The 71777-nt window shown below is 35.7% G+C and overlaps 6 protein-coding genes across 6 annotated transcripts; 1 reads left to right on the forward strand and 5 right to left on the reverse strand.

Moving 5' to 3' along the window:
• Positions 1 to 2882: 2882 nt before the first annotated feature.
• LOC133791271 (NAD(H) kinase 1-like) lies at positions 2883 to 7535 on the reverse strand. The gene is made up of 10 exons (XM_062229201.1): positions 7509 to 7535; positions 7035 to 7188; positions 6663 to 6829; positions 5221 to 5334; positions 5042 to 5136; positions 4782 to 4888; positions 4625 to 4698; positions 4197 to 4275; positions 3743 to 4056; positions 2883 to 3288 (listed from the first exon to the last, which is right to left on the reverse strand). The coding sequence occupies exons 1-10, from the start codon at positions 7533 to 7535 to the stop codon at positions 2974 to 2976; spliced, it is 1446 nt and encodes a 481-aa protein (XP_062085185.1). The 3' UTR covers positions 2883 to 2973.
• An 18153-nt stretch (positions 7536 to 25688) lies between these two features.
• Positions 25689 to 29847, reverse strand: LOC133790453 (NAD(H) kinase 1-like). The gene is made up of 11 exons (XM_062228101.1): positions 29673 to 29847; positions 29207 to 29360; positions 28990 to 29109; positions 28633 to 28808; positions 28179 to 28292; positions 27917 to 28011; positions 27600 to 27703; positions 27408 to 27481; positions 26966 to 27044; positions 26480 to 26787; positions 25689 to 26388 (listed from the first exon to the last, which is right to left on the reverse strand). Exons 1-11 carry the CDS (start codon positions 29697 to 29699, stop codon positions 26080 to 26082), a joined length of 1560 nt encoding a protein of 519 aa, XP_062084085.1. The 5' UTR covers positions 29700 to 29847; the 3' UTR covers positions 25689 to 26079.
• A 12854-nt stretch (positions 29848 to 42701) lies between these two features.
• LOC133790456 (protein TRAUCO) lies at positions 42702 to 45102 on the forward strand. The gene is made up of 2 exons (XM_062228103.1): positions 42702 to 43827; positions 44468 to 45102. Exons 1-2 carry the CDS (start codon positions 42828 to 42830, stop codon positions 44731 to 44733), a joined length of 1266 nt encoding a protein of 421 aa, XP_062084087.1. The 5' UTR covers positions 42702 to 42827; the 3' UTR covers positions 44734 to 45102.
• Positions 45103 to 46052: 950 nt separating this feature from the next.
• On the reverse strand, positions 46053 to 49356 carry LOC133790455 (ABC transporter G family member 15-like). The gene is made up of 9 exons (XM_062228102.1): positions 48869 to 49356; positions 48704 to 48783; positions 48159 to 48620; positions 47943 to 48065; positions 47732 to 47851; positions 47373 to 47657; positions 47006 to 47278; positions 46773 to 46880; positions 46053 to 46693 (listed from the first exon to the last, which is right to left on the reverse strand). Exons 1-9 carry the CDS (start codon positions 49137 to 49139, stop codon positions 46334 to 46336), a joined length of 2082 nt encoding a protein of 693 aa, XP_062084086.1. The 5' UTR covers positions 49140 to 49356; the 3' UTR covers positions 46053 to 46333.
• A 2633-nt stretch (positions 49357 to 51989) lies between these two features.
• On the reverse strand, positions 51990 to 57997 carry LOC133790457 (ABC transporter G family member 15-like). The gene is made up of 9 exons (XM_062228104.1): positions 57578 to 57997; positions 55161 to 55240; positions 54592 to 55053; positions 54383 to 54505; positions 54166 to 54297; positions 53792 to 54076; positions 53425 to 53697; positions 53213 to 53320; positions 51990 to 52618 (listed from the first exon to the last, which is right to left on the reverse strand). Exons 1-9 carry the CDS (start codon positions 57849 to 57851, stop codon positions 52265 to 52267), a joined length of 2091 nt encoding a protein of 696 aa, XP_062084088.1. The 5' UTR covers positions 57852 to 57997; the 3' UTR covers positions 51990 to 52264.
• An 11249-nt stretch (positions 57998 to 69246) lies between these two features.
• On the reverse strand, positions 69247 to 70214 carry LOC133791272 (serpin-Z2B-like). The gene is made up of 2 exons (XM_062229202.1): positions 70122 to 70214; positions 69247 to 69960 (listed from the first exon to the last, which is right to left on the reverse strand). The coding sequence occupies exons 1-2, from the start codon at positions 70212 to 70214 to the stop codon at positions 69247 to 69249; spliced, it is 807 nt and encodes a 268-aa protein (XP_062085186.1).
• Positions 70215 to 71777: the final 1563 nt, after the last annotated feature.

Genomic DNA, 71777 nt, shown 5'->3' on the forward strand with positions numbered 1-71777 from the left:
AGTGCTTTATTGAAGCAGGTTGGTAAAATGGCTCCTGGTTTTAGTGTCGACTTACCAGAACAGGATTCGGACGAGGACGGTGATGTTGACTAGGGGTGAGCATCGGTCGGTTTGGGCGGTTTTTTCACACAAAAAAATCCAGAATTCGGTTTTCGGTCCGGATTGGTGCAATCCAAAAACCGACCGAACCAAACCAGTTTAAAAAAAAAACCGATCGTCTTGGACCGCGGTTTGGTCGGTTAAACCGACCAAACCGACCAAACCGAATTGATTATATTTTTTTTTTGAAAGTTTTAGTTAAAAAATTAAAAATTTTGGATTGTTGGAATTCATTTTTGTGCATTTTTAAAACATAAATATATAGAACATAATTACATTTACAAATTTTAAAGTTTGAAACATAATTAAAAGTACAAATTTTAAAATTTTTAATAATTAATAATTATATAATATTATATTATTATTTTATTTTGTTCGGTCGGTTTCGGTTTTATTGGTCGGTTCACCCAAAATTTCAAAACCGACCGAACAGTGGCGGTTTGCTCCATCGGCGGTTTTTTCGGTTTTCGGTTTAAACGGTTTTGGTTTTTTCGGTGTTCGGTAGGTCGGTGTACACGGTTTTTTCGGTTTTTCGGATTTTATGCTCAGCTCTAATGCTGACGGGGGCAGGGATGATAAGGCGGGCAGTACTCATTTATAGAACTTTTTTTTTATTTATTTAAAGTTTAATTTATTAGACATTTAATATACTAAATTACTTTTATATTTTCATGTTTGGTGGAGACAATAAATATTAATAGTTGTAATTTTTTTATTTATTTATAAAATTTTAATTTTATTTCTAATTAAATAATATTACTAAAAAATTAAATAATTATTAATATATTAAAATCGAAATTTATTAATTAATATTAATATATTGAAAATAAAATTAGTAATATAATCAAGAAAAATTATTAAAAAAATATGTTTACCGGCACAAAATTACGTCGGCAAAAGTATCAACCCTCACTGCATATATACACCTTTCCCGGCGCAAAAACGCGCCACTAAAAGAGTCATCTTTTGCCGGTGCATTTTTGCACCGCTAAAAGTGTTTTCCACAACAACGCGACAAAAAAATTTGCCAGCGCATCCTTATTTTTCCCAGCGCATTTTTTCGTCGCCAAAATATAACATTGTCGGCGCATTACGTTTTGCGTCAGCAAAAGTGCAATTAGCGACGGGTGTACATTGCGGACCTTTGCCGGCGCAAATTTGCGTCGGCAAAACTCATTTGCGCCGGCAAAAGTGATGTTTTTTGTAGTGTACCATTATTGTGCTGCGTGAGAAAGACGAGAGAAAACGAGAGAGAGAAAGATAAATGAAAAAGTGATTTAAAAAAAATTCAAAAGCAACAAAATTCTGTTTTCAAAATTTCATAAAATTTAATTAAATTCTTTTTAAATAAAAAGTAAAAATAAACTTACCGAACGTGTTTTCACATTTTGTTTTCATATTTTTAATTAATTAATCAGAAAATTGATTAAAAAATAGTTACCGAACATAAAATTAGAAAATTTGGGGTATCAATACAAGTAATGGTATATGAACATATATGAATGTGTTTTGTTCACATGAATACAATTTAATACACTCAAATATTACACGACTTAATTCAAACTCTATAACACAATATCCACATATTCCCTAATTAACATTCATATTGACAAATAATGGGATAATAGCGGCAAAAATATTCAAGTAGATACAAGTCTTGCACTTAAATACTTATTTAAAAATTTTAACGGCAAAACTACTCAAGTAGTTACAATTCTTGCAGTTAAATACTCATGTAAAAATTTTGATAACAAAACTAGTTAAGTAGTGGATTTTCTTGCGCTTAACTATCTCCTATTAAGTCAACTGTTAAAACTAACTCTATGAAACACATTAGAGCTTCCAATTCGCCCAAAAAAATTTTAAAATAATTATAAATATATAAAAATCAAGAAAAAATAAAAAAGTATATTTTGATTATTCCTAAAAGTTTAATTTTTAAAAATAATTAAAAATTCCAAAAAAAAAAAAATTTCCAAAAAATTAACACAAATATTTTTAAAATTAAAAAACATTAATTTAATGAAAAATCTAAATAAAATCATAAAAAAATTCATTTTGAATTTGATTAAAATCTAAATACAATCTAATTTCATGTCGATTAAAAATAAAAAAAATTATGATTTTTATTTAGATTTTTCATTAAATTAATGTTATTTTTTTAGTTTTTAAAATACGTGTTTTAATTTTTTATGAATTTAGAATATGTCATTTATTTTTTTAGGAATCAATTTTAAAATATTTTTAAAAAATGAACAAATTGAAGGCTGCTACATGTTCCAGGATTAGCTTTAACAGTTGGCATAACAACAAAGAGGTAAGTGTAAGAAAATTCCCTACTTAGACCATTTCCAATGTAAAGATGTAAATTTTGTGTCAAATTTAGCACAAAAATAATGCAAATCAAACTCAAAAATGTCAATAATTCATTTAATATTTATTGAAAACATACAAAAATTAATTTTTTTTATTATTTTATATTATCAAAATTATGTACTCCAATAAATTTGTCATTAAAAAAACTAAATAAAAAATATTATATGTTTGATTATTAATTGTCTACTACTAAATTATATTAATTAGTGAAAATATGATAAATAAAAAAAATAACATTTATTGATGTGTTAAATTTTTACCATATTTTTTGAAATACTATTAGAGTCACACTTTTTGTAAAATGTGTTAAATATATCATTTCACCAAAATTTTGGCACTCAATTAAAAATGTTCTTTAAGTAATTTTGCCCTACAAAAATTTACATGAATATTTATTAACTGGTGCAAGAATTGTAATTACTGGAGTCCTTTTTTGACAACATTATTCCAAAAATAATATAAAGATTTTATAGATGAAACTTGAAACTGGAAAAGTAATTACGAATCGAGAGGGCCATCGAAGGACTGCTTCTTCCTCATATTCCATTGGAGACCTTCATGTATGCTGTCAAAGAAGTCAGTAGTTGAGTCTGAGTCACCTAAACATGCTGTGGGAACAGGATATGGAGCCATACTAATCTCAAGTGCATCCCCTAGTTTCAACTTTATCCTGCCCTTCCCATCGAATGATGCCCACGCGTGGCTTCTGCTCTTTAAAGGCACTTCCACGCCTATCTTTACATGCTCCGGCAATATCAGTGGTCGAAACGATAATGAATGAGGACAAATTGGCGTAAACAGTATTCCAGGAACCTGAAAGTGTGGAAAGTGTGGGTATGCTCAATAATTTATAAGAGTGTGAAATACTCCCTTCATCGCCAATTGATTTTGAGATGGAAGCACGGTTCTTACCATTCACCCCACATGAGCCAAAGAAACGATTCAAATCCAAACGCGTCAAAGAAAAGTCCAAAAAGAGTCATTCCAATAAAAAATAACCACAATTTTAAGAGAATGTTAAAGAAAATATCCAACATCGAAAATGTGTTGCTATACTCAACAATTTATAAGAGCATGATTTATTCTCCTCACCACCAACTGTTTTTTAGATGAATCTCCGTACTTTTTACCTTGTACCTAATTTTACTTTTAGATTACTTTCCACGTTATAACACAAGATTAGAAGACTAAACTTTTTGTTTTGGTAGTGGCTGTAAAAGAGATGAAAAAACCGATATAGTATATGTTGAGAGCTTTAAGTACGTACCTGGGGATGAACCACTGAACCTCCAGCAGCCAAAGAATATGCAGTACTCCCAGATGTTGTGGATATAATCAAGCCATCACCTTGGACAGTTGTGAAAGGGGAATCATCACACAAGCAATCTAGATAAGTGAGGTACGATGATTCTCCACGGTCGATTGTAACCTCGTTCAGAACAAGTATGGGATCTTCAATTTTAGCAGGATTATGTCTGATAACACGGCATACCAAACGATGTCGCAGTGTTATTTTAATGGGTCCTTTTATAATGTCATCAAGGTGTTCTTTGTACCCTTTACTTTTCGAAGAAGACGAGTCTTTGACACTTTCTGAAGAAGATGTTAAAGATAACCTTTTTGGGCAGATCACAGAAAAAAGAAACATAATCATTATGAACATTTATGAATTACTGTTACTTGGCATTGGTGGAAAAAACGCAAACACAGTCAAAGGATACCGAAACGGGTCATGAAGCCCAGAGACCCTAAAGAAAATGGGACAACTGGAGGAACTGGTCCTTTGAACATGGATGCCGCCTGCAAATAAATTGTAAAAGGTCATTATTACTACCCAAATTAGATGCTGAGAGACAACATCATAAATGAAATGATAATAACTAAGCAGATTCTCAATTTCACAGGTTCAAAACTTCATTTTGATGAATAAGTTTATGCAATAATCAAGACATAGCACTCAGTAGATTACTCCAAGAATTGAAGAAATCTCTTTTAAAACACAAAGACCAGCTTAATTTGCTGGATTCTGAGCTCTCGGATATTCTTACTCTTCTTTTTACTAATATCAATATTTCCAATTTCATCAAAGGAGCATTTGGCAATAGGAAAAGGAGTCAGGAAAAAGTTTGAAATGTAATGAATCACATACCCACAGGACGGTTCCATCCCCACCTAGAGTTATAACGAAATCAACTTCTTTATGAAGGGGTGTAACTTCACTGTCTGTCAAGAAAAGAGCCAAAAAAATTAACATGCAAGTGAATACAACCGATCCAAGTGAGGATGAAAATCATTTTACACCGCACCATCTTTCCAGGTATGAACAAAGTTGAAGTAAGAAGAATCTTTTAGAAGATAATCTTTCACACGTGGTTCCACATAAATCTTCAACTTTTTACACTCCTTCAACCATCTGCGCTTATGATGAAACGATGATGAATGAGAGTGTAAAATTACACTGACTTTACCAAAAAAATTCCAACATAAATGACTAAGTAAAACACAACCAGAAAATGCGCTTTTGTAAGCAGAAAACTACTAAGGATATCTCAGTATCCAACCACACCTGACCATATGTAAACACACATCTTCCACACGAGTTGAATTTGGTTTTGTAAATATAAGCACAGTCATTGGGTCAGACACCCACGCCAAAGAAATCTGAAATGAAAATTAGTGTGGTGATGGAAGCTTGCACTAACTAAGTGATTCACAATAACATTCGGTGAGACAGCGGAGTAATACCTGTTTACTGCTGCGCTCTGCGGTTGTTATATTCCCGTTTTCAAAAGAGACAATGTCATGCTTGTGTTGTTCACTCTGTTCACCTTCGCTACTCCATGACAGTTTAATAGATGCCTGTTGCAGAAAAATAAGGTTTAAATGGTGTCAGATTTAATATATTGTTGTGTAAATTTATAACTGATTATAAGTATCCCCGAACGTCTTTGAGAACACTGACAATCAGAACCTGTTCAACCATTAGTGTAGTAACTAAGATACTCTACAGTCAACAAGATAAAAGTTAATTAGGCAACACAAAGACCAAAAAACTTCGTCTTCAAAAGATCCCGAAAGAATTCCATGCCAGATATTAGTAGAGTTGCACATCTAGCGGGTTTTTGGGTTTTCGGATTGTTTGGTCAGGTTCGGGTGCACGAAAATGGTAACGAACTCGTGCTATACATTATCGGAGTTGAGGTATTTTCGGGTGGGGTCAGGTTGGGTTTGGTCGGGTTTGAATGGGCTTTGACAGCATTTTTTACAAAATTTCCATATTTTGAGTTCTTTTTTAACTTTTGTCATGTATTTTTACCAAAATAAAATAATTTATAGCAATATGTCAACATTCAAAAGCATAAATATTGGATTGGTTTTTGTTAGACAAGTGATTTATTTCACACAAAAATCTATAAAAACATAATTTTGGATTCCTTTTGGGTTTCTGGTTTAACCCGAACCCGCACACCATCAAAATTTTAAATCCAAACCCGAATGTGTTTGGATTAGGGATGCACATTTTTCCCATGGGGACGGGCCCCCGCGGGGGACCCGCCCCTAATGGGACGGGGAATCCCTGTCTAAATGGGGAATGGGGCAGGAACAGGGATAATTTTCAATCCCCGAATGTTAAATGAGGTGGGAACAGGGATAGCACTCCCCGCCCCGATGGGGCCAGTTTAAATTTTTATATATTTTTTAATATTTTACATGTATTTTATGTCTTTCTTTATGTGTTATTGTAGTATAATAGTAACTTTTTTAATATTTTAAATTTTATTTAGAATAATGTTTAATATTTTAAATAAAAAATATTATGAAATATTTTAATTTACATATAATTTAGAACTTTTATTTTAAATTTTATTTTTTAAATAAATGGGTTTCTTGTAGGGATTCCCCGTCCCAATAGGGGATTCTCCACACCGCCCCCGGCGTGGAATAAGCGAGGATAGGGTAGGGATGGGAATTAAAAATATAAATGGGGACGGGGATGGTGGGAACACTCCCCGCCAATTCCCCGCCCCGTGTGCATCACTAGTTTGGATCAGTTTGAGTGCACCCGAAATTTTTGGATTTTATCTAAAATCGGGTTTTGCGGGCTTGGGTCGGTCAGGTTTTGCCGTTTAAATGTTCGGCCCTAGATCAAACACTAGTGCATGTGTGAAAGAGTACAAGAATGTTACCTTTCTTGTATCTTTAACCGCCTTGGAATTAGAACTAGTTTCTCCATCTTGAAGAACCTCAGGCAATATTCCATTATTTCCACAGCCCTGTTGGAGTCGATCACTAGATTGGCTAGCCAAGTTCTGTATCTTGTTATCATCGCTATGCTGCTCTTTGAGTGACAAGTCTACATCATAATCCAGAAAAATCCATGAGATAATAAGATTTAGTTAGAATCTTCACAGAGTTATCTTTCTTAAAAAGAATTAGAATAGAGGAAATATCTTCTTTATGGAGACCAAAATTCGAACAAGAGTATACCGATACACACAGAAAAACGTCAAGTGATCAAAGTATATTCAGCTCAAGTTATTAAACTATGATATTCTTACTTGTCAAAGCTTCAGGGAACTCTCTATGATTATCATCGGTTCCCGGAACTGGACTCTGTTGAAAAGGCTCCTGTAATGCGTTTTCTGTGTTCAGAAGCGAAATCGAACGGAGAAGACGATTCCCAGGTTGCGAGGATGAAGCTCTCGAATCATCCTGAACAAAGTTTCAACAACATTACATTATAAAGCCGATACAGTTATATCATCAAACACAATAAATGCATGGCTAAATACTCAAATTCTCATACTAACTAATCACTCCAAGTTACTCAATAATATAAACCCCTTTAAAGAACAAATTATATACTCTCATAACACAAAGCTAAAGCAGCCATTAGAAGAGAACTCACACCCTTCATTTTAAGAAATCAAAACTGAACATTAAAGATACAGTACACAAATTTCAGCAACACAAACATATACATACATAGATATATACACATATATGGAGAGGTAGAGAGAGGAGGTGATTACAGTGGAATTGAGCTCGCTGGAAGCCATGGCTGAAATTGAAATTGGTTCACTTTGATTAGTCAGAAGTGTATACCATTTCCAGTAGTAAGATTTTCTTATTTATAGGGAGAGAGATTGGGTAGAGAAAGAAGGTAAATAAAGGTTTGAACATGGAACTAAACTAACCGAAACAACTACCCAATCAAACAACTATTTCTCTTCAGTTATCTGCTGCTTCATCGACCACCTGGTCCTTCACTTCGGTTAGGTCTTCGTTGACTTTTATGACACGTGTCTCTACAAGAGAAGGTGGAGTTGTAGTGGATTGAGTTTTTAATTAATCCATATTCTTGTAGCATCTTTCAAATCTCATTCCCTTGACTTATTATTGTTTTATTTTAATTGTTTTTTTTAAAGAAAGTAACTCAAATCTTTTTCATGTTACACTTTATTACTCTTTTTTTTTACGTTAATAATACTTAAATTTTATATTTTGGTGCAATGTTAGAATTAGACTTGTTTAATATACACGTGGCTCCTTAAATAAACTAATAAAACTGACATTTGGATATTTAACAGCCAATTAAGCTAAGTATTAATCATTGTACTAAAATTTTAATTTAAGTATTATTACGGTCAAAAAAATATTTGAATATTAAAGTGTAATGATTGAAAAAAAATTGGTATTTTCACCTAACTATATATTAAACTAAAAAAGATTAGCCTTTTATAATTTCATTTTTTATAAATATGATCGTATTTTGATCTTAGTTTATAGTTAGTATTTACATGATTTCATATTATACGATTATTTTAATTTGAATTTTTATAATTTCTTAATATGTGTGATTGAATAATCACTGTTGTAATCAAGTTTTATAAATTTTGGATCGAAATTATAAAAAATATATATATTTTTATCGGTTGAAAATTTGTATCTACGAGGTCATCCCATATGAAAGGAGTAAAAATAGAATATTAATAAGTTAGTATCCCATGCATTATTTCTTTTAAAAAATATTTTTTCAAGAAGATCCTTTTCGAACTGAGGTTTGACATATTTAGGTCTATTTTATATATTTGTGAAACCGATACTCACAAAAATAAATAAAAAAGAATAAAACATAGAAAAAGCAATAAACAAAGACTCACTAAAGTACATAATTGTATTTCGTGGACACGAGGGTAATCATTGACAAATAACATATCTCAAAGACCCACTTAGCAAATAAAATAAAAATAATAACAAAAAGACTTTCCTCTAGACAATTTACAAAAACTCATCATTTGCTTTGACTTTTTATGAACCGTTGTTTTGACCAGCCATGAATTTTGGACATACTCGAACATATGTCTTCTTTTACCATCTTATACTAAAACCATGCAATATTATTATAAGTGGCCAAACGAGTAAAGACTTATTCAACATCTTATGTCTCAATTATTATGTATTTTTTTAGGGGAATATACTAAATATGAACCAAAAATGATTAGTTAGTTGAGGGATAGTTAGTGAAATAAAATGATACAAAATTGTTTCCTTAATGGGTTGGTTTTTCATTAATGAATTTATCTTAATTAATATGTATAAATACCCTTTTAAATTAATGATAAATATATTCTTTCTTTCTTATGTCATTCCTTTTTACATCAAATTGCATCATCCATCATCATTGAAATGTCAACTAGCTTTCTTAATGTTGTTATACCTACCATTTTTTAAAAATCATTGTTACGACGTGACAAGCTATTTATCAAATTTTTATTTCTTAATTTTAGGATTACTTGCAATCATGTTGTATGAGAATTGCTATTTTAGATATCTAGAATGCTCATTCCAATGCATTTTTCAATAATATTTCTCCTTAATCGGATTAAGTTCGTGTTGTTTTCATCTCATTTACACTTAATTGGATCGTTCATAAAACTTGTTAACATTGGCATTGTAAAAATTTAGGGGTGATAGAATTTGTGAATTATGGCATTAGCTTTTTTTATCTAAATATATAAATGGCTGTGTGGAATAGTGAATTTAATTCATTATAATTGATATTCTCATTATAAATGGTTAACTTTTATGATATCTGTTGACGCGGTTCTTCGGCAACAGGTAATTAAGAGAAGAAGAGAAAGAGATTAGCACTCAAGGTAGAACCGTCACAGATATGAAATCTTATATAATGAACTAGGTGACTCAAGACACGTTTTTAAGTGGTTCAAAGGTTAAAATCCTTCTACTCCACTAGTCAATATTATTCATCATCTCTGGGTATTTTGTTTACAAAGTATATAGTCCTTCAAAGACTATTTTTTCCAACTCCTATCAACTCCCAGGGTCTCCCTATTTATAGGAGAAGGCACCTGGAAGTTGGTAGGGAGGTCATCCCGTGACCTTACCATTTGTCATATCCACTCTGTGGCATTCATGATTAATTCCTAAACCTGACACATAAGTGTGGTCTAATCAGCATGGAAGGATATAATGGGCCGCACGGCCCAACCCATCTGTGGGTGTCTGACACGCACGTTCCTACTGCGTGTCCGAGAAGTCAAGGGGATATCAGACACGTGATGTCAGATATATGCACGTTTATCTTGCGTGCGTTGATTTCATAAAGGCTCAGAGCTTCCTGGGCTCCTCGTGACACGAACAGCTCGTATTCCGAGCTGTTCTCCCGGCGTGGCCTTCAGAGGCCCCTCTCGAGCTGAGAAGATCCGCCCTGGAAATAGGATCTTCGTCCTGTGGGCACCTCGGACTAAACCTGATTAGTCTGAGGCTCGTCCTGCTAATCAGCCCGTGGGAAAATCAGGGCGTACATCTGCCCCCCAAGCTCCTGCTCGTGGTATATGACGTCATGTATAGGAGACCACAGTAGGGGCTTTTAGACTTCCCCCACAACCCTTCGCATTCCATTCTTCTCGTAGGCGTCTGATACGTGGAGCGTCGTGGGTGGCGACGGTACACTCTACGAGAACCGCACTAAATGGCCTAGCCTACTGACCAGCCGTCGTTTCACATTTCGAGTGGAGGGTCTTCCAAGAGCCTTTTACACGTGATCCTCCCCTTGTATAAAGAGGGGGTGGCTACCCTACACACGGGCCACCCTATCATTCAAAAATTTCTCATATTTCCTTCTCCATTCTCTGACTCTCCGAAGGACGAAACCCTCATCTCTGATGTTTTCATCTTCTCCGTTCACGAAGCCTAAGCGTACGAGTTTCTTCAAAGCCTTTGAAGCCACTGTACCAACGAAGCTCCTACCAGCGCAGCAATCTCCCAGTTTACTTTGAAAGCATGCCACTGTAGCTTAGGTAAAAAAATTTACTGTAGCCACATGCAGGGGTTTTCTGGGTTGTGTGGATATGGAGGGTGACGGCCCTTCTTAGATTAGGGCACGCCTGTTGCAGGAATCGTTTTAGAATATGGGTTTCAAGGTGTTTCTTCAGGGACAATTTCTGGGTAGGACCTTTAGGAATTTTGGGTGCAAAACCGGGTAGCTTAGGGAATACGCTTCAAAAGCGGTTTTGCACGTTTTGCCTATTGAAACTTTCCCCCCAAGGCAAATTTTTACTCTGAGCCCCCTGACACACGAATTCCGAGTAATCTGGGATCTGTTGAGGGCCTAGGCGCGTGTTCATTGAACCGCGTGGTTCTACTCTCCACGGGTTGGGCTTACCCCAGCTCGTGTAATTAACACTTGCTTCATCCTTCTGCTTGGGTCGCCTTTTCTAAAGTGTTTTCTTTTGTTCGATAGGCGACCAGATGGCCCCGAAGAAGAACCTGCCCCAGAAGAACGTGGGAAGCTTGGCCTCCCAACAAGATAAAGGAAAGGCGGTGATGCCCAGCTCGCCGATTCCCCACTTTGGCCCGGCCGTGGAGAAACAGGCCGAGGTGGCCCCTGACGCATTTTTCGAGGCGGAGAGAATCGTCTCGAAGATAACTGAGCAGGCCAAGATCACCAAACTCTTCATCACCCACAACATTCCCTTAGGGAAAGCCTCAGTGATTGCCCGACCTGCCGCAGAGGGCGAGCGGAGCTGCACGCCGCTCGATGAATCGTTCGCGGCCTGGAGCGGTGAACACTTCAAGGCAGGGGCCTTCCTCCCCCTGGACCAGTACTTCGCCGACTTCCTGAATTATGTGGGGTTGGCCCCATTTCAGCTCCCCCCCAACTCCTACCGTCTGCTGGCGGGGTTGAGGTATTTATTTCAAAAGCACGAGTGGGAGGTCCCCACTCCTGCTGATATTCTATACTTCTTTTGCCTCAAAGCCAGCCCGGACCAGCGGGGGCGAGGCGACGGGTTCTATTACTTAACCCGTTTCCCTAATACAGCGGCGGTCATCGAGCTGCCGAGCCACCCGAATGACTTCAAGGACCAGTTTTTCATGTCAACTGGGCTCCGCAACTGCGATCATCATTACTTTAATCGCCCTCGTAAGTGGTCCTTGACCTTAGCCCGCCTTTTAAGGGTTATCTTATTTTAGCTCCCTCCTTATCTCACTTCTGACGTCAACCAATCTTGCAGCCATCTACGCGAGGACCGAGAAATCCGTGACCCTCGGGGGTCAATACGACACACTGGCGAGCCTGCCCCCCAGTGAGAAAGACTACCGCGTGCTCGTGACCGACGAGACGATGGTATTCTGCAAGCTGATTTTCCCAAATCAGACTTTGAATTTGAAGAGGCCCCGGGGGCCGCCCCCAGCTCGCGACAACAGACCGATCGTCGCGGAGGAGATCGCAGACGACGAAGGTGAGGAAGAGAGTGACGAAGTTCCTCTCGTGAGGAGTAGGAAGAGGACCTTGGAGGTCGCCCAGAGGATGGACGAGGAGAGGGTCCAATCCGGAGCAGCCGCGGGTCCCTCCAGCCAAGGTAATCCTTACTTATTTAAGAATGTAGATAGGGCCACTGCAGACCCCCGGCTGGTTAGGTTCAATCCTAGGCAGCTCGTCCATCGCCACCCGAGGAACCCGGACCTGGACACGCTCTTGCTCCATTGTGTTGACCGGCTCGTGCTGGATCACCAAGAGAGTCGGCCTAGGGGTACCGTAGCAGTAGATAACACCTTAGCTTTTAGGTCGATCCTTTTTTAGGAGTATGGGACCAACTTACGCACGTGGCCGGCGCTCCAGAGGGGCATCTATGCTCCGGGGATTAGGCAGTATGTAGAAGAGTCCAGCCCCGAGTCGGAACCGGACCTAGAACCTGCGCCAGTTCGTGAGATAATCGTCTTAGACTCTTCCAGCTCGAGGGGTAGGGCTCCCTTAGTATTCGCTTACTCATTGCCTTTAAACCTTTTGCCTCTATTTCTACATGATTGCTACCTTGTAATAACCATGTTTTTTGTTCTTGGCAGAAGAGATGTCTCAGCCCGGAGGTAATCTGCGGGGAGTGGTCTTCGGCGGGAACCCCCCAGCGGGGCCAAGGTTGAAAAGGCTTCGAGAGTCCAAGGGCTCGGCCGGGACCTCCACCAAATCCCCGGCTAAGGAGAAGGAGAAAGCCCCTCCATCCCAGGTCGCGGGGGTGATCCTTCCTGTTGCCAGGACAGGGCCCATGCCCCCGCCACCCCAACGATCTCCATTAGCCGCCCAGGACGGGGTAATAGAGATCGGGAATCCGGCCGCGGCAGCCCCGGATGTACGTATCCCGGTCGATCCCCAGGATCTGGAGAAGATGCCAGAAGCATTCCGGGGGACGGTGTATGAGTCGGCTAGCTATGCCGTCAGCCACTTCTACAAGCTCAGGGAGAGGGAGCTCCGGGCCATCGAAACAACGAGCCCGGTCCGAGTTATGGAGTCTTCGATGGACATGACCCTAACGGTAAACTGCCCCATTCTTTTAGAGCTTTAACACTCACACGCCGCCTTTTTTCTTCCAGTTAGCTAATTTATCCTTCCTTTCTTGCAGGGCATTGCTGCCGCATACAGAGGCATCGCTAGGACCAAGGCCCAGCTCGAGGGTGTGGAGGCTGAGCGCCAGACCGCCCTCCAGGAGGCTTAGGAGGCGAAAGACGCGCTGGAGGCCTCTAAAGCCGAGCTAGAGAAGATCCGCTCCAAGAACCGAGAGCTTAAAAAATCCCTGGCCGCGTCGCGGACAGATCTCGAGGTAGCGAAGACCGAGGCCCAGGCCGCCATGGAAGCTGAACGGGCCGTCTCGGAGCAGTCCTTGCAAGACCTGTTCTATCATTGCTGGTCCCACAACCCGGATGCGGACTTTTCTTTCATGCCGCAGGACCTCTGGGCGTTTTTGCTGCCGAAGCTCCAAGCCCGCCTAAATAAAGAGGTACCTCCCTCGGAGACTGGAGAGGCCTCTGTCGCAGTGGAGCAGGACGAGACCGCGACCTCCAAAGGGCCAACTGGTGGGGCTTAGGATATTTCTCTTTGGGCATTTTGAACTATTTTATTTTCCGTTGTAATTTTTCATGAGGTGTTTCCACCTTGAGACAATTTGCTCAGCAACTTTAACATATATATTTTTTTTTTTATGCTTTTGGCTACAATTCATCTTTTCATTTTTATGAATTTAGTTCGGGCTAACCGTTATTTATATCCCGGGCTTTTAAAGAAGAGCCACGATCAAAATTAAAGTTAACCCCTAAGTTTCATGACCTGGTTAAAACCAGGAACTTATTTTGAAAACTTAGTTCGCGTCAACTTTTATCCATATCCCGGGCTCTTTAAAGAGGAACCGCGGTCAATAAATTTTAGTTAACTTCTAAGTTTTATGACCTGGTTAAAACCAGGAACTTATTTTGAAAACTTAGTTCGCGTCAACTTTTATCCATATCCCGGGCTCTTTAAAGAAGAACCGCGGTCAATAAATTTTAGTTAACTTCTAAGTTTTATGACCTGGTTAAAACCAGGAACTTATTTTGAAAACTTAGTTCGCGTCAACTTTTATCCATATCCCGGGCTCTTTAAAGAAGAACCGCGGTCAATAAATTTTAGTTAACTTCTAAGTTTTATGACCTGGTTAAAACCAGGATAGGGCTTAGTTTGTGATAACTCTTATCCATGGATAAAAACTAACACCTAAGTCGTTAAGGAGACCTGGTTATATCCAGGTACCATATGCCCCCCAAGTAACTGGGAAAGGGTCTTTCGTGGTTACTTTAAAATCACACTTGCAAATAAAGAGAAACATTTGATTTTTATTTATACACGGAAAGTGACCTTCTAGGCCTTACAAGTGGCTCATTGATAGTATTTCTTTAGGTGGATGGCATTCCATGTCCGCGGGACCGCCCCTCCACCAAGCCGAGCTAACTTATAAGTTCCCTCTTTGATGACTTCGATGACCTGGTATGGTCCTTCCCAGTTTGGTCCCAAAATCCCATCTTTGGGATCTTTCCCGGCCAGGAAAACTCTCCTTAGGACCAAATCGCCGACGCTAAAGGCACATCTTTTTACCTTAGTGTTGAAGTAGCAAGTGATCTTCTGTTGATAATGGGCGAGCTGGAGTTGTGAATCTTCTCGCCTTTCATCCACTAAGTCTAGGGAATGGCATAGGAGCTCGGAGTTCCTGTCTTGGTCGTAGTGCTGGACCCTATGTGACAGAACTTTAACCTCCACAGGGAGGACTGCTTCACTCCCAAAGGTTAGGGAGAAAGGCGTGTGACCCGTGGGAGTCCGATGTGAGGTCCGGTATGCCCACAAGACTTGGGGGAGCTGTTCTGGCCAGATCCCCTTTGCCTCATCTAGCCTTTTCTTGAGGCTCGCCTTCAGAGTTTTGTTGACAGCCTCGACCTGGCCGTTCGCCTGGGGATAGGCCACGGATGAGAAGCTTTTCACAATTCCGTGCCTTTCGCAAAATTCGGTGAACAGATCGCTGTCAAATTGAGTGTCGTTATCGGAGACGATTTTCTTAGGTAGGCCAAATCGACATATGATGCTTTTAACCACGAAGTCTAACACCTTTTTCGATGTTATTGTCGCCAACGGCTCTGCCTCGGCCCACTTGGTGAAGTAGTCAATGGCTACTACGGCGTAACGGACCCCGCCCTTTCCGGTAGGCAGGGCGCCTACTAGATCTATCCCCCAAACGGCAAATGGCCAGGGAGACGAAATCATTTTTAGCTCGACAGGAGGAGCTCGGGCAACCGCAGCGAATCGCTGACACTTGTCGCACCTTTTTACATATGAGATCGAGTCTTTGGACAAAGTCGGCCAGTAATAACCTTGCCTGAGAACCTTAAAAGCCAGGCTTTGCCCCCCAGTGTGGTCTCCACAGAATCCTTCATGAACTTCTTGCAGGATGGCCTTCGCTTCACTTGGAAGAACGCACCGGAGGAGAGGTAGGGAATGCCCACGTCGGTACAACACCCCTTCGACTAGCGTATATCTCGGAGCTTGATAAAGGACCCGCCGTGCGTCGTTGCGCCCTTCGGGTAACTTGCCCTCGACGAGATACTCAATAATGGGAGTCATCCAGGTCGGCCTGATGTCAATCATTTCAATTTCCGCCCGATCCCTGTCTATGCTAGGATTCTCCACGAACTCAACTGGCACCAACCCTAGGGTTTCTGTCTCGCCCGAGGTGGCGAGCTTGGCGAGAGTATCTGCGTTGGCGTTCTGCTCCCGAGGTATCTGTTCGATTGACCCTCGCCCAAACGCAGACAGTTCGGACTTTACTTTTTCCAAATAGGCGGCCATCTTGGGTCCCCGCGCCTGATATTCGCCTAGAACCTGGTTCACCACGAGCTGGGAATCGCTGAAGCATTGGACAGAGCTCGCCTTTAGCTCACTAGCTATCCTAAGTCCAGCCAACAAAGCCTCGTACTCTGCCTCGTTGTTAGATGCCTTGAACCCGAACCTTAGCGCCAAGTGGAATCTATGTCCCTCTGGGGATATCAGAATGATTCCGGCCCCGGAGCCGTTCTCGTTAGATGAGCCATCAACGAAGATCTTCCACGATGAGTGGGGGGAGGCGACCTGAGGTGAGTCTCCTGATGGAATCTCCTGGAATCCCGTGCATTCCGCCACGAAGTCGGCCAAGGCCTGACTTTTTATGGTAGTTCGGGGAGTATAGAAAATCTCGAACTAACTGAGTTCGACAGCCCACTTTAGCAAGCGTCCCGATGCTTCAGGCTTTTGCAAAACCTGTCTTAAAGGCTGATCGGTCATGACGTGTATAGAGTGGGACTGGAAGTATGGCCTGAGCTTTCGCGAGGCCGTGATTAGGCAGAACGCCATTTTCTCCATCATTGGATATCTTGATTCAGCTCCAAGGAGTCTCTTGCTGATGTAATAGACCGGTTTCTAAGCCTGGTCCTCTTCTCGCACCAGAACGGCACTAGCTACGTCCTCAGTGACGACCATGTAGAGGAAAAGAGGTTCTCCTACCTTGGGTTTTGATAGCACAGGCGGTTCAGCCAAATGCGCTTTCAGGTCGAGGAATGCGCTTTCGCACTCCACTGTCCATTCGAATTTCTTGTTTCCCCGGAGCAGGTTGTAGAAGGGTAAACACTTATCGGTCGACTTGGAAACGAACTGGTTCAGTGCTGCCACTCTTCCTGTGAGGCCTTGGACATCTTTCCGCGACCTGGGGGAAGGAAGCTCGAGTAGTGACCTGATCTTGTCGGGGTTTGCCTCGATTCCTCGGGTATTGACTATGAAACCCAAGAATTTCCCCGATGCAACACCGAAAGTGCACTTCTGAGGATTGAGACTCATGCCATATTCACGCAGTATGTTAAAACATTCTTCTAGGTCGGCAACGTGGTTGCTGGCAGTCTTTGACTTGACAAGCATATCATCGACGTACACTTCCATGTTTTTCCCGATCTGGTCCGCGAACATTCTGTTCACTAGCCTTTGGTAGGTAGCTCCGGCATTCTTCAGACCAAACGGCATGACCTTATAACAATAGACATTAGTCGGGGTCATGAAGCTGGTATGCTCCTGGTCTGCCGGATTCATCGCGATCTGATTGTAGCCTGAGTACGCGTCCATGAAGGACATGAGCTCGTGCCCCGCCGTGGCATCCACCAATTGATCGATCCTTGGCAATGGAAAGCAATCCTTGGGGCAGGCTTTATTCAAGTCGGAGAAGTCAATACAGGTCCGCCACTTCCCGTTGGGCTTTGGAACTAGCACGGGATTGGCGACCCAAATTGGAAACTTGGCTTCACGAATAAAGCCACACTTTTTGAGCCGGGCCACCTCTTCTTCGAGGGCCTCGGCTCAAGTTGTTCCCAGACGCCTCTGTTTTTGAGACTTGGCAGGGACGCTTTTATCCAGGTGGAGCGTGTGCATGATGATGCTCGGGCTGATTCCTATCATGTCCTCATGCGACCATGCGAATACGTCTAGGTTTTTCTGCAGAAACGTAGTCAGCTCCGCCTTTCTTTTATCGCAGAGGTTCTTTCCGAGCTTAACCGTCCGTGATGGGTTTTTTTTATCGATGCTCACCTCCTCGAGCTCCTCAATAGCTTGTAGCTCGGACCTGTCCTCGCCTACACGGGGGTCAATATCCTCACTCAGGGCGGGCTTTTCGTCTTCGGAAATCTGAGGTTTTTCAATCTCAGGAGCCGCCTTGGGTCCCTAAGATTCCTCTTCATCCTGAATGGCCATCGTCACCTGCCCGGGTTTAGATTTTCCCTTCATGGAAATGCTGTAGCATTCCCTGGTAGCGAGCTAATCGCCCTTGATAGTACAGACCCCTGTTGAAGTAGGGAACTTCATGGCGAGGTGCCGGATGGAAGTGATAGCCTCGAAGGCTATGAGCGTAGGTCGGCCCAAAATGGCATTGTAGGCAGCGGAGCAGTCAATGACCACGAATTCGAGTAGTTTGGACACTGTTCGGGACTCCTGTCCTAGGGTGATCACCAGCTCGATTGTTCCTATCGCTGCTGATCCTTCTCCTGAAAAACCATATAGCATCATCGAGGTTGCCTTAAGCTCGGCAACAGTCAGACCCATTTTTTCTAAGGTGGATCGGAACAGGAGGTTCACCGAGCTCCCATTGTCCACCAACACTCTCCTTACTTTCCGGTTGGCGAGCTGGACTGCTACGACCAAGGGATCGTTATGAGGGAATTGGGCATGGCCTGCGTCCTCCTCCGTGAAAGTTATCGGTTTTTTCTCTAATCGTTGCTGTTTTGATTGACGCTGTTCCGGGGCGAACTCCGCTCCGTTGTGGGCCTTTAATTCATTCACATACCTCTTATGGGCGCCCCTACTCGTGCTGGCCATGTGTGGTCCTCCAGAGATGGTGGATATCTCTCCCTCGACCACGGGGGGAAGGACGTCCTGATCTGCCTGACGCCCGGGCTGACTGGCTGGGACCTCCGGAACGGGTCGACTTGCCGGGACCCGGTTCCGCGAGTATTGCGCCAATGGACCTGCTCGGATGAGAGTCTCGATTTCATCTTTGAGGTGTCTGCAGTCGTCGGTATTGTGCCCGACGTCGTTATGAAAACAGCAGAATTTGGAAGCGTCTCTCCTTCCCTTAGGGTGCTTCAATGGCTCCGGCCTCTTCCAGGGGACCCGAGTAGTGTTGGCCAGGAAAATATTTTCCCTGGTCTGGGTGAGCTCGGCATAGGTTGTGAACACAGGCTTGAACTTATCCACAGACTTATTCTTCTTCTGGCCGTGCTGGTTGTTTTCACCATGTCCTTTTCTTTTGCTACCACCGGGCTGGTTATTCTGCGCGACGTCGGGAGTCGCCACTACGATCTCCGTCTCCATCCCAACGGTCTTCTCAGGGACCTGGCTAGTCCCGGCGGCCGAAGCTTCAGCTTCTTCCAAGTTTATCCACTCTTGGGCTCTGTTAAGGAATTCGCTAACCGAGCTGACTCCCCTCCTTTGAATATCTTTCCACAGGTCTCTGCCAACTAGGATCCCGGTCCTCATAGCCATTAGTTTGGAGCTATCGTCAGCATCCCTTGCTCGAGCAGCGACATTTGCGAATCTGCTCAAGTAGGCTTTCAACGTCTCACCGGGCTTCTGCCTCACGTTAGCTAAAGAATCGGCCTGGACCCGGGCGGCCTGAGAGGCGCGGAATGCCCTCTTGAAGTCCGCCGAGAAGGTCTTCCAGGAGCTGATTGACTGCCTTTTACTCTGCTTGAACCACTGCCTGGCAGGTCCAATCAGGGTGGAGGGAAAGATCAAGCAACGCAGCTCCGGGCCAATGTTATGGGCCATCATTAGGGTGTTGAACATCCCTAAGTGGTCAGACGGGTCTCCATCCCCGTTGAACTTTGACAGATGGGGCATACGAAAACCAGAAGGGTATGCCGTTGCTGCTATATTGGGGGCGAAGAGTTCCATCTCGTCCCCTGAATCATATTCGTCTTTTTCTTTTTCCGATAGGAGCTTCTTCATCAGCTCCTCCATCTGAGTTAGGCGCTCTAGGGTTTTGTCCTGAGATCCTGGGTTATTCCGGGGCTGTTCAACAGCTCCGGTCCCGTTGTACATATTAGGTGGGTTGTTGCCCCTCCTATCTTGAGATAGGTTATTTGGGACATTTCCACCGTTACGTACTTCGGATCGGATCCCCACTGAGCGGGCCTGGCTACCATCCCTAACTCGATCCTCTCTGTGAGAATTGAGGCGATCTCGAAGGTCGCCTCCCTGGGTAGTATGGTGACTTTGTGCCGAACTTAGTCGCTGGCGCAGGTCTCCTCTCGAGAAATCACTCCGTCCACTACCGGTCCAGTGACTCCTGTTGGACAGGCTCGGGGTGCGTCTTTGGCGGCTATGACCTGATCCTTCCTCCGGCACCCCGCCGCGCCAGAAGGGTCCAGCTGACGGCGGGCCCCTCCTGCTATTTCCGTAGGTCGGGATGTCTCGGACGGGCTGAGGAGACGGATATCTGATGGGAGAAGGAGGATGCCTGACCGGGGAGGCGATCCTAGTGCCGTCCGGACGGACTAAATTTGGTGGGGGCCTCTCGGCCCTGCCAGCTTGCTGGTCCCGCGTTGGGCAAGCTGGACGAGGAACTGGACGTCCTTCGAGGACGGGCTAACGTCTCTGGCTTTCCTCGGCCCTTCTTCGGGAATTTCCTCGATCTCTTCTGGCGTTCTCGAGGAAGGCTGAGAGCTAGGGGTTGACGTCCTAACCGAACGGCTGTACTGCTGCTGTCCGGTCCGAGGCATTTCCCTGAGGTTTGCCTCCTGATGGTGTGATGAAGGGGTGGAGTTGGCTGCAGGAAGTCTACCCGAACGGCTATGCCTGGACCGATTACTCCGGCGAGACTTAGGAGCCTCGCCTTGCCTCTCTCCAACGTTGCCGTTGGTTGTGAGAGGGGGTAGTCGGCTCAGAATATCCTGGATTTGCTGACCAGCTGCTGCTAACTGGCTCCTCAGCTGAACATTCTCCATCTCCACCGCAGAATAATAACATGGATTCGGATTAGGCGGCCGGGGCGCTGAACTACCAGTGTCGTCTTGGCCCGCCGGCTGCTTTCCCGGCCTCTGCTGGACTTCAGGAGCTTGCTCATCAGGGATGGCAACCTGGTGGGCCTCCTGCCCATCATGCTGTTCTGTCTCGTTACCATGCCTGGATCGAGTGGTCACCATAGTTGGATGTCTGCGGTAGTACTAATCGAACTTGCTCTCAACGAAAGCACCAAACTGTTGACGCGGTTCTTCGGCAACAGGTAATTAAGAGAAGAAGAGAAAGAGATTAGCACTCAAGGTAGAACCGTCACAGATATGAAATCTTATAATGAACTAGGTGACTCAAGACACGTTTTTAAGTGGTTCAAAGGTTAAAATCCTTCTACTCCACTAGTCAATATTATTCATCCTCTCTGGGTATTTTGTTTACAAAGTATATAGTCCTTCAAAGACTATTTTTTCCAACCCCTATCAACTCCCAGGGTCTCCCTATTTATAGGAGAAGGCACCTGGAAGTTGGTAGGGAGGTCAACCCGTGACCTTACCATTTGTCATATCCACTCTGTGGCATTCATGATTAATTCCTAAACCTGACACATAAGTGTGGTCTAATCAGCATGGAAGGATATAATGGGCCGCACGGCCCAACCCATCCGTGGGTGTCTGACACGCACGTTCCTACTGCGTGTCCGAGAAGTCAAGGGGATATTAGACACGTGATGTCAGATATATGCACGTTTATCTTGCGTGCGTTGATTTCATAAAGGCTCAGAGCTTCCTAGGCTCCTCGCGACACGAACAGCTCGTATTCCGAGCTGTTCTCCCGGCGTGGCCTTCAGAGGCCCCTCTCGAGCTGAGAAGATCCGCCTTGGAAATAGGATCTTCGTCCTGTGGGCACCTCGGACTAAACCTGATTAGTCTGAGGCTCGTCCTGCTAATCAGCCCGTGGGAAAATCAGGGCGTACAATATCTTTATTATGTCCCGCAAGATGGATGATCGAAGAGAGGCCTCATTCTTGGAAGTAAGTATGTGGAACTGTTGATGAGCTAGAGGTTTAGTAAGAACATCATCAAGTTGATCCTTCCTTGAGAGACAAATCTTATCAACTTGTCTATCATCAAAGTAAGAACACTCAGGAACCCATTCTCAACTTGCTCCCTAATAAAGTAATAATCTCGAACAGATGTAAAATGTGATTTTTTTATAAAATATTATACAAAATGGCATTTTTCAAATTTTGGGGCCCTAGGCATATGTCTTGCTCACCTATGCCTAAAGCCAACTCTAGATTGTTAGCACCTACATTGTCACAATAAATTATTGGGTAATGATGAGGATCAACAATGCCAAGTTCAATTAGAAGAGGATAGATCCAATGAAGCTTAGTTGCAGTAGCCGCAACAGATCGTTACTCAACTTCAAAAGAAGAGCGCGAATTTGTGCGCTACTTTTTGGAACTCCAAGAGAAAGGGTTGCAACCAAGATGAACCATGTAAGCTGTAGGGATTTGACCCTTATGACCCTACACAATTCACACACACACATTAATAACACCAAGGTCAAACTTGACATTTCCCTTTATCAGATATTTCCTTTTGTTAGGTTACTTTCCCTTTTGTTTATTACTCAGATAACCTAGAAAAACCTCATGTGCAGAAATCGAACCACATCATTCAAGGGTTTCTACTCAGAACTCAAACATTTGATCAAACACAACTGTTATCCCCATTTCTTGTCGTGGGCCCGGGACGAAGGTCCAGGCCCATGGTCTGGGCGTTCGGATGTGGGCCCGGCCCAAGCCCGCTTGGTACAGGAGTAACCAAGGGCCACGGCCCTAGTGTGATTTGGACTCGGATGGTGTCTGGGATGGTGATCCAGGACAGTCGTCCGGGAGACGTACAGAGTTCGGATTACAGTTGAAACTGAAGCATACGTAAACGATCCCGGAGCCTGGTAAATGGTTCGAGCCTGTGGTAAACGAAGAGGGACAAAGGTAAACGAACCCGGATTAGGTCCACCCGATTTGGCAAGGAAAAGCATCCGTGACCCTGAAACCATCCCACGACGCGTGGGGGTTGTCCCCACTTTTCACCTGCGGAAAAGGCCACCTCGAGATTGTACGCCACTGTTTCAGACCTACACTGCCAAGTACTCTGACTGTTTTTGTCCCCTGAATCTGCCTCGTAACTCGGAGTGCCCAGACCAAAAGCACTGTTTTGTCGGGCGAAATGTAGCTTTTGGGCCGCCCCATTGGGCCTTAATTAGTCTTGGACCCATGTATGTTTTATCTTTTATATTGGGCTTCCGCCAGAGAAGCCAAGAATATCCACATCTTAAATGGGCCCGGGTCATACCCGGCCCAGATCCAGTGTTCATACGAGCCTATAAATACAGGCAATAGAGCACTGAAAAATGGATCTCTCTTCGACTTGTATACAGTTATTCTGTCAAAAAATAGAGAGAAACTCCATTGTAAAAGACTTTCCAAGCTCTAATACAACTGACTCGTGGACTAAGGCTAATTAACGCCCCAACCACGTAAAAATCATGTGTTAATCTTCTACATTACATATCATTATTCTTAGCTAATCTTCATTAGTATAGTTACCGAAAATCTCGGTAAACAACAACCAAACTCAATCACAAACAAAGAAACACAATAGAGAGTAAGGGAAGAGAGAATAGAGATTTATAGAGGTTGACCACCAAAATTTGGGGCTACATCCTCTTGAGCTTGCCTCAGAGATTGAGAGCTCTCAAATCCACTAATCAATGAAGAATCGGTACATCCAAGCATTCAAGATTCCTGGTACAGCTTCAACAGGTAATCTTGTTCCTTAATCTCTTTCTTTTCTATGTTTTTCCCTTGAAACAGAAAAACCCTATCACTCTCTCATGTTCTTCTCTCTTTTCTTTACCGGAAAAACAACTCATCTCAAAGCTCTAAAAAAATGGCTCCTCACAAAAATACACAATAAGATCTGTTCCTTTATTTTGTTTACATGTATTTATAGAGTAGCAAAAATAAAGTAAATTTTGTTTGAGTGATTTTCTTGTTTTAAACTGAATCTGTTTTGTTGTTGAGCTGGCACGAATTTAGTTGTGAAGTTAGTTGTAACAATATTTTGTAAGTGGCTCTAACAGAATTTTGGTTCTGAATGAGGACTTGTATTTAACATAAGCATTAGTGGAGATGAAGTCATATGTATTTTCAGTCCAATTAGCATCTAAAAATGCATGAAGAGTAAGAGTAGATTGGCAATGGAACAAAATTTCATGACCAAGAGTGTCACAAAGGTAGCGCAATAAACGTTTGACTACAAGCCAATCATCACTTTTAGGTCAGTTAATGAACTAACAAAGTTGATTCACAACGTAAGAAATGTCAAGACGAGTGAGAGACAAATATTATTGTAGGCTTCTAGCAATGGTTTTGAACTCAAATGGATCATCTAGAGCAGTGTCTGAGTGAAGAATGAGAACAGGAACAATTGCAAGCAGAGTAACAATAGGTTTAACTTAAGCCATATTGGCTTTAGTGAGAAGATCAGCTATAACATCGTTGACAAAGAAATAAACCATCATCATGAGAGGATATTTCAACTCTCAAGAAATACGTAAGAGAACAAAGATTTTTAAGATCGAAATGTTGTCAAAGGAGATCAATAAAGATATATACAACTACGAAGCATGGTAGCAAAAAGAAAGCTAAACTCAACAAACATAACATGATGAAAGGTGTAGACTCGAGATGTGGATGTATCAAGACAAAGATAAGCACTTTGAGTAACAGAATAGCCTAAAAAGACACAGAGAATGGACTTGAGATTAAATTGTGAAAGTTATGAGGATGAAGCCAAGGATAATAGAGTCAACCAAAAGCTATGAAGTTTGGAGTAGTTAGGTAGAACATTAAAAAAACTGTGGTACGATGAGAGAAGTTGAAGAATGGGAATAGAAAAACAATGAAATAGACAGCAGTGGCAAAGACAAAGGATCAATGAGACAATGGTATAGATGAATGAGGAAAAAGAGAAAGACTTATTGGTTTTTAGATGGAATCTCATGATTCTTATCATGGTATCATGATTCAATTCATTTGCAGGCATTCGATCCAAAGAGTGAGTCAAGCCACACGAGATCCACATAGTGCAAAAAGATACTTGAGATCCAAAAAAAATAAGCGAGTTGAAAAATAGTCACTTGTGATCAGGTGATATAAGATTAGTGAGCGAAAAATCGTCACCGTCTTGAGGGGATATTGAAGTATGGTGTCCCACATAGAATAAATGTAAGAATATTAAGTAAACATGAGTAACTCCACTAATCAACAATTAGTTTTTTAGATGGAACCTCGTGATTCTTGTCAAATGAGAGGTGTGATATCCCATTAGTGACAAAAAAGTATAGAGAACTTGATTTTCCTCCATTGTCAGAATATAAAGTGAGCATTTTTTGTTGAAAGTGATGAACTTGGTGCTCTTCTTACTTGAGAAGTTGAGCCTTTGGTGGATTCATCTATGAGCTGAGATGACGAGGCTTCTTCATATTGGGCTTCTTTTTGTGCTTTAGCGGCCTGCTCCCCGTTTTGACCAGTGAAATGCAAGGTTCAATGTTTATATGCATAGAATAATATTTATATACATATACATCCTCACATGCCGTTGACTATTGTGATTGCTTGTAGACACACTAAAGTTAATACATCCTGATTTTCAGGGGTAAAATCTCAAAAATTAAGAAGTGTAAACGTTGATTATATATCTATAAAGAAAAGGCTATAAAAATAGACTCGATATCTTGAACGAGAAGAAGAGCTTAAAAAAAAAAGTCAACACCAAATGCAAGTGACACACTATTTTTGGTATCAAGTGTACAAGTAATAGTATATATAAGAGTATTGTAATAAGACATCATATTGTGTCCAACACCACTTAAAGTTTAAAGCCATTACATTTAAACACTTATATGATGCCACAATAAGTGGTGCTCGACAGCATATGATAACCTATAGCAACACTCATATGAAATCATGTTTTGTTCACAAATTTCTCATACAAAATGGTGGCTTTTACACGAATACAAAGTTATACACTAATATCACTCGACTAAACTCTAGAGTATAACCCAATACACATATTTCCTAACCCTGCATATGGGAAAATAGACTTTTTTTCAGAAAACGTAACACAAGTCATAAACTTGAAACTGCAAAGTAAGGCTCTAAGAAGAAGGAGGTAAAGGGTTAGTTATGAATCCCGAGGGCCATCGAAGGATTGCGCCTTCCTCAGATTCCAATGGAGGCCTTCATGTATGCTGCGGAAAAAGTCAGTAGTTGAGTCAACTAGACATGCTGTGGGAACAGGCCATGGGGCCATACTAATCACAAGCGCATCCCCTGGTCCCAACTCTTTCCTGCCCTTGCCATCGAATGACGCCCACGCATTGCTTCTGCTGTTGAAAGGCACTTGCACACGTAATGTTACATGCTCCGGCATTATCAGTGGTCGAAACGATAGTGAATGAGGACAAATTGGTGTAAACAGTATTCCAGGAACCTGAACAAATAATATATAGAAGATGAATGAGTTGTAATATAGACATTATCATTTCATCGAAGTCTCTCACAAAAATGACAGCTTTACGTACCTGTGGATGAACCATTGATCCTCCAGCAGCCAATGAATATGCAGTACTCCCAGATGTTGTGGATAGAATCAAACCATCTCCTTGGACAGATGTGAGAAACGAATTGTCACAGTAGCACTCTAGATAAGTGAGGTATGATGATATTCCGCGGTCAATTGTAACCTCGTTCAGAACAAGTATTGGTTCTTCAGTTTCATACTCAGTTTTAGCAGCATCTCTGATAACATGGCATATCAAACGATGTCGCAGTGTTATATTAATGGGTCCCTTCAAAATTGAATCAAGGATTTCTTTGTAGCTTTCACTGTCTGAAGAATATGTTAAAGATAACTTTTTTGAGCAGACAGAAAAAGTAATAAGCATGTTATTTGTGAAGAGACAAAACAGATTATTACTGAGAAGCTAAAGTATAAATAATAAATATCATGAACACAAATTACTGTCACTTGGCATGGTGGAAAGAACACAAACACAATCAAAGGATACATAAACGGGTCATGAAGCCAAGAGACCCTAAAGAAAATGGAACTACAGGAGGAACTGGTCCTTTGAACATGGATGCCGCCTGTAAATAAATTGTAAAAGGTCAGCACAACTCAAATTAGATGCTACGAGACAACATCAATACAGTAAAAGTAATGATGTTAACTATGCAAAATCTCAATTTCAAAGGTTCAAGACTTCATTTTGAAGAATAAGTTCTGCAATTAAGAGATAGCACTGAGTAGGTTACTCCAAGATTTGAAGAAATTTCCTTAAAAACACAGCTGGATAAAGCAGATAATGAAATCGTTTGATACACCAGCTTTGCTGGATTCTGAGTTCTCAACTATTCTTTATTATACTAATATCAATATTTCCAAATGGTTTCATGATATTAATTTCTGCTAGGCAAGATGAATTGTTCAAAATGTAAGGAATCACATACCCAAAGGACAGTCCCATCCCCACCTAGAGTTACAACGAGATCAACTTTTTTGTGAAGGAGGGTGATTTCACTGTCTGTCAAGAAAATAGCACGGAATTAAAATTTAAACTTTAAACACTAAAATCAAGAAGTTAAAGTATTTACATGTTATCATTTTAAATTAGTGATGATGAAAAACACTTTGCTCCTCACCATCTTTCCAGGTATGTACATAGTTGAAGTCAGGTGATTCTGTTAGAAGTTCAGTTTTCACACGTGGTTCCACATAAATGTTCATCCTTTTATGCTTTAACCATCTGCTTACAATGAAACAATGACGAATGAGGGGGTTAAAACAGACTTTACAAAAAAAAATTGGCCTCATAAATTACTAAGGGTGCAAAAAAGATCGAGTCGTAGGACATCTTTCATTTCAGAGAACCCATGACACCAGCATTTATACTAAAAACACAACTCAAAATGCGCTTTTGTAAGCAGAAAACTAAGGATATCTCAGTATCCAACCACACCTGACCATTTCTGAACACATAATTTTCACAGAAGTTGAATTTGGCTTGGTCAATATAAGCACAGTCTGTGGGTCAGATTCCCACTTCAAAGAAATCTGAAATGAAAATAAGTGTTTAATTAGACAATAGACTGAAGATGACAGCATTATGCAACTCTTTGTTTAAATATGATGTGAAACAGAAAAGTTAGAAACAAAAATGATGGAAGCTTGCACTAACTATGTAATTCATAATAACATTCGGTGAGATAGCAAAGTAATACCTGTTTACTGCTGCGCTCTGCGGTTGTTATATTCCCTTTCTCAAATGAGACAATGTCATGCTTGTGTTGGTCACTCTGTTCACCTTTGCAACACCATGACAATTTAAACGATGCCTGTTTCAGAAAAAATAAGGTTTTAATGGCGTACTCTGGAGAGAATAGTGATGTCAGGTTTAATATACTGTTGTATAAATTTACAACTGATTGTAACTATACCCGAAAATCAGAATCTGTTCAACCATTAAAAACCAAAAATAAAGTAGTAGTATAGTAACTAAGATACTCTACAGTCTACAAGATAAAAGTTGATTAGGCAATACAAAGACAAAAAAACTTTGTTTTCATAAGATTCCATAAAAATTCCATTACAAATATAAAAGGTTCCAAAACAATTGGGATGTTTTTTTATAAGATCAGACATTAGTGCATGTCTGAAAGAGTACAAGAATATCACCTTTCTTGTATATTTATCTTTAAACACCTTGAAATTAGAATTAGTTCCTCCATCTCGAAGAACCTCGTGAGAGAATATTCCATTATTTTCACAGCAGTCTTCAAGTGGATCAGTAGATTGGCAAGCCAAGTTCTCTATCTTCTTATCATCGGTATTTTGCTCTTTGAGTGACAAGCCTGTATCATAATCCACAAAAATCCTTGAGATAAGATTTAGGTAGAATCTTCACAGATTTATCTTTTTATAAAGAATTAGAATGGAGCAAACATCTTCTTTATGAAGACCGAAATTCGAACAAGAGTATATTGATACACAGAAATATGTCAAGTGATCAAAGAATATGGTTCAGCAAAAAACCTTTACTCTCCAAATTCAAGTTACGTTTACTCTCCAACTCGAATTTACGCTTCCATTCAGCAGCCTCAGCTTGAGCAGCAGCTTTTCCTTCAGCAGATCGTCTCAAGGCCTTTGCAACAGCTAGATAGGGATTTTCAATACAACATAAGCATCTTATACTTAATCTGTGTACATAATTCAGCTCAAATTAATTAAACATTAAAAACAATTATCTTACTTCTCAAAGCTTCAGAGAACTCTCTAAGGTGATCATCAGTTCCCAGAACTGGATTCTGTTGAATAAGTTCCTGTACTGCCTTTTCTGAGTTCAGAAGTGAAATTGAATTGAGAAAACCATTCTCAGGTTGTGAGGGTGAAACACTCTCATCATCCTGAACAAAGTTTCAACAACATTCCATTATAAAGCTAATACAGTTATATCATCAAACACAATAAATGCATTCCTAAATACCCAGACAAGATTATCTAATCACACCAAGTTACTCACAAATTATAATCTCACAAAAGCTAGAGCAGCCATTAGAGAAGAGAACTCACACCCTTAATTTTAAGAAATCAAAACTGAACACTGAAGATAAAAATACACAAATTCCAGCCACACCAACATATACACACACGTATAAATATATATATATAGAGAGAGAGGGAGAGAGAGAGAGAGAGAGGAGAGGAGAGGTGATTACAGTGGAATTGAGCTTGCTGGGAGCCATGGCTGAAATTGGAATTGGATCCCTTTGATTTCTCCTGAAAAAATCTTTCAGAAGCGTATGATATAACTAGTGCATAGCATTTCCGGCAAAAAGATTTGCTTACTTATAGGGAGAGAAAATTGGGTAGTGAGAGAAGTAAAATAAAATAAAGATTGGAACTTGGAAAGAACTCAATTTTAGAAGAGAAAGAAGATATGGGAGCGTGGACCCCACTCCCCAAAACAAACGCGTGGCGAGTCAAGACAAGTGTTGGTATATAGCTAGAATATTATCTCTCTCTCTCTTAGAGTCTCAGTCAACTAACCAAACCAACCACCCAAAACAAACAACTATTTCTCTTCAGTTATCTGCTGCTTCGTCGATCACCTGGTCCTTCACGTCAGTTATGTTTTCGTTGACTTTTATGACACGTGTCTATATTGGATTGGGTGGAGTTGTTGTGGATTGATTTTTTTTTAGGTTTTTAATTAATCCATTATCTTGGAGCACCTGTCAAATCTCATTATTTTTTGCAATTGCATTTTTTATCCTTTTCCTGACAAAATTATTTATTATTGTTTTTTAAGTGCTTTTTTTTCCTATTTTAATTAATATTTTTTAAAGTAATGAAAGTTTGAGCAAACGACATTGACTTTGAGTGCATAAACATTTCAGTAAACGACATTGACTTTGAGTGCATAAATATTTCAGTAAACGACATTGATTTTGAGTGCAAAATGCTGACAATAAACAATTTAAATTTATAAAAACTGATTTAATGTATAAATATTAAGATTTTTAGTATAAATACTTTTTTTATTATTTTTTTTAGCTATTTCACAGTTCAGTTAATAAAAATAGCAATGAAGTCTTTTTAGTTAAATTTTAAATTTTTTATAAATAATTTTGACATTAATTTAAATATTTTACATATCGTATTATATAGAACTATTTTTATAAAAAATAAAAATTATTTAAAAACTAAGAATTTTGTGAAAAAACAAACAATAAAGACTTAATTACTATTATTTATGTGGTTACTAGGTCCAACAATGTACGTTTCTTTAGTTTTATTTATATAATTTATTAATTATTTTTATTAAGTTTTTATGATTGTCATGCAAATTTTGAATAAATAAATAATATTATATATATAAAAAAATGACATAAACATATTAAAAGAAAAATTAAACAAAAACATTATTTGTGGTTCATATTGAATATACAAAACATTCATGATATTATTCAAATCACACCTCCATGATTGGAGAATAAACTTCTTTATTTTTTATAATAGATAAATGTTATTCTAATTTCTTATTTAGTTATAGTAATACTATTTATACACACATGACACTTATATATAATGTATTTATTATGTAGCATATATTATTGTAATAATAATATTTTATAACATGTGAATTTATATTAATATAATTATTAAACATCTAGTTTTGCATTAAATATTATTATAATAATAATTTATAATATTTGAATTTATATTAATATAATTATTAAATATTTATTCTAGTAAAAAATTTTAAAAATAGGATTATATATTATTATAATAATAATAATATTTTATAACATTTGAATTTACATTGATATAATTATTAAATATCTAATCTTGTATTATATTTTATTATAATAATGATATTTTATAACATTTGAATTTATATTAATATAATTAATAAATATCTAGTCTAATATTGAATATTATAATAATAATATTTTATAAAATTTAAATTTATATTAATATAACTAATAAATATCTAACACATTCATACTATTTGAATACATATAACACTTATATATAATGTATTTATTGTGTATTATATATTATTGTAATAATAATATTTTATAACATGTGAATTTATATTGATATAATTATTAAATATATAATTTTATATTAAATATTATTATAATAATATTTGAATTTATATTAATATAATTACTAAATATTTATTCAAGCAAAATTTAATAAAAATTAGGATTATATATTATTATAATACTAATAATAATAATTTATAACATTTATATTGATATAATTATTAAATATCTAGTTTTGTATTATATATTATTATAATAATGATATTTTTATAATATTTAATTTATATTAATATAATTAATAAATATCTAGTCTAATATTAAATATTATTATAATAATGATATTTTATAACATTTTAATTTATATTAATATAATTAATAAATATCTAATGATATTTTATAATATTTAAATTTATATTAATATAATTAATAAATAGTTATTTTTAATTAGTTTTTTAAGTATATTATATTAAATATTTAGAATATTTTGTTAAAATTAACAAAAAAAAATCGTTAAAATCAAGAATTTATGTTATCTACATATTTTTTTGTATAGAAGAGATATACAAAACCTAATGTTATTTCTTTAATCTGTAAAAAAATATATTATTGTTAATAGAATTTAAAGACTCCAATGATAAAAAAAATTTCTTAATAATTGAATTACCAAATTGAGTAAAAGTCAAATGACATTTATATTAGGGAAATCACCACATATATATACACACACACGCGCGATATTTTTAACTTTTTTTTTCATTTTTACAGTATTTTTTTTCCATTTCTGTCTTTTTCTTATTTAATTTTTATGTTAACAATTTTTTGTTAATTTCATTTTTACGATTTCTTTACGACTTTGACCCTAGTTCTCTTCATTTTCTCTTTTTCTCGGCAAAACCCAACCCAATTCTCTTATTTTTCTTCTCTTTTTTTCGGCAAAACCAGATGCCAACTTCTGTTTTTCTTCTCCTTTTCTCAGGAAAACTAGACCCTGATTTTGAACCAGTCTTCAACAGTCCTCTTCTTCTCTTTTTCTCGGCAAAACCACACGTCGACTTCTGTTCTTCTTCTCCTTTTCTCGACAAAACCAGGCCCCGATTTGTACCAGGCCCCGAATTCTAATTGCCACCCACCCACGATGCTAGACTTTGGAGACTCAAGAACCCCACAACCACGTCTAGCTTGATTGTAGCTAGAACTCAAAACCATGCAACCCACGCCCTCTCTGAATGGGTTTGTTTTCAAAAATTTTGAAATTTTGATGTTTAATTGAATACCGATTAGTTAAGTGAGCTTGGTTTAGTTTGCTTCTATGGTTTTGGGATTCTTAATTTTAGTTTGAATAGGTTTGTTTTTTTGCTTGGACACTATCTAGTATCTACTATGATGTTAATAGGATTTTCATGATAACCTCCTGAAAATTTGGTGTTATGGTTTTGTAAATAGACGATGTTGCTTGTGTCAGAAGTTATATTACCATAATTACAAAAAAAAACCCCTTTATATTAAAACTCCTATATACTATCTTTTTTTATAAATATGAACGTTTTTTTATCTTAATTTATAGTTGCTATTTACATGATTTATCAAAATTATACAATTATTTTGATTCAATTTGTTATAATTTTATAATGTGCGATTGAATAATCAAACTGTTGCAATCAATTTTTATAAATTTGGATCGCAATTATACATATAATAAATTATTATTTATGAGGTTATCCCATATGAAAGGAGTAAAATAGAATATTAATAATAATATTCCCTCATTTCTTTAAAAAAATATATTATTTGAACAATATCATTTTTGGATTGGGGTTTTGGAATTTTTTTAGATCTATCTGTGTCGAATTAATTAAAAACAAAGTGCTCCATGTGAAACAGGTAATCACAAAAATCAAGAATAATAAATAAATAAATAAAACGTGAAAAAGATACATGGTTGTGTTTAGTCAACGACGACGTGGCCGGTGAGTTTGACTGTCTATACAATCAATAACAGACAGAGGACACGAGGGTAATCATTGACAAATAATAGATTTCAAAGACCCACTTAGCAAATAAATTATAAAAAAGGACTATTTAACAAAATAGTTTTATTTTAATATGGTTACGAGTACGGTGCCAGTGTGGCGAGCTGCCCCTTGGCCCACTCACATGTGGTCATTTTGTAAGTGAGCATGCTTTGATGCTTGATAATTAGTCAAGTCGTGCAACAAGCAACTTAATGGGGTAAGGTAGTGGTAATTTTGTAATTATGCATATGTCTTCGAGACAAAAATCATATATGTTATTGGAAAGTCCTTGTATCCCTAAAAAGATCTTTAGGGGGAGGTGACTTAGTAACTTGGGGAAGCATCATGGCCACCAGCAGATAGGGGCCAAAGTTGTGTACTCTCTTGTCTTATCAAGGCTATATATTAATAAAACGATGTTTATTCATACTTGTCCGTGTATGCTTCCTTATTGCATATATGTTACTTGTTTGTTGTCTTCGTTGGGTCATCGCGTACCACTTGGCTTATTGAATGCTTTGTGTTGTGTCGACGTTCCAAGGAATGACTTGCTTTGTGCTTGCTCATACTTCGTTATTGTCTGTTGCATGTCTGAGATGTGTTTGTGGCTAATCACTGAGTTTGTTTGCCCGCAGGTGTGTGTTGTAAGCTGACTTGCTAGCTTGTAGTGTCTGCAAGTGCTGCACGTTCCGTCTACTTGGAGTTCCCAAATAGTCGCCCTGTGACACCCAGCATCATAGGATTGTTCATTTGTCAGTTTTAGGCGAGTTGGGTGCATTTTCAAACCGTTTAAACTTATAATTAGGTTGATACTTTTCAACTCGTAACCCGCACAATTAAAAAAAATATTTCAATACGACCATCGATTTGGGTGGGTTGGGCGAGTTTGCCGTAACTTTATTTTCTAAAAAATCATTTTTCACATTTTTTTTATTTTTTCTATTTTTAGTTTGTATTTGTGACTTAAATAATTATTACTTTAAAATATATGGTTTTTATAAAAATAAATCAATTTAAATTTAGTTTTATATAATGTATAATTAATAATTATATAAATATAAAATTATAAAAATTCCTAAATGGGCGGGTTGCAATAAAATTTCAACCCGCCCAATATGATAATTTGAAAAATTCCTAAATGGGCGGGTGCAATTTGAAATGAATGTTGGATTTTTCGGGTTGTATTTTTTGTCAGTTTTTCAGGTTGGATAGGTTGCAAATATTTTTGTACAGCCCTACTCGATACCATTATTAATATATTTAATATTGTGTCTCACATATTCTAATCTAAGTCAATATTAAATTGCACTAATAGTCGTATGTAGTATTAGGCACCATAGAGCTCTTGTAGCAATATTTTCTCAAAATATAATTGTTTTGATAATTCTTTGTAAAATGACATTCTAGATATCTTATTAAAAAAATTTGACACATTGTTTGGATTCTAGTCAAATATCATTTTGTAAAAAATTATAAAAGCGATAGTGTATAAAGTAAAATTTTATGAAGTAGTCTATTTTCATCAATCACTCACTAAAAAATAAAAAATGAATTTTTTTCTTCTAAATAATATTACTTTTGATTTTTTACTTTCTATTTGCTTTTACTTTTATGAACTCTTGTTTTGTTGACCAGCCATGAATTTTTGGCATACTCGAATATAAGTCTTCTTTGACCATCTTATACTAAAACTATGTATAATTATTCTAAGTGCCTAAACGAGTGAAGACTTTTTCAACAAATCTATCTCAATTATATTTGTTTTGGGGAAATTACTAAATATGAACCAAAGATTATTAGTTAGTTGGTTGTTGGTGAAAGAAATTGATGATATAAAATTATTTCCTTAATGGAATGGTTTTTCATTAACTAGTTTAATCTTAAATTATATGTATAAATAATACCCTTATAAATAAATGACATAAACATATTATTTCTTATGTTGTATGCATATATTGCAAAGTCATTTCCTTTTACATTAAATTGCACACTTCAATGTCAACTAGTATTTTTGATGTTGTTATACCTACCATCTTTTTAAAATCGTTGTTAGGACGTGACAATATAAATATTTAAAAATATATATATAGAATCATTTCACTTTCAAATAATTGTGAAAAATAAGTAATTTAGACTATTCTAGAATACTCATTAGGATGTATTTATCAATAGTATTTCTCCAACATCAGATTGAGGTCGTGTAGTTTTCATCTCGTTTACACTTTATTGGTCAAAGAACTCGTTAACATTAGAATATATGGCATTTTCGTAAATAAATAAAAAATAAAATACGACCCCGGCCCATAGAGTTGACCAATCAGGCCTACTATGGGCCCAGGTCAAAGCCTGCACGAACCCAATTTTGACCCATTGCTTCTACGTGACTAGACAACCTAAGTAATTGGAGCAATTGCTGATGTGGCCACCACATTGATTGACTGAACGAGCTGATGTGGCTATTGTATTATACTTTTGTAGAAAAATAATAATAAATTGTTGATATTTCTTCCAACTTCAACCATGAAAAAAATTAGTTAATAACAAAAGGAAACTCCAATGAAGAATGTCATTTATTTTTCTTTATAAATTTCACATTATTCTATATTGTAGAGATATTTACACTAACTATTGTTCTAACCAAGAAAAAAGATATTTAATGTTACACGATTTTTTTTACAATTTTACTATTTATGTTTATTGATTTAATTTACGATGTTCTCTTTCGATTCCTGCTATTGCTGTACAACTTCGGTTCCTCAAAAGTCTGCACGTCGGGCTCTAGGGTGCTGACCCAACGACCACCTTCATTACCACACGCTTGAACAATCTCACAACTCCACGAGTCCATCTTCGACAAATTCTACTGTAACTAAAGCAGCACCGTCAATCGAGACGAGTCCAGAATGAAAAAGATCCTTCTTGTTATAACTAACAATCTAGGTTGATCACTAATTTAGATAATTCTCGAGAAGGATGATACGATCAATCTTGTGAAGCTTGTAAGCTTGGAATTTCTAAATATTATTTTGCTTACAACAATGAAAGTGGGAAAGAAGTTGGGTCTTGAGGTCGCCGCTACCATCAATTTTTAAGATCACTATTGACTTATAACCTGGGTCAAAACTCTGAACCATTATTATTATTATTATTATTAAAATAGATATTTATGGCTAAAGTATCTAAGTTATTACGTTTGTAACATTTACGTACCAAAGTTATTTATTTGGTGGCGAAAGTACTTTCAATTATTATTTTGGTATAATTTGGGGCAACCATTTATTCAATCGTTAAGTCTGCTTACGTGGCGTAAATTTGCTTATAATTTGGATATTTTCGCCACAAATATTTATTTAATTGAGTACTTTCGCTTATGTGTTGCATATGAACTTAGTGGTGAGAACAAATTAATGAACTCAACTGCACAAAAACATGAACGAAAGATACTTTCACCATCAAAAAATAATTTAAATACTTAAGTGCTAGTCCTACAAATGTAGTAGATTTGGTACTATTGTACTTTCTCATCATTATTATTAGAGGATTTTTCATAAATATAGCTTTTATGTCATTACTCTGCAAAAATAAATATGAGAATTATATTTTTCTTAATTTGTATGGAAAAATTTATTAAAGAAAAAAATAAATTTTGGTAAACACAATTACTAACTAACTAAATATGAGAAACCTAATTAAGAGTAAAATTATGAAATAAACCAACTTTTATACAAAAAAAAAAATATATATATAGGAAACTAAGTGAAAATTCTTAAAAAAAGACTATAAAATAATTTTTTTTGTTAAAAAAAAATCATATTTTTGTTAACTTTATTAAAAAAACTAATATAAAATGTAATTTTCTTTTATTATTCCGGTCCCAGCCTCTATTATCCAGCAAAGGAGATTAGATGATGATGAGTGAGAAAACGGGTTTACTTGACCACCGACCTATTTAGAGAAAAGTATGTGGGTATATATTTGGTATTATATAAACAATCATAATTTTAAAAGAATAAAAAATAAAATTGCTATATGTTAAAAACTGAGATGGTATTTTGAAAAACAGTTGTGTTGTGTGGCAACACTTAAAATATTCATTTGGTAACTTTATTTTTATTTATCATTTTTTTAAATTTTAATTAAAATTTATTGAATTTTGAAAATAAAATTTTTTCACTTTCAAATTTTTTTTAAACTATTTCGATTTTTCATTTCTTCTCTTCTTCAAATCAACAACTCATTGTATATTGTTAAACAAAAAAATAAAAATAAACGTTATCAAACACACTTATTATTTTTTATTTTTAAAAACAAAAAACAAAAATAGTTACTAAACATATTTTTATTTTGTACTTAAAAAATAAAAATAATGTTTCCATTTTTGTACTTAAAATTTTCAAAAACAAAGGGTCCGTTTGGTAAAATTTTTGTTTTTAAATTTTTTAAACATAAAAATAGAAATATTATTTTATTTTTTAAAAATAAAAATATGTTTGGTAACTATTTTTGTTTTTTGTTTTTAAAAACAAAAAATAATAAACGTGTTTGATAACTTTTATTTTTATTTTTTATTTAACAATGTGATGTGTTAATTTGAAGAAGAGAAGGAAAAAATGAAAACTGTTTAAAAAAATTTTGAAAGTGAAAAATTTCTATTTTCAAAATTTAATAAATTTTGTTTAAAATTTAAAAAAATAAAAAATAAAAATAGAGTTACCAAACGCTATTTTATGTTTAATTGTCAAATTTTTAATTAAATAAATAAAAAACTGTTTTTTTTTAATGGTTACCAAACATCACCAAAAATTTTACCAAACATAATCAGTATTTTTTAAAAAAATGTTAAAAGTTAAGTATTTGTGAAAACATTTGAGATTTCTTGCGGTTAAGGTAACGACTTCCGGCATGGCCAGCTCCCATAGTGTGACGGGCGATGTGTACAAGGCCCGGGAACGAATTCACCGCCGTATGGCTGACTGACGATTACTAGCGATTCCGGCTTCATGTAGGCGAGTTGCAGCCTACAATCCGAACTGAGGACGGGTTTTTGGAGTTAGCGCACCCTCGCGGGCATATAATATAAATTAATATATAACATGACACATCAGCACAATATACCAGGTCAAAACATATACATCTCTTAAATTAGAGAAAATCTCACTTCCCAAATTTTTTGTTTTTTTAGATATTTTAAATAAAAAAATGGTTGCTTACGATACCGATAAGAGACCAAATGTCTACCTTTTTATAAGAAAAAATCAATTTTTAGATCATATAATTTCGAATACATTTTAATTACCTCCAAGACCCATTTGTCGAAAATTTGTTATTTTAAGATACCAACCAGTTACCTTTAAACACATGATTTGTAAAAAGTTACATTTTAGTTGCTTACAATATCGATAAGATATCGATTGATTACTTTCTTTAAAAAAAAAAAAAAAATTTAGATCATATTATTTTAGATATCTTTTAGTTACCTCCAAAACTTATTTGTAGACATCTTAATATACAAATTAGTTAACTTTAGATTACATTATGATATCTAATTATTTAAAATACATTTTGGTTGCCTTCAAATATTATTAGTAGACATCTTAATATATTGATTAGTTATTTTTAGGTTATATTATGGTATTTTGTTATTTAAGATACATTTTGGTAAACTTCAAATTTATTTCATAAATTAATGAGTTGTCGTATATCCAAATTAGTATAGTTAATGTTTTTTGGTAATGTAATTGATTTTATGATGTTTAAGTAACTATTTGGTTTCTTTATAAGTTTATTTCGAAAGCTATCGAGATTGCTCTATAAAATATACTAATTTAGAATACCATTTGGTAAATTTTAAAATGAAATAACAAAATATTTTTTAGTAACCCATATAGTTAGTTGATATTTTGAATTTTGTTTAAGTTTAAATTTTTGTTACTTTTTTTGTTAATAAAATATAAAAAAAACTAAAATGTTACTTTTTATTATAGTCATCTTTTCTAGGGATGGCAAGAAAAGTTATACTTCTCACATGTCAAAATAATTACCTTAAAGAGTAGTCGCAATGATACAACTTTTGAGCCAAAATAACTAATGGCGTGGCTGGATAAATTTTTTAAAGTCGCGGAGATTAAAAAAGTTTCTAAAATAGTGTCAGAAAGAAAATAATTAATTATTTAATGTTTTATTAATTAATATATGAAAAGGAAAAAAAAAAGAGGCGGGGAGCAACAAGCTTCATGTATGAAGAAAGGAGAGATGATTGTGTATTCAGATACGGTACAATTAAGTTTAAAAAGGGTAAAAACTAATATGAATATTATTTATTTTTAAATTAAAATGATAAAAAGGGTGTGACATGTAATTTTCTAAGATTTATATAGTGAGGAGATTACACCAAATATGAGATTTTTTTCTTAAACTTTGAAAAATATGACATCATTTTTTCCTTAGTTTTTTATGGCATTTTTTTTTTTTTACATTTTTATGGGAGTTTTTTTCCCATATATTTGTAAAAAAAAAATTGTATACCATATTTTATCTTTTATACATTTTTAGTAGTTAGTTTTGAGATTATTTTTATAATTTTAAACTATTTGTATTATTTTTTATCATTCATATTTTAGAATATTTTTTTTATATAATTCTTTGAAGAAAAAAATCTAAGACCTTCATCACCATACTTTTTATTCCTATTTCTTATTCTTTTCTTCCATTTTTTATATTCTTCAATCAACATTTTACTCGCAGTAACTGGTTACCACTATCAAAACAATTTTGATTTTTTTTTTGTGATAGTAATATTGTGCCACTGTCAATTTTTATTAGTGATATGTGGTAACTGATTGTAACAATAAAAATTAGTTTTATTTTTTAAGTGGTGTTGTAGTAACTAGTTACAACTACAAAAACAATTTTGATTTTTTTTAGAATGTACCATTATCAAAATATCAACTAAATTGTAAGTGGTTACTTAGTGAGATTTGAAAAAAAAAAAATAGATATGAAAAAAATAAACTAAATTGATCGTGAAGGTAACTAGTTACAGCTAGATCTGAAAAACAAAATAGATATGAAAAAAAATAGTTGCGATGGTAACCGGTTGCTTTGCTAGACTTGGAAACAATTAAGATCACAAACAAAAAAGCTAAACTGGTCATAGTCGTAACTGGTTACAGATTCAGATCTAAAAAAAAAAAACCAATCGCCATGATACCTGGTTACTTAGTCAGGTGTGAAAACAAAATCAAATCTAAACAAACAAATCTAAATTAATTGTTATTGTAACTAGTTACAGCTAGATCTAAAAAAAAAAATAGAAATGAATAAAAATAATCAGACGCCATTATACCCGGTTACTTAAACAGATCTGAAAAAAAAAACTGCAAAATTAGAACAGAACGTGACTGTAACCGGTTACAGTTACATTTAGAAGGAAAATAAAATAAAATATGAAGTACAAAAACAGATTTGAAATGACAAAACTAGACATGAAAAAGAAGAAGAAGAAGAACAAAGAAAAAAAAAAAAACTAGAGAAGAAGAAGAAGAGGGTGAGGTACGTCGCCGTCAGGAATAGGGCGGAGGTGCGTCGTCATTGGGGGTGGGGGAGGAGGCGGAGGTAACATCACCGATGGAGGGCTGAGACGAGAGAACCAACTAGGGGAGGAGAGAAGAAAAAGGAGAAAAAAAGAGAAATATATCATGAGGGAGAGAAATGAGAGAGTGAGAGAGAGTTTTGTGTATTTATAATTATAGTGATTTATTTTTTATATAATATGAAATTACCATATTTTAATCATTTTTTTAATTACCATATTTTGTATAATTATTTTTCCCCACAAATATAGAAAATATGTTTATTTTTAGAGAAATTTACATTCCTTACTGTTTTTTAGAATTTAATTACAAAAATCACCTATAAAATTTTATTTACAAAAATACATTGCCATGTCATCAAAAAATATCGGATTTTAAAAGTAATATACCTGAATTTGAAACTTTCCCGAAATCTTAGTTTTCCCATTTTTCTGGGTTTAAAAAAGTAACATTTTGGTTACTTAAAATGTTAATAAGTTACCAATTAATTACTTTTTTCATGAGAAAAATTATTATTATAACATATTATTTTATATACATTTTGGTTACCTCCAATACTTGTTTTTTTTTAACTTTTTTATCTTAAGACACTGATTAGTCATTTTAAAGTTATATTATGGTGTCTTATTGCTTAAAATACTTTTATGTTGCCGATTAGTCATTTTTTAGAAACTAATGAGTTATAATAAAATATAAGAAATTACTATATAGCTTATTATTAAAAATTACTTTTAGTATACTATAGAATAATTTTTTTTTATATTCTGTTTAAAAGTTACCAAACAATATTCTAAATAATCAATTTTAAAAAAGTTACTTGGAATATTTTTAAATAAATTTAAGTTATTTAGAATACAATATAATATTTTTTAAATGTAAAATAAGAATACAAATTTTAGTATATTAAATTTTGATCAAATTTAAAATTTAGTTACTTTTTGTCAGCACAATATAAAAAAAACTAAAATGTTGCCTTTTATTCTGGTCATTTTCTCCAGTGATGACCAAAAAACATATGCTTCCCACATATTAAAATGATCATCTCGCAATTGTACCACTTTTGAGCCTAACTGACTAGCAGTGTGGCTGGAAAAGATTTTTGAAATTAAAGATAAGAGAGAATGTAAGAAATTAATAAAACAATGAGTATATTGGAGAGAGAGAGAGAGAGAGAGGGGTCCCGTACCATGAAAAAAAAGTTGAGAAAAGCGGTATAAAAAAATAGTGAAAAAGTAACTAATTGGTAACTTATTAACATTTTAAGCAACCAAAAGTGTAACTTTTTAAACCCAAAAAAATGAGAAAACTGGAATTTCGTAAAAGTTTCAAATTCAAGTATATTATTTTTAGAATACAGTATTTTTTGATGACTTAACAATGTATTTTTGTAAATAAAATTTTATCCGTGAATTTTATAATTATTTTATATTATAAATATATAATTGTAAGGATTCCTTATATTTATTAGCGTAAACTTCTCTTCTACATTTAAACGAAGTCCATATTCTAAAAGCCCATTAAGGGCCCATCAAATAGATCGACTCCGACTCTGTTTATCTAATATGTCACTGTCACTGTGATAACTGAAGTTCCCCCCTTTTTTCTCTACAGTGTTACCGTTCTCTCGTCTCAGTCCTCTTCTTATTTCAATTTCAGAACCCTAACTAAACCCTAATTTCCTGTTTTCCCCCCAAATTCACTCTCGCCGGAGTGCCATGGACACTCTCCAAGCCGCTTACAAAGAGGAAGACGACGAAGAAGATGAACCTTTAAACCATCTTTCTTCTCCCACTACCGAAGCCGCGGTCTCCGTCGAGCCTGCGGAACCTTCGGACGCCGGGCCACTCGACCCTCCGCCATCCGAACACCAAAATGGCGTCAAGACCGACGCGGAAGCCTCCGACGATCTATCCGAGTCTGTTAAGTCCCAAGACAATGAGGACGAGGACGATGAAGATCCACCTCCGAAGAAGCAGAAACATCTCTCAGCTCTGACTGAGCAACCCTCGGATCAGGACCAAACTCCATTATCTCGTCAAATTGCGAGTAACGATGGCCCTATTAGTGCGGCGACTACGGCTCCGGTTACTTCCACGAATTCGAAGAAATCGAAGAAGAAGAATAATAATGTGTGGGTTACTAAATCGACCCGGAAAGGGAAAAAGAAGAGTAAAGCTAACAACCATAATGCCCCTGTGGAGGACACTGTATTGATCACTCCCGTGCCAAGATTTCCTGATAAAAGCGACGATTCCCCAGATATGCAAATATGCTTGTCGAAGGTTTACAAGGCTGAGAAAGTGGAATTGAGCGAGGACCGCTTGAGTGCGGGGAGTACTAAGGGGTATAGAATGGTGAGAGCGACAAGAGGAGTTGTGGAAGGAGCATGGTACTTTGAGATAAAGGTAATGAAGTTGGGGGAGACGGGGCATACGCGGCTCGGCTGGTCGACGGAGAAAGGCGACCTTCAAGCGCCTGTTGGGTACGATGGGAACAGTTTTGGGTATAGGGATATTGATGGAAGTAAAGTTCACAAGGCTTTGAGGGAAAAATATGGAGAAGAAGGATACAGGGAAGGTGATGTTATTGGGTTTTATATTAGCTTACCAGATGGAGGGAACTGTGCCCCACAGCAGCCGCATATGGTTTGGTACAAGGGTCAGCGTTATTTATATGCAGCAGACTCAAAGGAGGATCCTCCGAAAGTAGTATCTGGTTAGTAGTTGTTCTTTATCTTTTACCACCATGCGATGAAGTGTTTATTTAGCTTTTGTTAACGTGAATTATATATAGTGGAAATAGCATCTCAGAATTATTAGGCAAATTTATGTCTTTCTAAGATACGTGTTTATTGTCATGGTTAGTTAAATGCAGTTGGTATTTTAGGTGGTTATTGAATGTCCCCAGAATGGATTAAGTAGAACCTTTCGGCCATATTTTCTTAATAGAATTAGATTACTGAGTTAACAATTTCTGAATAGCATCTGCGGTAGAGATAGCAATGGAAGGCTCAGAATTATTAGGAAAATTTATGTCTTTGTAAGATACATGTTTACTGGCATGGTTAGTTAAGTTGTTAAGCGTCTATACAAATAAAATTGGTATTTTAGGTGGTTATTTAATGTCCCCAGAATGGATTAAGTAGGAACCTTTTGGCCATATTTTTTTAATAGAATTAGATTACTAGGTTAACAATTTCTGAATAGCTTTCTTTGTTTACTTTGCAGCTCTGTACTTTCAGTTTCCTAGTTACCTTGGTCCTTTGATTCTTTACTTGCATATGCATTGAATGCTGTTACAATCTGTTCTTGTCTTGTTGAGAGAGTAAATATTGGTAATTTTTTTATGTATGCAGAGAGTGAGATATCATTTTTCAAGAATGGGGTATGCCAAGGGGTTGCTTTTAAGGATTTACATGGTGGTCGCTACTACCCTGCTGCTTCAATGTATACTCTTCCTGATCAACCAAATTGTGTGGTTAAGTTCAACTTTGGCCCTGAATTTGAATGTTTTCCCGAGGACTTTGAGGGACGTCCACTGCCTAAGCCCATGGTTGAAGTTCCATATCATGGATTTGACAACCGAACTGAAAATGGAGCATCTGAGGAGAAGAAACCTTAGCCAAAATGCTGCACCATTCAACCTTATTATTACGTGCTCTTTATCAGAGTTTTCATTCCTCCATTTATTGCGGATTGAAGTTAACTTATAGACATATGGATTAGCACTCTAATCAAGAGGAGAGAAATACTCCATGTGAAATAGGAAACTGTTAATGAGCCTCATTATATTCTGATTATTTTAAACATCAGTATTTTTTAGTTTTTTGTGCACTTGCGTCTTTCTATTTTAAGTTGTTTAGTTTTTTTATCAATTTAGTCTTATAGAATTAGTCATGTTACGAACAATCATTTTTGACCACGCTGTATACATACCATTTGCTCAAGAGCTCTCTACTGACATTAATATTAAAGCTAACTGTTTCAGTCATGTTGTCCTTTTTGTGTTTTCTATTGAATGAATTTTTTTCATTGCGTCCCATCCCATGTTTATTTAGCTAGTGGGCTAAAATTGTCCAGTTGTTAATGCATATCATCTGTCTTATGTAAGGGGGGTTCTTCAGTCGTTTCGTTTTCAGGGTCTTAATGTGAAAATGATGCATGCATGAGAACCTGTCTCTCCATGTGCGCGCGCACACCACACTGGTCTCTTTCTATCTATTATAGGCGCACATAAACTGTTCACAGTTTTATACTTGATCAACTCCTGGTTGAATTCTTCATGTTTGTGAATACTGTTTCTTTCTATTGTGCGTTTTGTCAAGGGATAGTCTAGCCTGTCACTTATCAATGGAAATTGACAGCGTCAATCAGAGAGTACTGTTACTGCCACTGTAAATTTTTATTCTTTATGTCGACATTTTCCTGTCCTGTTGTTAAAGGGAAATTATTCTGGTGGCAATTGTGATTCTTATGTAAGATATTTTATTGAATTGGCAGGAAGTTCACATCAGACCGAGGGTGCTTCATTGAGGTTGGTCAAGTGCAACTTATCTTGAATTTGCAGCAGAAATGAGGAAGGGACATGCTCAGATTGGTTAGATTGCTTTTGGTCGTAGTCCAACCGTGGTGTCAGCAAAATGTTGATCTTGATTTTCCATGTAGAGTAGAATTGATCATTTTGAGAGTCAAAATTCTCCTGTTGGTCTCTTTTTTAAACTTTTTTCTGTTGTTGAATTGAATCAAAACGAAAACATGTTATTATGCAAAACACTTTTGAGCAAATTGTGTATGTTATTATGCTATTAATATCATAATTTTGCAACTTATCAGTCAACTCAGTGCAAAAAGCGAAAACATGCAGGAGAGCTAATTCCTAGCAAGAAGAGATTGGCAGTTATTTGCAAGCCACACAGCTAAATAAAGCTCTGGACCTATGTATGTTCACCGTGTAAAATTTTATTGTTAGTTCAACTTTCAAACAAATCTAGACCAAGCAATTCAAGTGGGTTTTGAGTGAAGCTAACTTTCTCAGTTAATGACACCATAGGCACCACGGTTAAGTATCCTTACACTGCCTCTGCTAACCGCAGAAGTGCAGTCCCAGCAGAGAAGAACTCTATCGGTGACCCCATTTCACAACCGCCTTTTTTTCTTGATCGAACTTGTGAAAAGGCCAAGTGATAACTGGAAAAAAGAAAATAGGAGTGTGTTGCTGCCTGCTAGTAATGCAGAGGGGAATTGAGACCCTCTTGAACTGACAATGGATGGAGAGGCTGTTGCCTCTTGGAAGGGAAAGATGGAGTTTTCCTGAATGAAGGGCGCTTCTTCAGATGCTTCAGAGTTCTGTTGGTGTACAATGTTCTAACATAAGGTGAAGCTCTCTCCATGAACTTGAGAATGGCAAAGAAGATAAGTCTAAAGGACACAACAAGGAAGATAATAGCTGCCAAATCCCACCACTTTGAATGATTCAGTCTTATGCCTAGCATACTCGTGAGAATAAACTCGCCTTTCAGCTTCGTCCCATCTGATATGAGGGTATCAAATTCAAGGCCAATCATATCATTCTTGTATGCTCCCTGTATTGCCAAAACATATGAACATCAGTCTTATACTCTCTACATGTGCTTAAAAGAAAATTTTCTCATAAATAATTACCTCTAAACCCCAGGCCCCATAGTTGATGTATGAAATGGGATAACGCCATATTGGTTTGGGAAGATCAGGTATTGGGCGGAAGAAGCCAGAAGTCATCATCATAATTGCCTGCATAAACAGATAATGCATGGCCATAAGAAAAATCATTTAGTTTGCTGATATGAAGATGATGAATACTTAAACTTTCCAGTGTGAGAATCATGGTGAAAAGGGTTTGTTTCTTTTTAAGTTACCAGATATCCAGCGCCAACTGTGACTCCCATCAAGAAGTTGGGAACAAGAGAAGCTACAATCATCATGGCACTCTCCACAGTAGCAATGCAGCATAGGAGATCGAGGAAAAAGTATATGTAACAATGGAACTCAGGCCTAAATTTCACCATGTAGTAAACTATAGTTGAAGTGGCAAACGACATCAGAGCCAGAAAGGGAAAAGAAGATAGGAAATTCGATACGACATAAACACCAACCCCATAATAACCATTCAGTCGTTCCTTGTTGAACACCTGTTTCATAAGCCAAAGAAGAAAAAACAAGAGTATTTGAAGATTGATAAGCTGAGTTCTCCATTGGTTTTGCTCTGTGGAAACTAAATTTTACCTTCATTTCTTCAAGGAAAGATGGGAAGCCTCCAATGGCCATGAAAGTCATGAAACCAGCTATGAACCCCCCACAAGCTCCTCGTGCCAAGATTGCAGTGAAGCTCGTGCCAACGTTGAAGAATATGGAGCCAACACAAAGAGATAGTGCTATGTAAACTACGATTCTTACCCAGTAGTACCCAACATCTCTTGACATGTTCTTGAAAGATCTACAAGTCAACACTGAGAGTTGCTTCCACCATTTCGCTTGGCCCCCACGTCTGCTTTCTACTACAAGCCCTTCCTGCAATACTAGTAGTTGTTAATAAGTTCCTATATGTAAGAATATTTAGTTTACGATCATGGATATATACTTACAATGGATGAGATTTCTCTCATCCTAGCTTTAGCTCTTGTTGTGTACTCCGAGTTCTTGTACTTCTCAACCAGAGTTGCTTTTATCTTTGCTATTGGTATATCCATTAAAGGATCTGAGTTCTGCAGTGTCAGAGATATCAGAAAAAGTAACTCAACAAAGTGTTGACTGTTGAGTAAAAGCAAGACATCAAATCTGAAGTTACCACCATACATGGATTTTGCGAGTGCTCATCAAAGTGTTTGTCACCTGGTCGAAACCCGAATTAATACATCTAAGAAAGTGATCAGAGGGATTTCTTCTACTTGGACATGGAAATCCTGCTTTGGCAAAGAACTGTACCATTGCATTTCAAACATTTTCTGTAATATTTAGTACATATAATGAATGTATTTAATTTTCAGACACTGTTTTTTTACTTCTTTTTACCTCAACGGCCATCTTTGCTGGTCCAAAATAAACTGTTTGACCACCAGAAAGCAAGAAAAGATCATCAAAGAGTGCAAAAACTTCACTACTCGGCTGATGGATTGAAGAGATAACTGTTCTGCCATCAAGAGAAATGTTCCTAAGAGTTTGAATAACAAAGAAAGATGAGGCACTGTCAAGACCACTGGTTGGTTCATCTAGAAACAAGAGACGAGGCCTTGTGAGGATTTCAAGGGCAATGCTTAGTCTCTTCTTCTCTCCACCGCTTATACCTCTTATATGCCAGTTTCCAACAAGCCCATCTGCACAATCTTGGAGTCCCATTTCCATAATGGTTGCCTCAACAATCTCATCCACCTCATGCTTCGATAGAGTTCTTGGTAGCCTCAACATAGCTGAGTAAGTTATGGTTTCTCTCACTGAAAGAGTTCCCAGTAGCAAATCCTGTTGTGTCACATAAGCCTGGTATGTAATAATATTGCACAAGATCTTAGTGCTAAAAAAGAAAAGAAAAAACCAGCTATATCATTAAAAACGGTACTTACAGCAACACCATAGTCTAGTCTTCTTCTCTTCCCATTTAGAAGAACATTTCCAGTCATGACAACATTTCCTGAAAGTCTTCCTGCAACAAAAGAATATCATTTTGTGAAAAAATCAAAGCAATACTTAACCAGGTGACCAACTATTTATAAGCCATGTAGTAAAACCTGCTAATGAATCAAGAAGAGTTGATTTGCCAGAGCCAGAAGGGCCCATAATGGCCATGATCCTTCCAGGCTCAGCAAACCCACTTAGCCCATCAAGCAGCCTCTTACTATGTCCATTTCCAAAGTTTGGAAGAACAACATTTAGATCTTCCCAAACCAAATACATGGCAGAATGTTGATGATTGTCTCCTCCCCAACTTGATAAATCCAAGTCATCCTCAGCTGCATCGCTGGTGGCGCCACCGGAGTACTCTATTTCCATTGCATTCATCTCAGTAAACTTCTGCAAGTGTGGTTAGCTAGAAACATATAGAGATGTTTTCAACATGTTTATTACTCGCAGTTGAGAACTTACTAGGGACAGTTAATATACTCAACAACATAGTGATAAAACAGAGTAGAGTGTCTAACGAATCACTTAAATAAAAGTACTCTTAGATGGGCTTGTTTCGCTGTAAATGTTTAGAAATATTTTCTGTTTTAATGTCTTAAAGATATATATAGAACGAGTTGGAAAGGCTAGTGATTCCCTCCAACAACATAGACGATGTCATCAATGAGTGAGTGGTAATTAATAAGGCAGGTAAAAAAAAAAGAGGTTAATGTTGGTAAAAAGTGTGGGAAGTGCAATAATTAGGTTCACCAAACTCATCATGTTATTGTTTTCATCTATCTATCTATGCATTGGTTCAAACAAGAAATCTAGAGAGTTATTATAGAATCTGTTCTCTCTTCATGATGACATGCAAATATCAGTTTTTATTTTAATTTTTTTTTAATTATAGTTTATAGTACTAGTATATATGCCACCTCTTTCATCCATGTTGACAGAACCAATTGCTTGTCTTGGAAAATGGTAAGAAATCAGAGATGGCACCGCTTCATCCTCTCTAGCTAAGTATGACATTGGTTATTTATTTAACTTGTAGTTTTGACAGGTCACTGCTCTATTACAAAATAGGTTTTTCTAAGCAGTTTTTTCCTTAATACATTGTTTTTTTTTCCCAATAGATACCACAGTGTATTCGACCACATAGATTGAAAAAATCCGCAGAGAAAAGACTTTCCTTTCATTGCAATTTTTTAAAAGAAACCGTAGTGAATATCTAATATATTCAATTCAAACAAAACATAAAAATCAACATGCATAATTTCGTTCATATACCACCATAACACATAGAATTCGGAGAACCTACTTCACTAAGACACACATGTTCTCAACCTTCTGTTATCTCCGCAACACACAATTATATCTCAGAACCTACTTCACTTTGGATGAATATCTAATATATTCAAACTCATCTAACAATAATTTGTAAATATAAAAAAGAAAAATAAAAAATTAAGTAATAATTATTACTCACCTTCAAAATTAATCCTCAACAATTTCAACACACTTTAAATTCAAATAAGTATTTCCTACGATAAAAGTTTATACAATGATTAGTAAAGATGGTAACAAGATTCCTAAAATAATTAACAAAAACAAACTTAAAAAATTAATTATGTAAAAAAATATTATAATATAAAAAATTATGTAAAAAAATAAATATATTTTAAATAATTAACATTATTAAAAAACAAATACATTAGGTAAATAATATAAAAAATTCCAAAAAACTGAAATATTAAAAAAAATCAAGTTTAAGTGATCCATATCTGTTTTGAACCATGAAAATGTCTTTTAATTCTTAACAAACGTTCAAAAAATGCTGCAAAACCAGCCTATAAACATATATTAAAACCTCATTAATAACTTAATATTTCTTCATTTTTGTCCTAAAGTTTCAAAATAAATTAATATTATGTATATTTACATGATATAAAGTGTTTATGTGGAAGAAAATGAAAAAAAAAACTTAAAAATGGTGAAAATGGGGCTTAACGTGGATGGGGAAAAGGGTTTCCTCCGTTTGGCGCAACTGTGCAAATGGCTGAAATGAAGAAATGACGGGTCGGGTTTGGTTTTATATGGGTGGAGGACTTTTCTCTGCGATTTTTTTTTTAAAACTGTAACTTTTTGTTGTTTTTTTCAAAAAAAATGCGGAGAAAAGTGTTCTCCACATATTAATTAAAACTTTACATTGCATTTTTTTTTAAAAAAACCGTAATATCATACTATTTTTCTTTAGGTGGGTAATAAATGTGACATTTTATAATTATTCAAATATTTTCTCTGCGCTTTTTATTTAAGATAAAGAGAAAAAAATCTATATTTATAATAGTGCTAGTTCACATATGCTAAGTTTCTTCTTTTAAATAACCAAAAGAACTAAATCACATTAAAGTAAACTGCTTATTTTTATGAGTAAACATAGTCATAAACATACACATGATCTTTATCATTCTAAAGCAAGGAATTATTGCTTATAAAAGACAACAATATAGGGTCATCCGTTATTGTTGCTCACTAGTATTTCTTAGCATTTAAAAGTGATACGTATCCATAGGAAAGTAGGTACCATGAAAAGTGTGAAATTGTTCAGACTGAGGATGTCACATTTCAGTCTATACAGCTAGAATAAAAGGGTATTGGGGACCTTGATAATACACTAAAACATGCTCAACCAATCCATCCAAATCTGAATAATGATATACCTCAAGTACCATTCATGCAATTCCTCACATATACGTGTACACAGGCATGTATCTACACATAAATTCTTCTTCTTTTTTTTGGACTAATTGAACATATCGTCTCTATTTTCGGACCCATGTGTCCACATTCAAATAATAAGTGCTGCCATTATTAGTACGACATACCAATACCATGTCAGATATCAGAATGCCACACAGTCTATCTTTTTTTTTACTGGGAATTTATTGTGCAGAGGGGTTTTTGTCAGGTGGGAGACCATGTTAGTTGACCAAATAATAAATCGTTTTAGCAGGAGATTTCAGTTCTTTACTCCAATCTGGATAGCAGAGTTGCAGAGTCCAAGCTCTAGAGTTTCCAAAGAGAGTTCCCTCCTCATTAGTGTAGGTACCAAAGGTAAAGAAGTTGCTTTTGTCAAATGGGAATTTATTGATATTGTTTGCTTTCTAGTTTTTTTTCTTTCTCAGAAGCATATTCTCTGAATTTCTACACACACACAGATATACCTGAATGACACACCTCAGATGGTTGACAATGAGATGGACTTGGCATATAATAAGTAATGTATATTTGAGCTATACAAGTAGATGGGAAAATTCCCAAGTGTGACAGTAAATATAGTTTAAAAAATAGACAACAATTCATGTATAGAACATAAACACACTGATTTTTTTTTGGTAAGAATGTGACGAAAGTGACTAACTACTCAAAACTGCAAACAGAATCTGGTTTATTTCAGTGGTAGTGGCTTGTACTGCAGCTCAGCTTATAATATCATCAATATGTTGAAGAATGTATTCTTAAGGGAGTGGAGAGCTAAGACCCTCTTGAGAGGACAGTGAGTAGAGAGGGTTGTGGCGTTTGGAAGGGATAGATGGAATTTTCCTGAAGGAAGGCCTTTTGTCAAGATGGTGTAGAGCTCTTTTGGCATAAAGTGATTGAAACACTGGTGAGGCTCTTTCCTTGAACTTGAGAATGAAGAAGAATAGGCTGCGGTAAAGTATGAGGATGGCCACAATAGCAACTAAGTCCCACCACTTGGAATGATCTATTGAAATACCATACATCTTTGTGATGACGTAGTCTCCTGTCAATTTTGGCCCTGGAAATAGAGGTTCGAATTCAAGCCCAAGCAAGTCGTTCTTGATGCCACCCTGAGTAACAACAACAACAACAACCACATTTTTCAGCAATTGGACAATAACCAGACAACATCTCACTGCATACTAACACATTAAAAAACTACTAAAAAATAACAATCGTACAACAATTAGAAGTTCATTCATTACATACTAACACGTTTTAAAAAAAAATCAAAATATATATAAAAACAACTAAATACCAATTAGACATCAACATAACAACTATACATAAACAACTAAAACACAACATGAAAACTATACATAAATCTAAACAACTAAAACAACAGCAACATGAAAACAACAATACATAAACCTAAACAATTGAAAAACGACATAAAAATAACTAAAAAAACAACACAAAAAACAAAAAACAAAAAACAGGCAAAACCGTAAAAATGTAAAAATGTAAAAAAATTCCTTAAAAACATAAAATTGAAAAATAAAAAAAAAACTTTGTTAGTACGTAAAAATGTAATTATTAGCAAAATTAAGTGTATTTTGTAAATTTCCCCCCAAAAATTATGTGAATTTTGCCAAACAACTAAACTCTAATCTATAATACATGACATTTCACTTGTAGTGACCATGTTTCTAGTTTTTTCATACCTGAATTCCCCATGAGCCATAGCTGAGGAATGATACCGGGTAGCGCCAAAAAATCTTGGGAAGATCAGAGAGCAGGCGGAAGAATCCAGATGTCATCATTAGAATACCCTTCATTTTAAGAGAAAAAAAAAATCAATCTTGATTAGAATGAAAGGTGCAAATAACAAGAAGAAGAAGCATTTAGGAGTATGAGAAGTGAAAGTTTTTCTTACCATAATGCCGGCTCCAACTATAATTCCCATGAGAAAATTGGGGACTAGTGCAGCTACAACCATCATGAGGCTCTCTATGACAGAGATGGAGGTGAAAATGTTGAGACAGAAGAATACATAATGAGAAAATTCTGGTCTGAACTTCACAGTGTAGAAAGTAATAGTTCCAGTAACAAGAGTAATAGCAACCAAAAATGGGAATGAAGAGATGTAGTTGGATAAGATGAACACTGAAACACCATAATACCCATTAAGCCTTTCTTTATAGAAGACCTGTGTTCAAGAAGAAAAAAGACCGAAGTATGAAAATCATGGATTATGTTTCACAATATCTATCAATGTATGTTTGTGCTTCTTAACATTTTACCTTCATTTCTTCAACAAAAGATGGGAAGCCTCCAATAGACATAAATGTCATGAAGCCTGTTATAAAGGCGGTACAAGCTGAGCGAGCATAAATGGCGGTGTAGCTATTGCCCACATCATAATAGATGGTACCAACACATATAGATACAACTATATAGATAATGATCCTCAACCAGTAATAACCAACATCTCTAGACATGTTCAAGGATGATCTTCGAATCAATGTCAAAAGCTGAGTCCACCAACTTGCTTGACTTCCAGTTTTCGTTTCAACTGCAAGGTCCTCCTGCAAAATACACAAGTACTTTAAATACCAAGTTTGTGAAAACTACTAATATATGTGTTTAATGTTGTGTTATGGAGCAGATTGCTTACTCCAATGGTAGATAGTTCTTGAATTCTGGCTCTGGCTTTTGCTGCATACTTTGAGTACCTATATTTCTCAACAAGCGAAGCTCTAATTTCTGCTGTTGCCACACTCATGAGAGGGTCTGATCTTGAGACATCCTATTACAACAATGTCAATTGTCAAAACAAGTGAAGTGGAACAACAACAACAAACAAAAGAAATCAGTTGAAAGAAGACTCGTACTTTTAATTTTAACGATCCTTTAAGTGTGGCAGTAACTTTGTCGAAGTCTTTATTTACACAGCGCAAGAAGTGATCAGAAGGGTTCCTTCTGCTTGGACATGGAACACCAGATTCATCAAAGAACTACAACATCACAAGAAACAGATAGATAACTTCAGTCACAAGTAACCATGATTTTCACATAACTAATTATCTTCTCTTATTATTACCTCTACAGCTTTCTTTGCTTCTCCAAAATAAACAGTCTCACCACTTGACAACAAGAAGAGATCATCAAAGAGAGCAAAAACTTCACTACTAGGCTGGTGAATGGATGAGATGACGGTTCTTCCATCGCGGGCAACGTTTCTAAGTGTTTGAACAACAAAGAAAGCAGAAGCACTGTCAAGACCACTGGTGGGTTCATCAAGGAAGAGAAGAGAAGGGCGTGTGAGAATCTCGAGAGCAATGCTTAATCTCTTCTTCTCACCACCACTGATGCCTCTCAAGTGCCAATTTCCAATAAGCCTATCAGCACAGTCATAGAGCCCCATTTCTGCGATGGTGTCCTCCACAATGCTATCTACTTCTTCTTTGCTCATTGAAGTTGGAAGCCTTAAATGAGCTGAATACGATATGGTTTCTCTAACAGTTAGTGTTCCCAGCAATACATCCTCTTGTGTCACATAAGCCTAATAAAATGTTCATATAAAAAATTGAAAGAAAAAAAACTCAAATTTGGTGTATCAAGTAATCAAAATAACATTTGATAAAATGAATTAGTTGAGTCTATACTTACAATAGCACCATAGTCGAGTCTTTTCTTGCTTCCATTGAATAGAATACTTCCGGTCATGACCACATTTCTTGACAGTCTTCCTGTACCCCAAAAATGAAAAATGTATAAAAATCATTTCATATGTCAAAACACTTTGGTTGGATCAATTACATTTTTATGAGCTAAGGGACAAAGTTAATTCACATTTTAGTTAGTTCTAGCTTCCTATTGATACAACAATTTGATATCTCAAGTTCACGTTTGCTGGATATTAGTCCACATGCAGTGGTCGAATGATGTTATCCAGATCAGCAGGTTCAGTTTAGTCATTCAATCCTATTATTGGCTAAGGAGACATCTGTAATGTAACGTCCCACGTTACTATGGCTGCTTCCTAGATGACGACCGACCCTGCAAACCAACACAAGTCTTTCCAACGTGCTTTGTCCTTACTCGCACGCTTCCTGGGAAAACTTCCTAGGAGGTCACCCATCATGAGACTACTCCAGGTCAGCACGCTTAACTTTGGAGTTCTCAAGTAATGAGCTACCGAAAAGAAGATGCATCTTGTTGACATAGGTAGTATCCATCAATCCATTTAAGTCATCTTCAACTGTGTAGTCTCATACCTATACAGTCTTAGAATCATCATACTTAACCTTCTCCAGGCAATGTAGGATTGCAAAGCTTTACCTGGTCTTTCTCCCTACGAATCATGGTATAATGACTATCACATATAAATACTTGTTTTATGTATTTTAGAAGTAGCATAATACTTTTTAATGTATAGAAAACGTTGAGAGATGTGAAAAATGCTTTCTATATTTTATTGTATTTACTTGAGAGAAGGGTTGATTTGTAATCATAGACTTTTGACTACTGGATTTGACTGTGTTCTTTGTACTCGTTAGTTCTTTGTGCTGTGTTTTAGGCCTCTATTTCCTACCAAAAAGTGATAGAACTATCTCCTATCTCCTTTCTTACATACCCTTTTAACATTATTTTTTTTAATTCAAATGTGAAAGTGGTTTCATACACATTGACAAAATGTACCATAATTTGATCATTGGATTGTTGGTGCCATTTCAAATTATAAACACTTCAAGTTTATCCCGATTTGTTTTGTTTCATTGCATTAAAGAAATCCACCAAATGGGTTGTGACATCTAATTCCCTAACAACCTTTCAATTTTTTTTGGGTTATTTATTAAATACACTGTTTTTTAATTTTTTTTAAATTTTTTTTACAGTGCTTAATTTAAAAAAAACAAAATATGTACTCAAGTTTTAAAAAATACGGTGTTAAGAAAAACAACTCAATGTATCACCTCGAAATAAACTTAAAAAAAAAAATATATATATAAAAACAACTAAACATCAAAAAAAAAAAAAATCTAAAATCAACTTTAAAAAAACACAAAAAAAAAATTCAAAACCATAAAAATGTAAAAATTTCTTCAAAATTATAAAATTGAAAAAAAATATATATATATGACCGTAAAAATATAATTTTTTAGCAAAATTAAGTATTTTATGTAAAAATTTCTTTTTTTTAATAAGAAAAATTAAATTTATGGACCACAAAATTACTAGATTAAAGTTCAATCTTCAATTTTAGACCAAAGAAGTAACCCAAGTCACTTGCTGGCTGTGTAGATTTTTTTCCATCAAAATAATAGATTGGATTAGATGAGATGTTGATGAAGTAAATATGTCTAAATCAATAATAAGTGTATTGTTATTATTTTTATTATTAAACTTTACAAAATGTGACATTTAATAATTAAATTAATTTTAGTCTTCACATTTTTTACAACCAAATGATATAATAGATGGGATCAATTTGTTTATTAATGTGAAAATTGATGACTAATTGAATCCAAATTATAGTGATGAACAGTATACCCATAATTATGCATTAAATTTATATGACAGGGAAAGATGAGTGAGTAGGGACCACTAATCTTTTCCTTCCATGAAACCTTCCTTCCTCAAATTTATTCAATTTCTAACAACCAAACCCAACAACTTTGCCACCTTATTTAGTTTCTTGTTGTCTATTTAATATGCCAAAAAGAAAAATGATACCCAGAAAAAAAAATCTACATAGTGTCTAATAAAATCACAAAAATTAGAAACTAACAAGTTGTTTTTGTTGTTGTTGAACAAAAATATCTTAATTCACTATAAAATTAAAAAAGACTAATTGATCTAACCATTACCAAGAAGAAAAGTGAATACTTGGACTTATCCCAAAAAAGTAAACAATTAAAAATTATTCAAAATCTTTACTGGATCCAAAAACTACCAAAAGTACTCACAAAAACTTTTTAACTAAAAGCAAACAAACCATAATCAAAAAGAGAAACTACATAGTTTTTCTCCAAATAAAATAACCTAAAACAGTACTAAAAACTACACAAGAGAGAGAGAGAAACCTGCTAGAGTATCAAGAAGAGTGGATTTTCCAGAGCCGGATGGGCCCATGATGGCCGTAATTCTACCGGGCTCAGCATATCCCTTGAGCCCGTTGAGAAGCCTTTTAGTCGGCCCATCACTAAAGTTCGGCAAAACAACGTTGAGATCTTCCCAAACCAAGTAAGTTCCTCTCTGCCTCCCACCACCACCACCACCACCTTCTCCGTCCAAATCTCTATCACTAGAGCCAGCACCACCGCCGTGAGTCCCACTCGCCGCCGCTTCTATCTCCATCAATTCTTCTTACTATAAAAACAACAACAATAATAATAATAATAGTAATAATAATATAAATATCTTGGGTTTATTATTATTATTATTATTTTTTAAAATGAGGAGTTGGGTTGGGTGAGGTCTGTCTTCTAGAGCTCTGAAAAAAAAAATGAAAAGGTGAGGTAGAAATAGAAATAGAAAGAAAAGAAGAGGGGCAAAACGGTAATTTGGACGAATAACGAACACCAAACAACTAACTATAAATGCTATTGAGAAAGAAAATTAAATTTTAATTGGTCATAGGCTTTTCTTTCTTTAATTTGAGATTGTGATGAAGATTGAATTTGAAGGTGGTGGATGTGGCCCAATAAATGCAATGTCCCCAACTCTCATCAATACCATAAATGACTCTGTCTCTTTCCTTCACTATATTTTGTAGCTTTAATTTCACCTCTTTTTCATTATCTTCCTTCCTTCTAACCAGTAACCGTATTTGACTCTTCCATCATTACATGAACATCTGATTTAACTCAATTAATTAACAAAATAATATCTTCATTCCTTATTATGCGACTAATGCTATAAGTACTGATGCACATGGGAAATTGGCGGAGAGTGTTATCTGTCCCTCTCTCTATTTATATTTTTAATTCCCGTTTATTCTCTCTCGGAGGCAGGTGGGAAATTCTATATTGGAATGGGGAATATACAGAAACTATTTATTTAAAAAATAAATTTTAAAATAAAATCATAAATTATTTATAAATTAAAATATTTTATAATATTTATTATCTAAAATATTAAAAAAAATACTACTATACTATAATAACTCACAAAAATAAGATATAAAATAAATATAAAATATTATAAAAATATATAAAAATTTAAACGGGGTAGGGAGTGCTATTCTCGTCCCCACCCCATTTAAAATTTGAGGATTAAAAATTATCCATGTCCCTGCCTCGTTCCCCATTAGGAGCGGGTCTCCTCAGGACCCGACCCCATGAAAAAAATGTGTATCCGTAGCTATAAGATGTTAAAACATTTTTTGTTATATACTAATATTATAAAGGCTTTGTTTGTGTGTTGGACACTACTAATCTAGCATGACCCCTTATCAATGCTGTTTTTGATAATATTTACTCGGTTTATACCATTTATAAATTAATTTAAAAAATTGTTATCATGAGTTTGAATTTACTCAATAATAAATTAAAAAAAATAGTTTAGATTTTCGTTGTTGGTTTCCTGCGTAGGAGAGGAGAGAGAAAGGGAAAAAGAAGAAATCATTGAGTTGAGAGTAGGAGTGTTTGCAGTGCGGTTTGAATTATGTCCAAATATAAAAAATTTAGTGCGCAAAAACTACTTAAAAATTTGTAATCTCAACATAAAATTTATTTTTTGACAAATTTTTAAGCCTGAATAATTCGAAAAATAATTATAAATTATTACATAACACTCTTAATTTATACACAATAATAACACTTATTCATTATAAAAACTATTTTTCTTTTCAAATTTGATAACATTTGACGAGAAATATAAAAAATTTGAAATAAATAAAAAATAAGGTTTATATTTTTTTGGGCCCTGTATTTTGTCTCATTACCTGTTTGGACTTTGTGTTTTGACAAATTATTTTTTTGGACCCTATATTTTATAAAATGGTTAAAATAGAACCCTAAACCCAATTTTGGTCAATGTTTTTTCAACTAAAATCACAAATAATTTACCAAACTAACAATTCAGAACAAAAATAAAATCATTCTGCATAAAAGTTGTGTTGTTATATTCAATTTTTTTTCATCAAAATTAAGTTTAGTATTCTATTTTAACTATTTTACAAAATATAGGGTCCAAAAAATAATTTGTCAAAACACAGGGTACAAACAGATAATATGACAAAACACAGGATCTAAAAATGTATAAACCCTAAAAAATATTAGTTGCAATTCGTTAGTGAGGTGAAGAGAAAGACTGGGGAGAAGAGATTGAGAGATTATTTTTACTAAGGGCGTTGATGACTTTTCACAAAAGTATAAAGTTAGGTTTGTGAAAATCTTTTAAGAATGTATGTGGTTATATTATAAGGTAAAAAAAAAGTTATTTGGTGGAATTTTCGTATTTAGATGCACAAGTGCACTCTGTAACATCAGCTTAGTATTTAGTAGAATATTATATGCATTACTTATTATTTAATTTGATTTTGGATAATATAAATAATAATGATAATTAAAGTTAAGATGAGAGAGAAAGAGAGAGAGAGAGTCATGTGAAGTGTGTGAGGAGTGAGAGAAGCATCGTAGGTGTGTAGGTTAGTTATACACGTGTTTATTGCTAGGTACGTGATTAGATTACTCATCACTAATCATATATTATAGAGTTTTGCCATGAACTCATTTTACTAATCAAATCCAATTATGTATAGATGATAATTCTATGGTGGTATGTAATGTTGTATACTTTTTGTGTTTTTTTTTTGGATTGTGAATAGTTTTTAGCGCAATTTTTTTTTATGACCGTGTATATTGTAGTTATTTAAAGCATTCTGAAAATTTTCAGAAAATTTCGAATAATTTACAGTGCCGAAAACTAGATTCAAATAGACTGTTTTCTACATGCATAAACAAAATTAGTCATGCGTGCAACAATTTATTTGAACCTAATTTTTTGAACTGTAAATTATTTAGAATTTTCTAAAAATTTGCATAATACTCCAAATAACTATAATAAATATGATTATGAAAAAATCACGCTAAAATTTGTTCACGAGCTTGAAACAACAAATGCATGTAGCATAAAATTATCCTATATATATAATCCATACAAAAATATTTTTATGTACCTTCAATCCATATAAACCCATTATTTTTAAAATTATTTTGTAATTGACTAGTGATTAGCGAATAAATATGATTAATTTGGGTGAGAGACCACGGCAGGCATTGCCAGTAATACAAATTAATTACAATAATATTTATAACTATACAATAGACAGGGCATAGGCAATTAATAGTATTAATTGGAGGACAGCAAAAAAGGCCGTTGAAAAATATGGTCATTTACACTGACGGTGGAAGATTTTTTTATTTTTTCCTTTTTTTTTATTTTAAAAAAACAATATATATTTATTATAAATTTTTATATAATCAGCACTTTTAACTTAAAAGTTTTAAGTCCAAATTTGACTTGCGTGATTAAAACTAGCCCTAACGTAGCATGAGCTGGGATATTATTGAGGATTTTCTTTAGCATGTTCTTTATTTTTTAAGGGTAAATTCTAATTGATTAAATCGTGTTTTATATTCTGGGATATAATTGATACTTTATGTTTTTAATAATGTTCATTTTGTATTTTGTAATTTGAAATCGTACATATTTGGTATCTTATACTTAAATTTGATCAATAAAATTTAATCAATGTGACTAAACTTTCCTCAATTATTTGAGTTTCAAACCCAATTTTAATTACTTAATTACATATAATTGAGAACAGTTTGGTCATATTAATAAAAATTTATTATTCAAATTTGAGTTCAGAATACCAAATATGTACGTTTTAAAATTATATAGTACTAAATAAGCATTATTAAAAATAGGAAATTTACTCATTTGGTACCTTATGTTTTTGCAAAGTATCATTTTGGTACCCTCTGTTTTTAATAATGCTCATATAGTACCCTATATTTTAAAATTATACATATTTGATACCCTAGACTCAGATTTGATAGATAAAATTTTGTCAATATGATCAAACTGTCATCAGTTATATGTAATTAAGTAATTAAATTTAAATTTGGAACTTACATAATTGACAGCAGTTTGATTAAATTGGTAAAATTTTATTAATTAAATTTGAGTTAGGGTACCAAATATGTACGATTTTAAAATACAAGATACCATATAAGCATTATTGAAAACAGAGAGTACCAAAATGATACTTTATAAAAACACAGGGTACCAAATAGTTACCTACACTTAAAAATATAATGGTTATATACCCTATATTTTTCTCTCTTTTTTCATCAATGCAGCAATTAATAATATTTTAAAGGCTTATTAAATGATTGGTAATATATTTATGACGAGAATTCTCCAAAATAAAATTTTATTTTATTCGAAGGACAAAATAAGTTTATTTTAAAAACAACCCACTGCTCACCACTTTAGTCTTTCCTTTTTATTAGTTTTCATATTTTTTATATTACAGATTAAAAGTAAAGCCTCTTAATGTTATCAGAAACTTCGAAACTTCATTGCATGATATCAGATCAAAAATAACCCCATTTAATTTGCTCCATGATATCAGAAACTTCAGTGCTATACTTAAATTTGAACTTTGGTATCCTTAATTATCTCTTGTGTTCCCACGTGCATATATCCTCGAACTCGCATTTCAAAAGATTTTAGTTTTAGTCACAATAAAATTTGTTACTATAGGTAAAAAATTTGTGACTAAAAAAAATCATATTACCTATGTCATTGCTAAAAAGTTTGTGCTTAAAATATTGACGTCATTTTTGTCAACTTAAAAATGAGAGCAATTAAACAAGAATATATAAGAGAAAATGAAATAAGAAGATGACAACATGATTTTTTTACGCGGTTTAGCAGTTAAAAATCTGTCTAGTTCACGAGTTTATATTATTAATTATTTGGAGTTTCCTGTAAACTTTCAGAGAATAGTTGTCCAGAGTTTTCTCTCAAGATCTCCTGATTTCGTCCCTTACAAATGGAGTTTTCTTCTCTATTTATAGAGAATGTTTCAGAATTCTTTCTCATATATTTCGGGAAGATATTATGTGAATCAAATGATATAGTGCCACTTAATGCATTACCTTTTATGTGTATGATAATATCCCTTAGAATGTGGGATTTGATAACTAATTACATCATCATATCCCTTAAACATAGAGATTTTACAATAATAAATACATTCACACGTAACTGACTAGCTTAGATATTGGGTTTATTATGCCCTTGAGATTATTTGTCAAGCACGAGCTCGTCATTCTTGCTTCGCCTTTGCTCCCCACAAGTTATTGACGAAGTCATCATATTCGAGCTTATGCCTCTCGAGCTCGGATCATCTTGTCTGAGGGCAAGAGATACATAAGGAAATATATACAAGTGTTGAACCCTTTGTTGTTGCGACCTTACCTCATAAGCTCGAATCATCTTCGAGGCTACATACTGCACGAGCTCACGAGATCGTTATTTACAGCGAAACTATCTGACTGGAGGATCATATGAGGATTGTGCATATTTCGAGCTTACACCTAACAAGCCTAGATTTCGGGATCATAATTGTAATGCCCCGGATTCCCTATTATGGTTAACGACTGGATTAGTAGGCCGGGAGGGCCATAATTGTTTAATTACGCCATTAAATGTGTTTGTGCATGTTTATGAGAATTATATTATAATATAATGCTAATTGTATGCATGTCGGTGATATATGTTGAGACCACATTATAATGTGGGTTTGTTCGAGCTATTCGACATGAGACGATTGTAGAGTATTGATTAGCGGTTTAGTCACAACAGGTGTAGAGTCGGGGCTTAGGTTGAGTCTCGGGGTGTTTTTAATGACTAGAGCGTTACCGGGAGATAAAGGGTAACGGGATGTGAATTATTGGTGTTTATGATTATTGAGAATAGCGGGAATTGGAGAGCGTTAATTATGATTAACGAGTTAGGAGGGAAGTACCAAATATGCCCTTGGGAGCCTTTAGAAAGTATAAATTGACCTAGGGGTAAAATGGACATTTCACCCCTAGGATAGATATAACTCTTGATGGCTGAAGAAAGTGGTGGAAAACAGAGTATGCAAGAGGAGTTCTCCCGTACCTTCTTTTCTTCATTTTTCTTTGTGGTTTCTGAACCAATTTTGAGGATTCAAGCTTGGGAAGCAAGCCTTGGGAGTTTGGGAGTGTGTTCCACCATTGAAGACCATCATAAGCCAAGCTTTGGGTAAGTTTCTAATCATGGTTTTCTCTGGTTTGCCCTGTTCTGGTTTTATTTTGCAGCTGAGATTTCTAGGGTGAATTCATGGTTTTGTTGGGAGTTTTGGCTAGGATTCCCATGCTTGTTATGTTTGGGGTGTGTTGGGAAGGTTTTTGGGTTCATTTGGCATCAAGAATAGGATTTGGAAGTTTGGAAATCGAGTTAGAATCGAAGGAGTTGAAGAAGGTCGGTTCAGGGGAGTTTGGGCCTGGAGGTAGCGCTACAACACCCACCCTAGGGCGCTATAGCGCTCCTCAGGAGGCTTTCTGGCGCTTGGGAGGTTCTGAGTATAGCGCTGTGGCGCTAGGGGTTGAGCGCTGTAGCGCTACCCTGTTCCTTCCAAACCCCGTTTTGAGTGTTTTTAAGGGTTTTTGACTTGGGGTTTCAATCCTTAAGGCCCGGGATCGAATCTACTCACCGTGTGGGCATGTTTCGAGGTCCCGAGGGTGGTGCTTAGGTTAAGACCCTATTATTGTGGATTCTCATTAATGGAGGTTATAATTGGTTGTGATTAGGTAACCGCTAAGGAACTAAAAGATCGATCGTTCTCAGGGGTTGTCCTTATCATACTTCTCGCTCGAACTTGAGGTAAGAAAATAGTGTATGGATACAGTTGCATCCTGTACAGGTATATGATATGCATGGTTTGATGTTGAGGCATGTTGGTTGATATATGTGAACGTGGATTGCATATTAAATGCTAATGAATGCTGATTACCTGTTTAAGACACTGACTGGTCAGGGACCAACTCTAAAGTCAATGATCACGCATTGAATGGCCCTATGGCATTAACGCGGGATCGGCCCTAAGGTCGAATAACTTATAAGCGCTTGCCTGGTCTACGACCAGATAACTATAGCCAAGGTACATGACCCCGGTGACCGTTTGTCACATGGCTAAGGGACGTTGTCCATAGCTTCGACTCTAGAGTCGTGAGGAAGGTTATGTTGGTGACTATTCACCTTGCACCTGTCCTGATCAAACTTATGAAAGAATCATTTATCAGCTAAGCCTTGGTGACCCTATCGCCACATGGCTAGAAGGAGCGATGCTTTTTATTGTGACTTTTAGCTATTGTCACCTACTAGTTGGACTGATAGTCCTGAGTGGTTATTACGACCGTTGTTGATATTATATCATGTTTTATTGTGTTTTCTTGCTGGGCCTTGGGTCATGGGTGCTACGTGGTGCAGGTAAAGGGAAGAAAAAACTTAACCAACCCTGAGTGGAGAGCTTGGGTGAAGTTGTGTACATACAGGGCCGCTTGACTGCCATGGTCAAGGAGTTCTCAGAGGGACTAGGGGTTTACCCTATTTTTGCCGCTTAGGCCGGCGGGGATTGTAAATTTGGAACTGTAGCGACTCTTTTGTATTACGAACTACTTGTAAACATTTTGAAAGGCTCATGAGCAGTTTATTTACTTAATGAAATGTACCATTTCCTTTTTACTGATTTTTCTACCTTAACCTGATAATAACACTTAGATCACGTTTTTAACCAAAGGACTCGGGTAGCGAGTCAAATTTCCAGTTCACCGTTCACCGTAACTGTTCCGGGGTAACCAGGGCGTTACAATAATTCCTCATGCTCGAAATCTGGGTGTAACATAAAAGTATTAGTTACAAAAGTCACAATTTGTTGTCACTAAATATATTTTTAATCACAACAAACTTTATCACTAAAAGTAATAGGTTGTGACTAAAATTATATTAATGATAACTTGTGATTAAATATGACTTTTTAGTCAATTTGAATTTTTTGTTGTGACTAAAAATTAGATTTAGTCAAACAAAATATATGTTGTGACTAAAATGTTATCACTAAAGAGTACTTTTATTTGTAGTGTCTAACTGCAAATTGAGTAGTGTTGAATATATAGTGAACTCAATTGTTTAAGCTAGTGATGAAGCCCATCTTTCTCATCAGGTAGAAAAAAGTAGGGGCATGGGGCAAAATGACCCTTAATGTTGTGTGAAAGTAATTAAATGTCCATGTTTTTAATTTTGTAGTAAAATAGCCTAATCATCTATTTAATATCGCATATTACCAAATACACCGTTTAACAAATTACTATTTTATTCTAAATATTTTAATATTATGGTATATGTATATTAGTTTTGTTTAATTAGTTTTTATTTTAAAGTTATTTTGATTTTTTTTCGTTTTTTATGGGTTGTTGAATGATATACCATACCACAAAATATATATACTGAGTTGAAAAATAATATACCATCAAAACTTACAAAATTATTACTAAAAAATGTATATATTATGCTAATAAAGTTATATACTACCATTAAAATGTATATATCATGATACAAAATTATATACTACCACTATGTATAATAAAATAAAAATTAAACATCACAAAAAAAAAATTATATACCATACCACAAAAAACATATACACTAATTGGAAAATAATATACCAACAACCTATAAAAAACTTAAAAAATCAATATAACTTTAAAATAAAAACTAATTAAACAAAACTAATATACATATACCACTATATTAAAGTCATACAGTCCTAAATAAATAAATAAATTTTAAAAAATGGCAATTTAGGTAATCAACAATGTAAAATGGTCATTTATCTACAATTTTAAAAATGAGGACATTAGCTTCTTGATAGCTTTATTTTGGATAATTTCCTATAATTTCTCATGAAAAAATAGGGACTCTTTTGATTCCCAACTTTATAAGGAAACTTAAGAATCTTAATTACATCCTTGAGAGGATCAATATGAGCAGACCTGGCCATACTCACCTAAGACCATTTTCAATGGAAGATGTAATGAATTAATGTTGTATTTGGCTCAATATTTGCAATTGTGTTTCAATGCACAAGATGCAAATTAACTAAAAAAAGTCAACAATTCATTTACTATTTATTGATAATATACAAAAAGTAACTGTTTTTTCATTTTTTATTGTAAAAAAAGTAGTTATTAATTGTTAATTAATACATTAGTGGCAATATGGTAAATAAAAAGTAACATTAATTGTTGTGCTAAATTTGACTCATGTTATATCTTGTGCCAAGTTTGACACAACTTTTAACATGTGCCAAATTTGGCACACCTTTTAGAATATTATTGAAGTGATAATTTTGCTAAAATGTGATAAATATAATAATGCACCACATTTTTGACACTCCATTAAAAATGCTCTAAAAATGAAACTTGAACAATGTTACCATCTAGAGTGTAAAAACTCTTAGTAAAGCTGGATGAAATAATGGCCTTGGCCAAGATCCTTTGAAGTAGTGAGCATTTGCAAGAATTAAGACAGTATCGTTACGCATGAATTGCTTTGGAACACTCTCTTTGATGAGTCCGTTATAGATAACTCTAAAAAAGTGTACTCAAAAACATTTTATAACACTAAGAGGAGCTATAATGATTTCATCTAAGGCCTCTTCAAGCTTTCATAAAAATATTTGACATATAGAATCATAGTGAGGAATAATGATTTCATCTGTTCCTTTATTATAATCACACTCACAAGTACATATATATGTGGCTAGATATCATGATTAATAAGCACACGGTACAAATTACAAAATTAGTATATTAAGTATTCAAATCATGAGCATCATCATAGTTCTTTATTCTCTCCCCTATACATGAGAAAGTAAATACTTTTTCTTTCCTAATGGAATTTATGGAATACCCATTTATCAAACAAAATCAGAATCTATAAATATATTTGTATACTTTCTCTGCATATGCATTAGATTAGCAAATTGTATGATTAATATGTATTCATACTTGTATTATCTGAAGTATGCTTATCTATATTTGCATCTGTTTGTCTGGTTATCTGGATACCTGGTTAAGACATTGACTTATTAGTCAAAGGTGACGATAGCTGGTCGAGAGGCTTAGGCCTAATCAGGGACGTACTATTACGCTGGTCGCCCTGTGGTCGTTGGAAAACAAAGCGCTTGACTAGCTCTATGACTAGTTACTCAGAGCTAGGGCAAAGGGCCCCCGGGTGACTCTATGGTCACATAGCTAGGGCATAGAGCCCCGGGTTGACTCTATGGCCATCTATTTAGGGCAGCAGACCCCAGTATGATCCTATGATCATTTTATTTGTAATTGTATGCATACATGAGTAGGTTATTATTGCTAGTCATGCTAGATATGCATCTGGAATCTATATTTACTGTTCATGCACATGTTTAAGTTTTCTTGCTGAGCCTTAGCTCACAAGTGCTATGTGGTGCAGGTAAGGGGAAGGGAAAGTTGGACTAGCCATGAGTTAGAGAACTTTGGTGGTGGCATGTACATATGCAGTTGCTCGATCACCACAGCCGGAGTTATCTTGGAGGAACTAGGGTTGTATCCCTTATTTTGCCGCTTATGTCAGCTGGTTGTAACTTTTGAATTGTAATAACCTTTTTAAACATCTATTAATATTATTTTGGGAACTTATGTATGTACTAAACTTTTAAATGAAAAGTCAACGCTTCCTTTTGACTAATTTTTTTTAACTCTAACCCTTATCACCAACCTTAGTTACATATTTATAACCAATGGACTTGATTAACAAGTGTAACGATCATAGATTAGGAGAACGTTACACTCACTGAATTCACATTTTCTTATTTGAGAATTTCAAACTTCATGTGCTTTGTTATTGACTTACAAATAGGGCTAGCAATTGTTACAACGACATGATGTCACAACTCGAAAACGACACGAAATAAATAGATTTGGGTGACACGTTTAATAATCGTGTCGTGTTCGTATTTACCTTAATCATATCGCGTTATAATCGTGTCGACACAATAATACAAATAATTATCATAATTTTTTATATAGTTATATGATTAGTTGTGTCAATTTTATGTTATATCATGACACATTAATCGTGTCATAATTGTGTTATCGTATCTTGTGACTTGATAAAACAATCGTGTCGTGTTCGTATTTTTGACATAGTTAATAATCATGTTGTGTCGTGTTCATATTTAACTTAATCATCTCAACACGAACGACGATTACATAAATTGCCAATCATTTGCTGAACTGATGTCATTAAATACATATGAATGAATCTAGTGAACCAATTTGGAGAAAAAGGAGATAAAAAATTATCATATCAATGGCAAAACAAATCTTTACATTAGTATAAATAGAAAACAAGTTGGTAAGTAATTCCACCGTTACAAGGCAAATATATATATATATATATATATATATATATATATGCATGTGCTGTCATGAAAAAGAAAACCGAGTTAAAAAGAAAGCAGCTTTCCAAAATAGTTTTTATCCACTCCTACTTGACCAGCAACAAAAGCATAGTTTAAACGTTATAAGGAAATCTAAAGTAAAACCAGATATATTATATATATGGATTTAAGCCCACTTCCATTTAAGCACCGAATTATTGAAGATCATTGAAGTAGGGGATTAACCACAGCTCCAAGAAAGATGGGAGTTTCAGAAGAGTCTTCCCTTATCATGAACATAAATGGATGATCAGCAATGAACACAGTGTGCGGTGGAACATCTCTGGTACTGGTATCAAATGTCTGTACAGCTAAAGGTTCACATCCATTTTCACCAACTTCAACACAACAACTGTGACAAACTTTCATATCTTCAACGGTGTTAGGATCTGTATCTTCTAACATCTCCGAGTCCTTCTTAAGGTTCAGCCTCAACCCCATTTGTTCCATCATATCAGAAACCTCCATGTTATACTCAAGCTTGAACTTTGGAATCCTTATCTTTCGCATTCGCACTTGATTGAATTTGAACTTCAGTAGTGCCGAGTCTGAACTCAATCGTTTCAGCAAGTCAGGCAGCCCATCTTTCTCATCAGGAAGAAAAAAGCTGATGGAAAAGCTAAGCTCCTTTTGATTGCCGACTTTATAAGGCAACGTAAGAATCTTACATCCTTGAGAAGATCCATATGAATAGACCAAAGAATATTCAGTCAAGTAGGGAACCTGAACCATATTCCCATCTAGGGTGTAAAAACTCTTAGTAACACTTCGAACTGGAAGAAATGGCTCTGCCCAAGTTCCTTTGAAGTAGAGAGCATTTGCAAGTGTTAGAGACTCCTTATGATTGTTAGTGTTAGTTATTGTTCTGTTAGTGATTAGCTGTCCTAACAGTAATTAGTTTCTGCTCTAACTGTATTCAGTTAGTATATTGTTGTATTGGTCTCAGGTATAAAATACCTTCTGTATTGTTTTTACATCAATATACAATTCATCTTTTCACCCTTGATTTCAGTCTTAATATGGTATCAAAGATTCTCTACCAATTTGTCGGTTTTTCTCCTTGACCTTTCTTCAAACAGTTCATCTTCCTTATCACTACTTGCTATACTCTTCACGGTTGCCATTTCTTCCATGACGACTTCTGCAAATATGACTGAATCGGCTCCGGTGACTTCTTCAGCATCACCTCCAGTTACATTTTCTCACAAGAACTTCGTTAAACTCGACAGCAACAACTTTCTTCTCTGGCGTCCACAGGTTCTCTCTGCTATTCGTGGTCATCAGCTTCAAGATTACATATCCGATGGGGTTGTTCCTCCAAGAAAGTTCCTGACCGAACTGGATCAACTCTCCAACAATGTTAACCCTCAGTTTACACAATGGGAGGTTCAAGATCAGTTGCTGTTTTCCTGGTTGCTGTCTTCGATGACTCCGCCTATTCTTACTCGAGTGGTTCGATGTTTGACCTCTGCTCAGATCTGGAAAACACTTGAGGTATACTACTCTACTCAGACTACAGCTAAAATTGATCAATTTCAAACTCAATTGCAAAGTATTAGGAAAGAATCTTCTTCCATTGATGATTATCTCTTACGCATTAAGACGATTGTTGATCGTCTTGATTCTGTTGGTCACGAGGTTACTACTAAAGAACATATAGCAACAATTTTCAAAGGCTTACCTCCTGAGTATGACACTTTTGTTATTTCGGTTAATTCAAGAAATCGACCATATTCTGTACCTGAGATTGAATCTTTATTGCTGTCTCAAGAACACCGTATGGAGTCTTACAATAAAAATATAGAATCGGTCAATATTGCTTTTAATCGAACCACTCGAGGAAGAGGTTCTTTCTCTTCTGCTAATGCTCACAGGTTCTCCTATCCTCCTGGTTCTTCCTCAAATTCTGGTGGTCGTGGTGTGTCCCAAGGTGCCTGGAATCCATATGCTGTTTCCTCTCGTGGTGCTTACAACAACGCTAAGTCCAGTTTTTCTGGAACTTCAGCATTTTCTAGTCCACAGTCAACTTTCCCCACTAATATTGGTGGTTCTCATGGTCGTTCTGCTCCTAACTCTGGCATTTCTAATAGTAGACCTATTTGTCAACTATGCTCACGTCCTGGACATCTAGCTTCACGCTGCTATCAACGGTTCAATTTTGAGTTTCCTGGCGTTGGTGCAGCTAATATGGAAAAAATTTCAGCTAACATTGCCACTGCAGACACAGTTTCGGACTCTGCCTGGTATCCGGATTCGGGAGCAACAAGCCATTGCACTGCTGATCAAAGCGTTTTTGCTAAAAAGGACCCCTACTTTGGCACTAACCAGGTGCATATGGATGATGGTGCAGGCCTGCAGATTCAAAATGTTGGTAAGGATATTTTCCAAACATCATTTTCTTCTAATCCTCTTGTCCTCAATCGTTTACTTCATGTTCCTCAGATTACAAAAAATCTTATTAGTGTCTCTCAGTTCACCAAGGATAATCATGTTTTCTTTGAGTTCTATCCTAATTTTTGTCTTGTCAAAGATCAGGTTTCCAAGCAAATACTGATGAAGGGCACCCTTGAGAAAGGCCTCTATGTTTTGCATCCTTCAAAGCTGCAGTTTCGTTCTTCTTCCCTCCCTTTGTCTCCTTGTAATTCTGTTCATTTGGTCAATAATGTTCACAGTACTACTTCTTCTTCTTCACATTC

The sequence above is a fragment of the Humulus lupulus genome, chromosome 7, assembly GCF_963169125.1.
Source record: "Humulus lupulus chromosome 7, drHumLupu1.1, whole genome shotgun sequence".
Classification (NCBI taxonomy): Eukaryota; Viridiplantae; Streptophyta; class Magnoliopsida; order Rosales; family Cannabaceae; genus Humulus; species Humulus lupulus.

Coding starts and splice junctions, on each gene's coding strand:
- LOC133791271 (XM_062229201.1), bottom strand. CDS start 7,535: ATGGCTTCCAGCGAGCTCAATTCCACT. Junction 4,889..5,041: donor GTGTGTTTACATATGGTCAG/GTGTGGTTGGAT, acceptor TCATAAGCGCAG/ATGGTTGAAGGAGTGTAAAA. Junction 4,276..4,624: donor GGGATGGAACCGTCCTGTGG/GTATGTGATTCA, acceptor ATTTATTTGCAG/GCGGCATCCATGTTCAAAGG.
- LOC133790453 (XM_062228101.1), bottom strand. CDS start 29,699: ATGGCTCCCAGCAAGCTCAATTCCACT. Junction 28,809..28,989: donor CTTGAATTTGGAGAGTAAAG/GTTTTTTGCTGA, acceptor ATTATGATACAG/GCTTGTCACTCAAAGAGCAA. Junction 27,482..27,599: donor TGTACATACCTGGAAAGATG/GTGAGGAGCAAA, acceptor TTTTCTTGACAG/ACAGTGAAATCACCCTCCTT.
- LOC133790456 (XM_062228103.1), top strand. CDS start 42,828: ATGGACACTCTCCAAGCCGCTTACAAAGAGGAAGACGACGAAGAAGAT. Junction 43,828..44,467: donor TCCTCCGAAAGTAGTATCTG/GTTAGTAGTTGT, acceptor TTATGTATGCAG/AGAGTGAGATATCATTTTTC.
- LOC133790455 (XM_062228102.1), bottom strand. CDS start 49,139: ATGAATGCAATGGAAATAGAGTACTCCGGTGGCGCCACCAGCGATGCA. Junction 47,852..47,942: donor TGAGCACTCGCAAAATCCAT/GTATGGTGGTAA, acceptor CTGACACTGCAG/AACTCAGATCCTTTAATGGA. Junction 47,658..47,731: donor TGAGAGAAATCTCATCCATT/GTAAGTATATAT, acceptor CTAGTATTGCAG/GAAGGGCTTGTAGTAGAAAG.
- LOC133790457 (XM_062228104.1), bottom strand. CDS start 57,851: ATGGAGATAGAAGCGGCGGCGAGTGGGACTCACGGCGGTGGTGCTGGC. Junction 54,298..54,382: donor AAGGATCGTTAAAATTAAAA/GTACGAGTCTTC, acceptor TTGTTGTAATAG/GATGTCTCAAGATCAGACCC. Junction 53,698..53,791: donor CTTTTGTTGAAGAAATGAAG/GTAAAATGTTAA, acceptor TCTTGAACACAG/GTCTTCTATAAAGAAAGGCT.
- LOC133791272 (XM_062229202.1), bottom strand. CDS start 70,214: ATGGAAGAAATGGCAACCGTGAAGAGTATAGCAAGTAGTGATAAGGAA. Junction 69,961..70,121: donor GGAGAAAAACCGACAAATTG/GTAGAGAATCTT, acceptor CTGTTAGGACAG/CTAATCACTAACAGAACAAT.